The sequence below is a fragment of the Ruditapes philippinarum genome, unplaced genomic scaffold, assembly GCF_026571515.1.
Source record: "Ruditapes philippinarum isolate M1 unplaced genomic scaffold, ASM2657151v2 ctg9618_1_1_1_1, whole genome shotgun sequence".
In the NCBI taxonomy this organism is placed as follows: Eukaryota; Metazoa; Mollusca; class Bivalvia; order Venerida; family Veneridae; genus Ruditapes; species Ruditapes philippinarum.
In genome coordinates, this window is record NW_026856057.1 from 3,617 (window position 1) to 75,705 (window position 72,089).

A 72,089-nucleotide genomic window follows, 5' to 3' on the forward strand; every position below is an offset into this window, starting at 1 on the left:
TCACAGAGGCCTTTAAAGTCAGAATGGTGTCCGCTCATTATCTTGAAAACTATTTATCACAAAGTCTTCATTATTTTTCTTTTTTCCAATTAACTGAACTCTTCCAGGTACCCATTTATGGCAAGTGTCTATAACAAAATAACCAATAATGTGTCAAGGGCTAGAAAGGGGGGCATGTGTCGTTTGACATTTCTTGTTAAATTTATTAGTTTTAACTCTAAAAGTTTGATGAAATATACAAATGGTATTAGTAATTGTAAGTTCCATTAAACTGATATTTTTTTTAGTCTATCTCTTAGTCTATATAAAATGTTATCTATGCCAAATAAATGCAGAAAATACCCAAACCATAATCTTTTTTCCATCAAAATGAATTAAAAAATTAAATATATTAAAGCTAAGAAAAATCGTCGCTAAAGTGAGGCAAATCGTTACCAAAATACATAGGCACTCTCTGGGATTTAAACCTCAAACTTTTTGATAACAAGGAGCTAAAGGGTTAACACAACAGCAAGGCTGTTGGAAGTAGCCTATGTATACAACTACATTCACAACATGTTGATTTTTTTTATAAATCAATGAATGTCCAGCATTTGCATTCATCAGCCAGTGAGTTTCAAATTTAGTCACTCATTATAGCCTAACATATTGTGTGCCAGGGTTTGCTTTATAAATGATGCTTTGTGACATCTATGTTATATAATTTTTTAAGTATTTTTTACTTCAAATAGTTATCTTTTCTTAGTATCTCTGAGATCAAACAACAATAAAATGAATAGTTTTCATGAATCTTCCAAACCACCCCTTCAAATACTCCTGCCTCATATTTAGGCATTACTCTTAATTCTTATCACACATCCAATCCAATCTCAAAGCATTCATTCATGAGCTGTTTATTTTTCACTAGAAGCGCCCTGGATTTAATCAAATTGTGTGCACAAAAGCTTAATTTTTGATAGACATGTATGCTGCTGTCAAATGAAAACAATGCATAGAATTTTTTTTGTTTTTTTTTTAACCCATCTTTTACTAAAAGGTTCTTGTTGCTTAAATACATAGAATAGGAAGCAGGTTGACAGTCATAAAAAGCAAGAAAACAAAAGCAGCCCAATCTATCACAAGGAATTCAAAGAAAAATAAAAAATAGATTTATGATGGAATGAAAAAGCTCAATGAGTATTATGTTGGTCAAATCTAAATAGTCTATCTAAAGAAAGGTTTGAAAAAATTTAGACATTGTAAGCTTACTGACAATAGGGTATCAGTCATCAGTTTGTTTAAAGCAGGGTGTTCACTAGCCATGAAATCCTGAGGGTCATTTTGAATAAGTTTTACAGACTACAGGGTCAAATCCCTATGATTTTTACAAAATTTGACCCTCCAGTTAAAATCCTGAAGGTCAAATCAGGCCTTTTGGAAATTTGAAGGGTCTAACTGACACCCTGTTAAAGTTTTCCATGTACCATCAACATTAAATTATTCAATTGAAACTTAACACACATTTTTTGGATCATAATTGGTGATTATTATCCAAGGCTCATAACTCTAGCATGGATTTTGCCAGAATTGTAACCCTTTTTTGAACTAGAAGTTTCTGATGCTACATCAATCTTCATAACTACTGAGGTATTCACTTAAAACTTAATATTCAGATTTAAAATTGGAGATCACCATCCAAGACCCATAACTTTACTCTAGCATGGATTATTGCAGAATTAGCCCCAATTTTCATAAAGGAGATAGACCTGTAGTTCAAAACACTGCCAAATATAGACACATACCATTATTATCATATTGTCTGTTCAAGGTTATAAATTGAACACAAACTCTTGTCACTGTTGTTCAGTGTTGTTCATGGTTAGACACTTAACCAATCATAAAACTATCCTACTGTTAATAACATTTTAATATCATGTTGAATGTGTGGTGAATTGTCACATCTGTGGTGCGAAATCTCATTTATAGTGGGGTTTGTTGTTATTGGGTAAATGATATAGAAATTTGTTGATATTTTATATTTACCTCAATAAGTGACAACATAATTATGCTCAATTTGTTTGTTTGAATGATATTCAGAATGATATTCAGTTAAAACTAAAACTGCAATTTTAGTTTGACTATACTAAGTATATGGAGAGCAGTCCTACACGCCCCGGCGTCAGCCTCCAGATTTCAGGTTAAAGTTTTGGTTTAGTAAAATATTTTTCACTATAACTTTTCATTTTCTTAAGGTATCAACTTCAAACTTCAAATATATGTTCCTTTTCATCAACCACATCTTATGTGGCAAGGTTCATAACTCTAGCACAATATTTTCAGATACATGTATCTCCCCTTGAACTTAGAATTTTCCTTAAAAAATACTAATTTTTACTGTTACTTATTTATTTCTTAAGGGATCAAGTTCATACTTCAAATATATGTTCCTTATCATTAACCACATGTTATATGACAAGGCTCATAACTCTAGCACCAATTTTGCAAGAATTATCTCCCCATAACTTAGATTTTTTTGCTTGAAATTTTTTTTTTCTATAACTTCTTTAGTTTTAAAGATATCTACCTCAAACTTCAAAAACTTATTCATTATCATCAATTACATCTTATGTTACAAGGTTCATAACTATTGACGCAATATTGTCAGATTTATCTCTCTTTGAACTTAGGATTTACCTTAAGAAATACTTCTTTACTTTTAAGGTATCTACTTAAAACTTCAAATATATATTTCTTATCATTACACACATGTTGTGTGACAAGTTTCATAACTCTAGCATGACTATTTCCAGAATTATTTCCCTTGAACATGGAATTTATGTTAACAAATGTTATTTTTTTACCATAACTAAAACATAATAATAATTATACATAATTGATTTTTTTTTCATAGTTTTGTGTTCCATACTGTGTCTAGTATTTTATTAGTCGAGCTTCGCTGTTGCCTTTGAAAGCTTTTGTTGATTTATGTACTTATATTTTCTTAAAAAAATTTTTTTTTTTATATTTTCAGATGATATCACACTATTCATGAACCTCGGATTTTGTAGTCATCCAGACTGACAGTAGTATGGAGAATAAAGATATCAACATAGTAGCAACATGTTACATAATTTATGCTGCTGAACATAGCACTACTTCATTGACCAAATACATGGAGAATGAATCAGGATTAATGTGTAGTGACTATATACTACCATAATGTATCAGATTTTCAATCTGACAGCTCATGGCATATAACATCAAATATCACCTGTTGCAACTTTAAATCATGGACACTAAATACATGAAAAACACATAGGAACAATGAAGACTTAACAGTTACTGTGTTCATAAACACTGGAACACATCAGTGGAATCAAACTCTAGAAGACCACTAGTAATCCAAAAGATTCATACCTGGGTACATCAAGGAGCCTTATTGTTACTAACTTTTATGCAGGACATGTCATTATCAAATTTCTTGTGTGATAAAATGTTAAATCTATCACTGCCGATTGTGTTCATAATGTGCTAGAGGAATTGGTCCAATGTTTTCATCGAAAAACACATGAACATTCTAACTTGTGAGAAACTTGAAGACTATCAAAAGGATAACTATGAAAGAAAATTTCATTCATGGAAAAAGAACTGTGTGAATTAAGATTAGAATTAACATTTCCTAGTAATTGTTTTCAGTAAGATTATCAGCTCCACTTTTTATAGAAGAAAAAATGTATGTTATATTCATTCGGTATGACTGACCTGTTGGTGTTGTTGATTTTCATTATACAATACATGTACTTACAAATCTATTACATCAAAACTTTATATGTGGATGAACCTTGATGAGTTCAACCCGAACCCCTCATTTTCAGGTCAAAAGGTCAAAGTCACTGACTTGTGGTAACCAAACATAAAACTAGCCATTTAATAGGCGTTTACTGAGGAACATCAGACTTTGACAAATTGTATGTACCAGATTTAACCAGGATGAGTTGTACCTGCCATGATACTCATTTTGTGTCAAAAGGTCATGGTGATGGTTCACAATGACCTGTGTTGATATTTTTAATAAGATTTTTAAGGTCAAGAACACATATTGAAATGTGGGCACAGCCTGCTTAGTCAAAGTTAAGGTTGATGTGATTTTATTCAAATTATCTATTTTTGTAGAAAATATGAAGTTTACTATCCAGATAAGCTCTGAGAAAACTGGAGTGCACTGCTCTTCTGACAGCTCAATCTTACTTGTTTTTTTTTTTTGCTATCCTTGAACTATTCATGAAAATTGTTTGGAATTTGCGAGCATTTGAATGAAATTTTCTGTATAATTAGAACAGTCAAAACTGCAGAACTGGAGATATAAGCTTGCATACCTCTTAATATTCTAAACTACTATGCCGGCAGCTTTCAGTATGTATAAAACACACTCTGCAGCGAAAGCACTATCATAATGTCGGAAATAGAAAGCATTGGCTATATACTTGGTCACAGCTTCTGAAATATGTATTTTCTTCTAACATGTATGTGTGATTTAAAAAAAACTGTTCATGTAAAGTTTTACATTTGATAATGCAATTAAAAAGAAATAAATAATAAAAAAAAAACCTGTGTCTTGTTTACACACTAGATGATTTATCATTTAGAAGCAGAATAGCTGAAAAGCATGACATGTAATTTAAATGCCTTCTTTTTGTATTATTTTAAAAGAACTTTTATGCAACATTTCAATGAAACAAATGAAATTTTAGCCATCTGTCTGTACTAGGTTTAACTTTCCATGCATCTTTATCATGGGCTTCATACACTTATTTATACAAATTTAAGCAAGTCACTTCCTCCCTCTCCATTATTTAATTTTTTTATCCTATATAATGGATAGCCTAACCCATCAAGTTCAGTCATCTTATATGAGCCGCGTGACGACAAAACAAACGTTATGCGTTTGCGACCAGCTTGGATCCAAACCAGTCTGCACATCCGCACAGTCTGATCGGGACCCATGCTGTTCGCTACCAGTTTCTCTACTTGTAATAGGGTTTGTAAGCGAAGAGCACGGATCCAGATCAGACTGTGTGGATGCGCAGGCTGGTCTGGAGCCATGCTGGTCGCAAACCCATTATGTTGGTTTTGTCGTGACGCGGCTCAAATGTGCTATTGAGTTTTGCCAATACATAGGCCATGGCCTTGACAAGTAACATAAATGGAATATCCATTTCCCCAAAATTGATTCCCATTTTAGGCTATAAAACTTAATATAGTTTTAAACTTAGATATAGATTTTCATTTTATAATTCATGTTGCCATCCCTTCCACATAATCTACATCTTTTAGTTTTATATGGTACTTTGACATGTTTTCAGGTGGATTTGACGGCTATAAACACCCGGTTCTAATTTTAGACATTGAAGAGCACTTCCGTTACTATTTTTAGTAACGGAAAACCCCTCTTTCATTAGCAATCGACTTAAGAATTTTCTTAAGTGAAATATTTATTACTTAAGATATTTCTCAATCTTAATAATAATCTCAGCTAAGTTTTTCTTAAGTCATTTTCAGAATACGACTTAATCTTAAGATAAAAAATTTTCTTAGCTAAGATTTTTTTTTTCAACTTATGTTTTAACTTAAGAAATAACTTAAGATCAGTTGTGAATACGGCCCCAGATTAATAGAATTTATTATTGTGTAAGATAGAGGATAGGGAAATCCTAACCCGAAGGTAATCGGTTCCATCAGGAACGTGCCGTGGTGAGTATTGTTTTCTCACTCACCTGGACACACATATATCAGTGAAACTACTTGCTACGCGCATTTCAGCGCACCTAGTTTTGAAAAGCGAGGCGGGCCTAGGCGCCTTACAAAAGCATTATGTACGTCCGCAAAAAAAAATCTACTGACAAAGTTTATAATTAAAAATTCAATGAAAAAAAATCATGAGATCCCTCATCAACAAGCAATGTTATCATGATGAAAGTCGGAAAGTATAATTCAGTCCATACTTAAATGGTTGACAAAAAGCGTTTACCGTTGCAAAGATTTTTTCTACTTTTCGAAGATTCAATTAAAATATATCATAATGAGATTCGTTATCAAGAAGCATCGTTATCATAACAGAAAATATTGATGTTTTTTTTCAGACAAAGTGTCATAATATCCGATTTTACGAAAAATTTGGCGATATTTTAAAGTGTGCTATTTTTAGTCACAGATCGATACTGAAAAGGACGGACCTAGGTAAAGTAGAACTCATTACAGTGTGAGAGTTAATATCAATCTATTTTGATGCCGTGGACACTTTAATAGATTAGCTCATATATTTTTATTATATTTTGACCTTTTACAGTTTTATTTTTTTTTAAATAGGAGTGAATCGCGTATATTGAGGAAAACATTTTTAGAAGTGCTGACGTTGGGTGTGAGATAAGCCCATGCGAGATAACATTTCCCAACATCGCTATTTTAGTAACATTTACGGATTTTTCTGGACACTATATCTAACAGACATAAAACATTATATGAACAGTCACATGGAAGACGGGACATCCTTTTTACGTTTTATACAGCATTTTCTGTCCGTTGTTGTGAAAGAACAGAACTTACGAAAAGGAAAAAAAACTACCGACGGTTTATTGTGTACCTAAATACACAGCATCATAATAAATGTATACATGAATATATATACAAAGTATTTTTACTTTTCTATGTCAATGCTAATTTACCCGTTAATTGTTCCGAAGTATGTGCTTAGTTTCTCATTATAATTGTTAACTATTACACTATATGTAATTTGGTTTTAGTTCTGGTAACAAAAATAATGTTCATTTTTTACCAAATGATTTCAAACTGTTGATATGTAAAGATTTTTTTGATTTTTATTATTGTTTTGTTCAAATTTGCATTACATACGTCATCAATGTTTGTACATGTTGCTTGATATCGCTAAAACATACATTTTGTTAAATAAATTTCCTTAGAAACAGGGCTAATATTATAGCTGATGTAATAACTTTTTGAACCAGTTTCCGCTAAGAATTTGTTTTCAAAACTGATAAAGAAATACGCTATCAATAGCAATTCTCCTCATTTTACAATGTATATTTCATAATTCGTTTTTAAGAAAGCATAACATTGTGCACTTGATACAATAATAGAATGTCAAATAACACGTGCTCAATCCACTCCCTTAAAATATGACACCTAGAAAAAATAATTTGAAACACGAGCTATCAACAAAGACATGTCGACAATTGTATAGTCTAATTCCTTCAATTGAACTTCTTACATGTTCTGAAAAACAGTTCTCCATTCCAAGGTTCTTTTTCCACCACAAAGTATCCATCACGCGTTTCATCAGAGAAACCGTAACAAATACGATGCTGTGTATCAAGATAAACTCCGTTACACACGTCTTTTCTCCAATTTATGCAAGCTTGTTTACACGCTCTACTACTCATCCCTCTCCCACTGCCAAGGAAAAAGTTATTTATTTTCCTCCATCTAGGATACCACATATATCTGTCGCTGAATGAATTGATACATGCTTGAGTTCCTGAAATATGAAATACATATGTGAAAATTACATTAAATTATAGAATTGTTAAATTTTTTATAGAATTTAGTATACTGTTGTTTAGACTTTAATATTAATCTTTTAAAGGCTAGTATAAACGTTTTCATAGGCTTAAATATAATGTTTTATAGACAACTTCAAAAAATAATGTTTCATAGGCTACTTTATACTGTTTCATACGCTACTTTACATGTATAATGTTTTATAGACTGCAATAGAATTTCATATAGTGCTGAAAATTTCATGAGCTTAGGAACACCTTACTGGTCGCCGATCATAAACAGAGGGTTTAATATACCAAAATGTTTGGCCGGATCTCATGAATATGAAATGGAATCTAATTTTTTTCCGAATGTGGCGGGGGACTTAGAAATCCATGATGGCGTCCAAGACGGTCGCTAAAATGTGAAAATTATCATATAAAATCTTGTACGTTACTTGCGACAGTAAAAACAACAGCATATATTTCTTTTTATCATTTATATATCAGATTGCTTTAAAAGTGTAAAAATGTTTTTATTGTCAGAGATAGAAATTATGACAAAAAAATGTTGAAATCTTGTTATTTTCTAAAGATGTCCCATAAATTTAACATTCTTTTCTCTGTTATTTCATTATGAATGGGTTTCTCTCAAACTATCTTATTAAAACTTTTATGATATAAAATATGACATTCAATGTTCATATTTAATTATCTTCGTGTTAATGTCCAACCTAAGTCGCTAACATAAATTTCCTCCTTGATATCTTATAAGTTCATTATTTCTTTAAGAATCTCAAGTCATTATGCATTGCTTTAGTATGCAAAAAGCAGTGCTGAGAAAGCAAATTCAGATATAAATCACAATTAACAGCTACATAATATAGATTCACCGAAATAAGGAGAAATGCAATTTTCACACCCAGTTACCTATCAATTTATGCCATAACCAAAAATAATAACTCATAAGGTTTATGAAATTACGAAAACTAAAAAAGAAACATATATTATCATTTACTTGTCGTACACAATATTCTAGATTTTATTTAAAATCATTAAAATACTTCTAAATTCTTGTTTGCAGTCAATTTATAACAACAGCGGCTGTTGACTTTGTGGAACAACTACCATGATATTGTCTTTACTCAATGACAATGATTCATCTGACGTGTCCAAACCTTGTCCATAATAATGTGTATATATTGGTACACAAAGTGTCTTCTGTCTAAAAATCAGCTTTACAACAGCATGCACTTGTGCATGACTGCTTATTTTTTAAACAAACGCATGTTTCTGTACACAAGGGAATTCACACACTTACTCATTAAGTAACTAGGGAGCTGCTGCCGCTTTGCTTATCAATCGTGACGTGATTCAGGTCCCGTAGTTGTCATAGTCATACCCAAAATCAACAAGTGAAGGGAACTGATTATTTGCGGTTGTCGTGTAGCATGTCGCCATGTTTAAAGCTGAACAACACATTTCAGAAGATGAAAAGTAAGGCTATCTTCAGTTCGTGGTAAATTTCTAGGGTGAGCTTTTAGCTTTGCTACCATACATATTAATACAAAATTTATAACAGGCTAATTTTTCGAGCTCAGTAAGCATCAGCTCTTGACCAACCAATACCATACTAATTGGCATCATTTATTATCATCTTGAATACTTTTAGTTTCCTTTCCATTAAATTCGCTTGTTGTGTCACAACATGTTAAACAGTATACTGAAAGCAGAATAGTTAACTGTTTAGATGTCAGTTTCTGGTTAATATTGGTAACTGATATCAGTCGTCTGCAATCTGTATGAGCGGTAAATGTTCCAGTTGACAAATGTAAACATGTGGAGCAGATTCTTCATCATAATGTCATCTTCTTCTTTGTTAGCATTTTGTTGTAAAATCTCAACACTAGAATCCTGTGTAATCTTAACACCGTGTAAACGCCTTCCACCATTTACAACTTCTTGAGGTATCAGTTTGTTACAATCATTGTCATTAAGCGAGTATAATACTCTAGGCGTTTCTATTTTTGCACCACCACGCAAAATCATTTTCAAATCATTTGGAATTCGTAGATCTCCATAAACATGCACATTGCTTGCATTGGTGTTGTTAAGGTCACCCCTTTTCTTCTTTGTTTCTGACCTTAAACTGTCTTTCCTATATATAAAAAGCAATTTGAATGACTGGAACATTTTTGACATTTCACGAGCCTTTAAAGAGCATATGTTTGAAACTCGGATGCCATGCTTCTGAATGTTGCATGTTCAAATGTAAAAGGGAACATCTAAACAAGCGCCATGCAATCAAATATTTCCATCCTCTTCATCGCTCAACATTGCTTTTTACTCCGGAAAAAGGTCTTCAAGTTTCTTCTTGAAGTCAAATGTTCTCGTTTTGTAAACCTCAAAGGGGTAAAAGAAGTTTGTATCGAATATATCTATCATTGCTTTGACATCTTTTTATATTGGTTTTGTTCGCCTTTGTGGTCACAGTGGTGTTTTTTTTTACTTTGCCTGCTTGTGCTGCTTATACTATTATGAAATATTCCTAAATATCTTGAAGATATAGATCGTGCAGGAAACAAATATGCCAATGTATTTTCTCTCAAAGTGAGTTAAAAAATAGCTCCTGATCCTTTGATATCCTTGTTCTGTGTAGTTTCTAGTGCATAAATTAGCCATACATTGTTTAATTTTCTAAATGAAAACTTCGCTGTTTAAAATCCATTAAGAAATCCTTCATCTCCATCCTGCTGAAGAATTGTCATTTGAAGAAATTTGACTGTCATGTATCTGACATAAGTTGTTCGATTTGTTGCAAACATCAGAGGCATTAGTTGCATTTTGGCAAGCTGGTTATTACCTAGTCTGGAGATCTTGTTGACGCTATTAATACATTGAGAGGGGTTGAAACGTTTGATAGATGGTCATTTCAAAGTTAAAAGGTAGCAGATATTTTTCGACCATCCTCCCTGAACTCTTCTGACAAAGCCATCGACCTTTTTGACAAGATATCATAATATACTATATTATTATTATACCATATAGCTGACCCCAGGCTTAAATCGAAAGTGTGACAGCATAACTTTCACTTCAGCTGGCACATCTCTATTATTTTTACACACCAGGATTCAAAGGTGAAATGTAAGCGGTTGTACAAAGCTTCGTCAACCAGTTTAAATGCCAAAAGTGCTCTCTCAAAGTCCGTGCTTAACAGAATGTTATTTGCTGTGGCTGGAGCGTATGTTCTAGAATCAGTGAGTAGCAGCTTAAGACCTGCATCTCCATAAAGGTACCCGAGTAGCTTATCATTATGACTCCAACAAATCTCCAAAGCCTAGGTCAAATTTTGATAAAAAACACTTTCGATTGAGATATTTTGTTGATCATCTGAGATATCATCACCATCTGAGATACCATCACAGAAAATGGAACTACGACCAGCTGAATGAAGTATTCTCTCAACCTAACAATCCTTACAGTGTTCGGCTCTTTGGGATAATGTCATCTAGCATTAAAGGACGTTCAAACAGTACGTTGATCTTGTTTTTTATATGGAACTATTAAACAAAGTCCACCACCGGGCAGTGACTGGCAATCACATGCCCTGCGTTTCGGTAGTCTAGGAATCTGGCTTGTATCATATGCGGTACTACTGATCAGAATGCGTGTCATGGCATGTGTTGTCCGTTTTGCATCAACAGTTCGCTCTCGGATTCAACTGTCTGCCACTGCTTCCACTAGCTTTCCCCTTGGTCTTGGAAAAACATTAGAATTTATGCAAAAAGTTTTAAAACTTATAAAGCTACTTACCACGAAATGCATCTGTAGTTGAATGTCTAATAAAATATACAGAAATAATTTAACATTGTCTAAATTCTTTGCTATGGCGTATTTGTTTCAAAGGGAAGTAACTCGGTACTATATATATGGTTCTGAATTGAAATGATACTAATATTAATAATATCATCCTCATATTGTACAATAATTATAAATGTCTACTCTGAAATAATTTAAATAATAGATGTAAGTCTACATTAATGTAGCAAAACATTTTTTTTTCAATATTTTGAAATTTCAATTAATTTATTATTTTACCAATCCACTCAAATTGATCATGTATTAAGAAATGTTATTTTCTGTAAAAAAGGCCATAACAAAACATTAAAAACAAAACAAGTAAAAATAATAAAATAGCAAAATCATTTGTTTGGGCATTTTTGTCATATTTTTCTGTTTCTGACCTCCAAAAATAGTTTTACATCGAAAAGTATTGACATGAACGCATTTTCGAAACAACTTCAATACATGGATGGAACAAAATGGAATATATGCAGTTGTTTCTACTGCCAAAAATAATGAAATAAAATTTACATTGTAATATTCAGATTGCAGCAGCAATCTTGGACATCATCTCAGATTTCTAAGTCCCCCGGCACGTTTTGTTAAAAGTGAAATCCCATTTCGTATTGAAGAGATCTAGACGAACATTTTGATACACCCAGTATATGAAATCTCCTGTTTATGATCGAGGACCAGTTACTCCCCTAAATACGCAAGTTATTGGAGTCTATTTGCAGCTTTAAAATATTTCATAGGCAATAATATATTTTTTCATAGGCTAATATACAATGTTCATATGATATTACAAAATGGTCATATATAATGTAATGTTTTACAAAATATGATTAAATGTTTAACATAATTAAAGTTTCAAAGGCTACCATATAATTTTCAAAGGCTTCCATTTAATGTTTCATAGGCTACAATATAGTGTTCCATAAGCTCCTATAAAATATTATATAGGTTACTGCTACTATAATATGTTTCATAAACTGCGATGCAATGTTTCATCAGTTATTACTTATGTTTCATAGGCTACAATATAATGTTTGAAAAACAAAAATAAATGTTTCGAACGCTACTGTAAAATATTTTCTTGGCTGCTATATAATTTCTCTCTATAGCTAGTATGAAATAGTTTACAATAGCCTATGAAACGTAAGGTATACCTTAGAACAAAAGTATTTTCAAATTCTACTGGTTGGGGATAACTTCATTTGACACCTTTTGCATTGTTTCTGCCTTGAATGGACACCAGTGTTAAATTACTTAAACTATTATAGGATTGCAAGAAAGCTGACAGTCTTAAAAGTACCCGGACGTGCAGAAAGAATTCGAATCTAAAGTGTTAATGGCTATCAGGGACCTTACACGATAACAGATAAGACCTAGGTTAAATGTAGGTTTTATTTCTACCAATCCGTCACTATTTAAAATTAGATTTTGTTCAGGAATTGAAACCATGTTTTCATCTCCATCAAAGTAGCTAAGATATACTAATATTTCCTTCCTGTGTATTTAATAGAAACATACGATTACGCATGCTCTCGTTGAAAATTGTCTCCTAATGTAAAAAGGGAATCAAAATAGAATAGGGTAATAGATATTCATTGATACAGTATGTCAAAATACCCCACACACTATCACATACACTAAGATGTATGGGTGTAATAAAGCCATGCAATAAAAACGATATTACACATATCTAAAATTTTGAGGCGACGTCATTTGCGTAATATACAAACATAGCGTTAAAGCGCGCTAATGTTAGCGTTACAATGTATGCGCGTAAATTTTAAATGTAAACCGTTGTTGTTTTGAATTTGTGATAAAAAGAATATTATATTCGTGTAAATTCAAAATCAAATTTATTGAACTCGTTGTATAAAACAATATTTTGCTCGAAGCTACCATAATATGTTTTTATTCAACTCGTTCAATAGATTTAGTATTAAACCTACACTCAGTCAATATTCTATATATATATTGATAGTCTATTTAAAATTTTACCTTCTCTGTGCAACGTCAGATCATTGCCTTCCTTTACCCATTGTTGTTTAATATTTCTAAAAACATAAAATTCCTCCATATGTTCAACATATATTGATACATATTCCAGGTCCCAATCAGATAAGATATTATCACCATCATGTCCGATCTGTACACTGTCTATCTGAAAAAAAGTAAAATAAATGAAAATGAGAGATCCTAGATTACATCGGCACATTGTTACAAATATGCATTTCATAAAAATTATTTTAGGCAGACATTTATATATACAAAAATGACATATACTTTCGTTTCGATTTGAAAAGCGTTTTATCCAATTTGAAATGCATTAATTCAAGAAATGAATCAAATCATATTTTTTCGTCAAAATACAGGTTCATATGTTCCTGGTTGATATAATTTTAAGTCTAGTGTGTCAAGCGCTATGTGTTTTAGTTTTACCACCACATCATCTACAAACACAATTAATTCAGTCACATGATTTCTAAATACATCATCAATATTTTTCTGTGAACAAATATGATCAATTTATTGATTTATATTGAAAGCGCATAAAGTTATAATCTAACTTTTCAGCAAGAGCTAAACAATGGTTTATCCACATACAGTCTACGTAATTCAGGATTTAGTAGCGATTGGCAAGATTGATTAAGATGAAAATGTTTGCTTCAAATTCAATAGAACTCTCATAAAACTACCAATAATAAAATAAAAGAAACCAGTACAGATTAAAAAAAAATAAAAAGACCCCACTTTTTATAACACTATCACTTCTTTTTAAAATCATCAAAAATAATAACGTTACTTACTGGTCTTACATCTCTGGCAAATGTTCTGGTCTCGTCGACATCACCAGATTCAAATTTTCCCCTTAAGTCTATTCTTCTTGTACTTCCTTTAGAGCCAAACAGAGTTATGTAAACATGGGCATTTGTACCGGCACCGAAACGTTTTCCCGTTTTCGTACTGATCAAATACATTTTACCTTATCAAAAAGTAAAAGAAAATAAAATAATAACCTCTGTGACACACAATTTCAGTTAACGCACTGTGCATATATATGTATATGATATAACTCTGACACATTTTCAACAGAAAGGTCACTAAACTATTATGCAAATTAATGAAATCGGGTGGTATTTAAATTAATTAACAGGATCACGTGCAATTGAAGCAGAACATAATATAGTCAGTAGAGGATAGAAATTAAATGTTATATATATATATATTATTATTATAAATTATAATGTTTTAAATCTTAGATGTGAAAGTAGAACGGAACATTGATTATCAATTAACTTGATGTATTACATGAAACAACACTTGGGCACTTAATTACGGCGGCATTACAATTATTTGAACGAAAACATATTTGTTTTGATTAAGAATATTTTCTAAAAAATATTTTACATTAGTTTAAATCTCCGTATTTTTTATCAGAGTTCTTTGTTATAGCTATTTCTGTTGCCCTCTAGATATGCGGGATGTGATGTTTTAAAGGACTACGATCCAACTCACGTAAGAAACTATACAAACATATAACTTACATACAGGTATTTTGGAAAAGAAATAATAAAGATAAAACAGTAATTTTCAATCAATATGTTGCAAATACATATGTTTTATATAATTAAAAACGTTACATAGGAGTGAGATATATACGGAGTATTATTCTGTTAAAAGTTTTTGAGGCTTTGTAATTTGCTACCATCAGCTTTTGTGCTTTAGTTAAACCTATAGTCTGTCCCATCAAATTTGAACATTCCATTTTTTATTTAATATATTAGTAAAACCATTTAAATAAGTGTCATGTTAAGCCTTTCATATTATTTTCAAAGTAAAAGGGGCATAACTCTGCCAAAAATCATCGAACCATGACCAAATTCAAACTTGACCTGTATTTTCTCATGACATATCCATACGTCAAGTTTGAGTTGAACGTGTTTTACCGTTTGGCAAAGTTATGTCCCTTTCACTTTGAAAATAATACAGATACATCTTAAGCAGTTTAAGTTTGAATTTGGTCGTGGTTCAATGATTTAAGACAAACTTATCTTTCCTGAATGTTGGAAAAATTTTGAACTTTCAGTTTCAGCACTCATACTTTAGCCTTTATTTTGGCTACAAATATGCAATATGCTATTTTCAAAGTAAAAGGGGCATAACTCTGCCAAAAATCATCGAACCATGACCAAATTCGAACTTGACCTGTATTTTCTCATGACATATCCATGTATAAAATTTGAGTTGAATGTGTGCAACCGTTCTTAAGATAATGAACGGAAACTAATGATGACGGAATGACAGAACGACGGAACAGGGTAACACTATATGCCCCGGCCATTACATGGCGGGGGCATAAAAATGTATTCTTGAATTTTCCACCAATGATACATATGACTTGGAGGTGGAGTCCGTATTAAAATGTATTCTTGAATTAACATAAATTTATAGGTTCTGAATCATTATTAAATTACCAATAGCTACATGTAGTCGTCGTTATGTCATGTGTTGTTGTGTAAAATACTCAACGTATTGTTTGTATTTACTTCTTCAACATACTTTTGAACAACATTCCTTCAGATTTATATATTTCTATGACTTGTTTGAAAATGAGTTGAAAGAAAAAAAAGAAAGTAGTTTACACATTTCAAAGCGGTTACAATCAACGTAAATTACCAAAAATACTCAACAAAAATATGAGGGAATAGCCCTTCTTGCGTTAGTCACGCAGTATAAATATGATGTTTAATTTTGTACATTGTTATCGATGGCACATAACATGTCAATAATTACTTGAAACTTGAATACCTTTACTTTTTTAAATCAATGCGCACTGTCTAACGTATATTTTCTTGTGTTTGCTCATATGAAGGCATGTATATTTTAAAATAAGTGATCAATATTTTTGATATACAGTATATGTCGATCCGTTCGTAATTGATTAATACTCATGTCTATTTCTTTTATTTCGGATTAAGGAAAAACCTCTCCACTTACTTTCAAGACAAACTGGAAATTTATTCTTTTCTTTATCAAATTCTCCATATCTACTTGTGGTAAAAAATTCATCTAGGTATACTTTGTTAAATTCAACATATAATTCATAACCGTCGCTACAGAAAACTTCAATCTAGGAAAGAAAAAAACAAACACATTATATAATATTCAGTAGATAGTATACAAAACGTCATTGTTACAAAACACTCTAATGTAGCAAATATCTCCCAATAATTTTGATATGCAGGAGATATTCAAAGATATGTTCATATAATGGCTACATTATCTTTCTCATAAACATTGAATAAACTTGTTTTGGTTTGTTTAAAATAAAAGTATTATTTACAATGTGAATACTGAATGTGATAATATTACGAGAGTGACAGTTATATGCTCAAATGAAAACGCTACTGTTCACGACTGTTCTTACTACTAAATTCAGGTCAGACGATATTTCTATTGGTACTAAGTTATAAATTTCGGAAAATATCAAGGTTCTTACGTTACACTCACCCTTTCATTTGGTTCAATATATTTGTTCCTATCTAATATGTTTCTCTTCGAATCTCGATATAGTGTGAATGGTCTGTAAGGGTAACCAACGAGCGAACTCTTCGCTGCAAATACAAAATTTATCTGAGTATTGTGGAGACAGCAAGAGAGGCATGCAAATAAAACACTGAGAAAAGGTAACAACACAACTTTACTCACCCTCAATACATGTAGGAGCCTCTTGAATTTTGCCCCGTATGCACCGTCTTTTCTGTGGCGATGGCAGTGGTTGATTTCTATTGTCGTAGAACGCGTACCCTTTTTTACACCGCATCCAAACCATTTCATTGCTTGATATTCTTGACGTAAATTCAGAACCGTCCTCATGTTTATATTCAGTATGACGCCTTGCCGTTTCACACAATTCTATTTTTAAAATATACTTTCTTTACTTTTACTTATCATGAAATAAATCATATTCAAATCCACTGTAATAAGTTATAAATTTTAAAAGAAACAAAACTAATAACAGTATTCTTTTTTTGTTTCCAATAATAAGAAGTTGTGTCATAATTCCAGAAATTCTCCTTTAAGCTTCTATTCCATACATTTCAGTTTGAAATAAAAAAAAAACAAAAGATAAAATTTCACCACAGACTCGGTGGAACTAGAGGTTAATACATGTATTGTCCGACGACAAACCATCTGTAAATAGTTTTTGCAAAGTTTATCATGCTGTAATTTTAAACTGTTGCAACGTTTTTATTTTGTAGATATTGACTTAAATTATAAACACACCCGTTAACTGTTGGTTGAGGGTAGAACAGTTGTGCGTTTGGTAATTGTTATTTTATTCTATAATCGACTGCTGAACACTATATAATGGTTTTTCAGTTTCAAACTGACATTGATATAGTAAATTTATATAGTAAATATGACCTGAATCAAGCCGTCTTACTCGCTACATGTTAATAGCGATAACTTATATATGTGCAAAATGAAACTAAGCAACCATTGGGTAGCCGTTTTCACGTGGAAACGGCATATTTTACGTCTTCGCAAATTTAATTACTGTAAAAATAAGCTTTTTAGTCCCGTTTTGGACGGGAGAGTAGCTTAAGCGTGAGTATTAAATGTTAGGGGCCTTAACATTTAAAGACGCATGTAAAAGCAAAGATTTACATCGAATTATATCAAGTTATTTTTTTATGTTGTTCTTTGATATATTGAAGGCAAAGCAAATGACATGCAAATAATGCAGTAAGACAAAGCCAAGAGCAGTCGAAAATCGCTTAGTTCATATAGCAACAAGCAAATATAAAACTAATCATTAACCATCTATGTCTTCCTTATTGCAATAAAATAACTTCTGGTCAATGTTTTATTTTCTGTTATAATTATATTTTTATGTTATAGTTGTATCAGAGGAAAAAGATTATGTACTATTTCTGTTATCGCAAGATTTTGAATTAACGATTATAGAGCACTTACATAAAACTTTTTAAAATGTTGTTTACAATGCAAATAACTCTAGAAACACATAAAGAAACAGTCCTTTTTTATAAGTATATGTTAGGATTGGCCTAGCTCTATTAAAAAGTTTATTTCATTCACGAAAAAACTAACATCATGAGTGCTCACGTGCGTAAAGTAACCATTTTTATCATGATCTCATTGTCTAAGTACGTATGAATATTGGTTCGATGAGATGATGTTTTGAAACTGAATATGAGTACATCTGACCAAAAAATAGAATAAACCTTCTACACATGCCACACTCGGCTCCAGTGTGCCATTGTTGTTCCGGATATTTGTACAATCTTCCTTATTAACTGGTACATTGTCATCCCTTTCAACCTCAAAGCCTTTGTTGCAGCAGATCTTGTATGATTCACCGTGCGAGACTTTGCCTCGTTTCCATCCCCACAAATACCCATCGTTTGGAACATATCTGTCGACTTTTTCTAAGGTATAAAATATTTATTATACAGTGTAAAGTATAAATGTAATAGTTTTCGTATGTAATAATTCGATCTAACAGATATATGGTGCTGCCAAGCACTTGAAAGAAAGATCACGACACATGTTTTGACATTTAAGATAAAACGACATCACAAATCATTGATATTAAAAATATCTATTCAAATTTGATAAACGGAAAATTTAAAATTATCTGTCAAATCGACTGACTGAAACACTTTGGAGGTGGGGGTTCCCATCGTAGATTATTTTCACACGTAGAATGCTGAACATTGCTTGGCATCATAGAGTAATTTTCGTCACAACTGAAATATAAAACAAATGTGTCATGTACGGAGACGTCAATTATTAAACAAAATGGATATATTGTATGACTCAAGACCTTTGGTGTTTTTATTCGACATACTGCATGTTTCATACTTATTTTTTTCAACAAGCTAAAAAAACGAATTCGAATTATTTGAAAGCCGATCTTGAATAATCGTTCATTTGAAATCTAAAGTGTCCTAATTCACATTAAGCTGCACACCGCGTATAATTCGACATTTTAAAAAAAAAAACATCAAGTTCACGAAGATGAATTATAAAATATTTGAGACAGAAGTTTTTATTTTCAAAGCAACATATCAAACCCGATAACACGTTAAATAATGACCGCTACATAACTGATTATACGCCGCGTGCACTCAGCGTCTAGTTGACATGCATGCAATGTGCATGCAATGGGGGGAATTGTAGTTTTGCCTTTGTGTTCTTGTTGTTTTTTTTTGTTTGTTTTGTTTTTAAAAAATCATACTGTTTAAAAATTTCTTATAAAAATATCTGTTCTGATGTACAACATTTCACCGACCTACAAGGTTTTAAAGTAAACGTTTAACTAAAGTGATAGTGCCATGTTTGAATGTCATATTCTTTTTATCATTATCTAATCAGCCAGTCTATATCCAATGACGGGAACCAAATTCGGACAGGGAAGAATGGCTATGACAAATATACTAAAATAAATTCTAGGTCAATATGCAATCTTGCCTTTAATCAAGTAATTTAATTTTAATGAATAAATAAACAACACATAACTAAGAATTGTTTATATTTAAACAGCCTCCGGAATAAGTTTGCAAATCCGGAATTTTCGCAAACTCAACTACCCTTTTTAACATAGTTTCAATACAAAAAGTTAAATCAAACAGTAATTTGGATAAAAATAGACGATTATTGACCGATTACACAAAGATAGCGCAATAATTAAACGCTGTGTGAGCGTTCAAAGTGTGACCTCCCATGGGGTTTTTCAATTCTCCCACGGGTTTTTACGTATCCCACTGGGACTTTAGTGGGGTTGAAACCCCATTTCTTAAAGTGGGAGAATAAAACCGTGGGAGAAATTTTTTTTTTTTTTCTAAATATTTTTACATGTGTTAAATATATAATACTCATAATAAACTTATAAGTATTCGAGGAATATATTTAAAGAATTTTGCAATTCTCCCATTGGCTGAACTAACCCATTTAGTAAATGGGAGAAATCTCCCAAAATTAAAATGGTGCGGAAACCTCCCAAAATTAAAATGGGAGAAATCTCCCATGATAGCTAACTTGGAGAAATACCCCATTACAGCGTGATGGGAGAATACCATTATGGGAGAATTCATCTATATCTTTTTTTTTGTTTTACTTATTGGAACGGAAGTTTAACAGTAAAAGTTTTTCTACATGTTAATATTCGGTTCCGACCTTTTTAAAATGAAATAGGTCCGATCCAATTAGTTATTTATTTACTCAATTAATTAATTTTTGATTTATTTATTAGTTAATTTATTAATTCTAAATAAATTCATTCATTCATTCATTCAATTAATTATAAATATATAAATAAATAAATAGAAAAATAAATAATTAAATTAACATATTGATAAATTAATATATTAATAAACTAATAAATTAATACACTTATCAATTAATTAAATAAATAAATCAATAAATAAATAAGTTAATTAATAGATTGACAAATTGATGAATTAATAAATAAATAAATTATTTTTTTTAATAAATTGATTAAATAAATTAATTAATTAATTGGTTTATGAATTAATGTTACAAATGTCCAATTAGTCTAATAATGAATTAAAAAAGATCTGAAATATTTTGATTTCGCTTGGATTATTACCTTAAGTTTCATAAATATTAATAGCGACTGTTTTTTTCTAATCATATAAATATATAAATGTATATTTCTTTCCATTAATTTATAGTATTTGTTCTGTGTAGTTAGTTATTATTTATAGTAGGATATAATTTTATGATTAGTATGATATTTTCGTGTTATTATAAATGTTTTACTAGTCTCTTATAATTCAATGATTGAATGGTCAGGTACTTTTCTGTGTTTTATGTTTGCTTATGAATTTTATTTGTGTATGTGCATGAATGAGACTTAAATAAATAAATATTATTATACATTGTAGAAATACTCAAAAAAATTGTTTAAACAGTATGACAGTCAATTTAATTAATTAATTCTAAATAAATAAATTCATTCATTCATTCATTCATTCATTCATTCATTCATTCATTCAATTAATTATAAATATATAAATAAATAGAAAAATAAATAATTAAATAAAGAAATCAATAATTAATGAATAGATTGATAAATTGATGAATTAATAAATAAATATTTTTTTTAATAAATTGATTAAATAAATAAATTAATTAATTGTATGACAGTCAACTGTACATTAAATGCGGGCGGTGTGTGGTTAGTGCAGTTCTAATTAGCAATGAGATCAATTATCTTTTATTACCCTTCATGATGGGGCTTTTTCTTAACAGCATAATTATAAGAGACACACACACACACAAAAAGAAAAAAAAAAGAAAAAAAACACGGTTTAAAAGAATAATAAAAAAAGAAAAAAATGGATGTTGATCATTTGAAAATGAATAGTTCATATATAATAATGTAAGTTAACAAATTATATATATACATGTACGCTGCAAATAACAGAAATTAGACCGTTAAGGATGTTTTTCGTCTGCTTCATTGATCTCTTTCTTTCTTTGTTTACAATCCAGTTGAATTATTGAATGGCTATTTGTTCTAAAAACGGCGTATTTGAAAATCGTGTTGGCACGTTCATTTAGAGCACTTACATAACAAAAGCATTTTTGTTGACATAAATATAACTTATACAACACGCCAAATGAAAGAAAACATAGTTTGATGTATAAGCGAGGAAAAGAAATACACATAAGTATAACTGACATGAAGGTTAACAAAGTAATATCCCACGTCATCAATTAGAATGGCAAAAGAAATTACCGATTATTTATTTATTTAAATTATTTATTTATTTATTTATTTATTTATTAGTTTATTTATTATCAATTATAAATTTATAAATTCTAAATAAATAAATAAATAAATAAATAAATAAATAAATAAATAAATAAATAAATAAATAAATAAATAAATAAATAAATAAATAAATAAATAAATAAATTCATTCATTCATTCATTCATTCATTCATTCATTCATTCAATTATAAATATATAAATAGAAAGAAAATAAATAATTGAATTAATATATTGATAAATAATAAATTGATAATCTAATAAATTAATTAACTTATAAATTAATTAAATAAATAAATTTATAAGTCAATTTATAAATAAATAAACCAATAAGTTAATAAATTGATTAAATAAATAAAGAAATTGGTTTATAAATTAATAATTTAATTCATTCATTAAAGTAACAAATGTCCAATTAGTCTGAAATTGATTTAGAATAGATCTGAAATATTATGATTTCGATTGGATAATTACCGTAAGTTTCATAAACTTCATTCTATCGATAAAATTGAGAAGTCAATTTCATCCATTAATATAAAAATGACAGACATAGAATCAAAAATGAAATCATTCGGTACTAGGATCACTGAAACTGAAAAATGCTGTGAATACTTGTCTAAGGACAATGATTCGATACATCGTGAACTTAAAGACACACGAAGTGACCTGAAAAATATAAAAAAGGATTTTAACTTTGTAGAATCACAATCCACTCAGATATGCGGGGTGCAGGAGAAACTTGAACAGCAGGTTATAAATCTAGAAATGCAGTCACTGCAGAATAACCTTCTGTTTTATGGATTTCCCGAGGAACCAGACGAGAACTGCGGAAACCTAATAAAAGAGCTATGCAGAGATACGTTGAAATTGTCTGACGCTGAAACATTTGGGTTTGAGAAACCCCCCTATCGTCTTGGAAAACGTTCGCCTGGAAAAACACGTCCTATTTTAGCACGTTTTATACACACTCATCAGCGAGAACGTGTAAGGTCTGCGTCTTTCGATCAAGCAGACGACTTGAGGGATGTAGCACGTGGGATCGGGATTCAGCTACCTAGGGCAGTGCGTGATGCTAGAAGACCGCTGTATCCGAAAATGGAAGAGGCGAAAAAGGCCGGTAAATCTGTAAAATTCATCGGGACAAAATTATTCATTAATAATGTAGAATACAAACCGAGTAGTGATTACTAGAGATGTCATGAAGAGTTACCCTTAAATGTACTGTGTTGGAATGTCAACGGACTAATAAGACATATTACTGATAATGATTTTATTTCGTTTATATCTAGTTATGATTTAGTGTTTCTAAATGAGACTTGGATTTCGAAAACTGACTTATATAGATATGATATTTCTGGATTTACTTGCATTCAACTTAGTGGAAATAAGGTAAAAAGAACAGTAGCAGAGGTAGATACAGTGGCGGTATTTCTTTATACTTTAATAATGATATTAAAAAATATATAACTGTAGCAGAAATGAACCAATATGGATATATGTGGATTAAATTAAGTCAAGAACTATTTTCATTTAATGAAGATGTATTTATATGTCACTTGTATATACCTCCCGTAAATTCTAAGGTAATTAAACAGGAGGAATTTGATTTTTTTGAAAATTTAGAAAATGATATTTTGAAATATAACGAATTAGGCAAAATATACGTAACTGGCGATTTTAATAGTCGCACCGCCGATTTGCCTGACTATTTTTTATTTGATAAATACTTAGACGAAAACTACCCTTTTGTTAACCGAATAAATATACCCGAACGAGTTAACAGAGACCACGTGATTGATACGCACGGGCGTCGTCTGCTGGATTTGTGTATATCAACCGGTTTGTCGATAGCAAACGGTAGGGTGTCACATGACCGCGATACGGGCGATTACACGTACTGTTCACATCAAGGGCAAAGTACTGTAGACTACTTACTATTAAACCGTCATGATTTCGACTCATTATTGAGTTTCGAAATTCTCGATTTCAACTCATTTTCGGACCACGCGCCTTTAACGTTTAGTTTGCCTAGAAAGAATTTAAACAAAAACTATCAGTCAGTACCTTCTGTTGATAATACATCTACACAAAGAATTGTATGGGATCAAAATAAAGTCAGTCTTTTTACAGAAAATATAAATAATAAAAGAAATACGTTTTTGCAATTATCAAACGCTTTAAATATAGAACCAATAAATGTTGTTGTTCAAAAATTTTCATCGGAACTTTTAAAATCTGCTTCTGATGTATTCAGACAACAAACAAACGTAGAAAAAATTAATACTCGCCAAAACAAAAATAAATGGTTTGACTATGCTTGTTTACGCGAAAAAAAGCAGTTCAATAGCGTCCGAAATAATTTCTTGCGTAACAGAGATAATGATGATATCAGACGGAACTTTGTGCACGCGCGAACAAAATATAATAAAGTTAAAAAAATCGCGAAACGAAAATTCAAAATTAACGAGGGCAAAAGACTAGAAGATCTAGCAAAGAAAAATCCTAGAAATTTCTGGAAAACCCTGAAAAAAATAAATAAGAATGTCATAGACAACCCAGAATCTCTTAATATTAATGACCTACGTGATCATTTTTAAAACACTTTTTGGGGAAACCAGCTCAAACGATATATGAGTGGTAATGTCTTCGTCGGTTCCGAAATTTCGGAAATTGATATAAATTTTACAGAAACAGAGTTACGGACTGCCATTTTTTCGCAGAAAAATAATAAATCGCCAGGCAGTGATCAGATTACTAGCGAAATGCTAAAAACCTCATATGATATTATTTCCCCCTTTTTATTAAACCTGTATAACAAATTATTTAATACAGTAATATCCAGTAAGTTGGGGTGAAGGAATAATCGCCCCCATATTTAAAAAAGGAGATGTAAATAAGGCTGAGAATTATCGTGGCATTACTCTTATTAATACATTAGCAAAAACCTATTCACAATTACTTTTGAATAGGTTAACTTCCTGGTCAAACAAATATGAGAAAATTTCCAAAAACCAATTTGGCTTTCAAAAGGGTAAATCGATAACTGATTGTATATTTATTCTCCATTCTATTATTCTTAAGGTACTTAATTCTAGGAAAAAGCTATATTGCGCCTTTATAGATTACCAACAATGCTTTGATAAAATAGATAGATATTTTTTATATGAAAAAACTTGTTGCTGCAAATCTCAGTTCCAAATTTGTTCGAGCTATCAAATCGATGTATACTGTAGTAAAATCATGTGTAAAGTTTAAAAATACATATTCCGATTTCTTCAATTGTGATATCGGTCTCAAGCAGGGAGACCCGAGCTCGCCTCTGCTGTTCATGCTCTTCGTTAGTGATATAATACAAAACATAAACACTGACATAGATGATATATTTAGTCTAAATGAACAAAAATTATTTCTCATTCTATATGCAGATGATCAAGTGCTGTTTGCAATGTCCCCTGAAAGTTTACAGTCAATGTTAAATGACGTCGTTGTTTATTGTAATACTTGGGTTTGAAAATAAATACGTCAAAAACCAAGGTCATGATCTTTGAAAAGGGAAGAACCACAAATTTTTCTTTTTATATTAATGACACACAACTTGAAATAGTAGACTCTTTTAAGTACTTAGGAATTACTCTTTTTAAAAATGGCAATTGGTCGAGGACACAAAAATGTATTGCTCAGCACGCATCGTTTGCATTATTTAATTTGTTTCGTTTGTTTAATAACGCAGAATTTACTTTTTCAAAGAAATTTTACTTATTTGACACGTTGGTTGGTTCAGTTCTTAACTTTGGATCTGAGATTTGAATTTGGGGCACCATAAGGCCAGGGAGATAGAAGTTGTACACACGAAATTTTTACGACGAATACTTTGCGTTAAACGATCAACCAACCTATCGGCACTATATGGTGAAACTGGGCGTTTTCCCCTTGAAATTATGCGAAAGATTACTATGTTAAAATACTGGATGAAAAATATTATCGCAAAACTCAAATTCACTGATTTTACAGACATTTCTAATGCTTAAAAATGACACTGACTTTAATAGACATTACGCACGAAATAACTGGGCGTACCAAATCAAGACTATACTAGATAGCCATGGTTTTAGTTATATTTGGATCACCAATTTGAAATCGACATTCCTTTCGATGAAATTAAGAAAAGAATTTATGATTCATACATGCAAACATGGTATGGGGAAATTAATAATTCAAATCGACTTAATTCATACGCGATATATAAACATGAATTCGAGCTTGAGAAATACCTTAATATCATCTACGAAAATAAATACCGAATAGCATTAACTAGGTTTAGAACTTCGTCACATAGCTTAAATATTGAAACCGGAAGATATAATAACATCCAAAGAGAAGATAGATTATGTAGGTTATGTAATATGAATCAAATCGAATCGGAATACCATTTTCTTCTAGTTTGTCCTTTTTATCGTGATTTAAGAAAAAAATATTTTCAGCCTTACTTCTGTCACTGGCCAAATATCAAGAAACTTGAGTTACTATTATCATCACGTTCGAATAAAACTATTTATAATGTAGCTAAATTTATATACTATGCGAATCTAAGTCGCGACGCGTAAATAAAAGTTCATACAGCATGTTCAATCTATAATTAGTTTAACTCACGATTTTTCCCGTATTTAGTTGGTTTACTACTAGATAGAAGTATTTTAAAGTATTTACACGCGCACGAGAATCTCATTTTACGCGCGGGAGGTATAAACAGAAACCTTGTGTAGCTGATTCAATTTATATTTAAATGACCAGTCTTTTTTCTTGTAGTTTATATTTAAATGAGCAGTCTTTTTCTTGTATCAAAAGTAAAATATTATCAATTAAGTATTAATCATAATTGATAATCATGTACTCTTCTGTAAACCATGTTCTCTTTGTATATTATACTCTGTATGCTAAAAACATTGTAAAATGTTTAATGTTGAATAAACTATTGTATTGTATTGTATATAAACAGAATGACGGTCACCTGTACATTAAATTTGGGCGGGGTGTGGTCATTGCAGTTCTAATTACCAATGAAAACAAAGGAATTATCTTTCGGATAATAACTTGATTGGATAGCAACATAAATGACTGTCAGGTCTGATTGCCCCCTAAAAGAATGTTGACACCACTTGAACGTGTGAAAAACATAACCATCGAAGGTCATAAATTACGTATAATATTACACATCCTTTGATTCCCAGAGATCAATTAATTTTATTACCCTTCATGATGGGGCTTTTTCATAATAGCATAGACACACAGAGAAAAAACCCGGTTTAAAAGAATGATAAAAAAATAAAGAAAGAAGAAAATGAGGATGTTGATCATTTGAAAATGAATAGTTCATATATAATAATGTAAATTTACAAATCATATATACATGTACGCCGCAAATTGCATAGTTTGTAACAGAAATTAGAGCGTTTAGGAAGTTTTTTTCCGTTGCATCGATCTCTTTCTTTCTTTGTTTACAATCCAGTTGAATGATTAAATGGCTATTTGTGTTACAAACGGCGTATTTGAAAATCGTGTAGGCACGTTCATTTAGAGCACTTAAATATCAAAAGCATTTTTGTTCGGATATGTATAACTTGTACAACACGCCAAATGAAACAAAACAGCATATATTTTGATGTATTAGCGAGGAAAAGAAATACAGATAAGTATAACTGACATGAAGGTAGGGATTTTCCTACGTCATCAATTAAATGGCGGCAGATATTGCCGATTATTTATTAATTCATAATTTATTAATTTATTTATTTATTTATCAATAAGCTAATTAATTTATTATATATGAATGAATGAATGAATGAATGAATGAATGAATGAATGAATGAATGAATGAATGAATGAATGAATGAATGAATGAATGAATGAATGAACGAATAAGTAAATAAATAAAAAAAAATCATTCATTTAATTATAAATATATAAATAGACAGATAATAGATAATCAAATGAATAAATTAATAACTCAATAAATTAATAAACTAATAAATAATTAAACTTATAATTTAATTAAATGAATAAATAAATTAAAAATTTAGTCAATTGATAAATTAATAAACTAATAAATTAATAAATTGATTAGATAAATAAATTTATTAATAAATTTATAAATTCATTCGTTAATGTAACAAATGTTCAATTAGTCTAATATTGAATTAGAATGGATCTGAAATATTATGATTTCGATTGGTCGATTGCCTTAAGTTTCAATACCAGTATAACAGTCACCTGTACATTAAATTTGGGCGGGGTGTGGTCAGTGCAGTTCTAATTACCAATGAAAACAAAGGAATTATCTTTAGGAATTATCTTTCGGATAATAACTTGATTGGATAGCAATATAAAGGACTGTCAGGTCTGATTGCCCCCTAAAAGAATGTTGACACCACTTGAACGTGTGAAAAACATAACCATCGAAGGTCATAAATTACGTATTACATCCTTTTGTTCACAGAGATCAATTAAGTTTTATTTCCCTTCATGATGGGGCTTTTTCATAACAGCATTATTATATAAAAGACACACACACACAGAAAAAAAAGAAGAAAAAATGATTTAAAAGAATGATAAAAAATAAAGAAAATGAGGATGTTGATCATTTGAAAATAAATAGTTCTTATATAATAATGTAAGTTATAATAATTTATACATGTACGCCGTAAATTACATAGTTTGTAACAGTAATTAGAGCGTTTAGGATCTTTTCTCGTCTGTTTCATTGATCTCTTTCTTTCTTTGTAATAATTGAATGGCTATTTGTGTTAAAAACAACGTATTTGAAAATCGTGTAGGCACGTTCATTTAGAGCATTTAAATAACAAATCATTTTTTACATAAATTTAACTTGTACAACACGCCAAAAGAATCAAAACAGCATATATCTTAATGTATTAGCGAGGAAAAGAAATACACATAAGTAAACTGACATGAAGGTTAACAAAATAAGGTAGTGATTTTCAATTAATATGGCGGCAGAAACTACCGATTACTTATTTATTTATTATTTATTTTTTATATATTATCTCATTTTTTATATATTATCTCATTCATTCATTCATTCATTCATTCATTCATTCATTCATTCATTCATTCATTCATTCATTCATTCATTCATTCAAGAATAAATAGATTGATATATAGATAAATGAATAAATTAATTGATTAATCAATTAATTAATCAATTATTATTGTTACCAATGTCCAATTAGTCTGATATTGGATTAGAACAGAACTTAAATATTATGATTTCGATTGAATGATTACCTTAATGACAGTCACCTGTACATTATCATGCTGATGATATGGTATTAATTGATGAAAATCCTCTAGATCTTCAAAATTCATTAAATAAGCTTCATGAATACTGTAATAAATGGGGATTAGAAGTTAATGTAAACAAAACCAAAATCGTAGTTTTTCGTAAGAGGGGTGGTTTAAGAGCAGGAGAAAACTGGTTATATGGTCAAGATAGTATAGAAATTGTAAATGATTTTAATTATCTAGGTGTCACATTGAATTATACAGGAAATTTTAACTTAAATACTCAAACTTTGTATGGTAAAAGTTTAAAAGCCCTAAATAATTTAGTGGCAAATTTGAAAAAATATGAAACAAAACCAAAAATAGCCCTACAGTTGTTCGACTCTTTTATTGGTTCTATTTTAATGTATGCAAGTGAAGTATGGGGTTTTCACAAATCAAAAAAGTTAGAAAATATTCATTTGAAATTTTGTAAAACTATTCTTGGTGTTAGAAAATCTACTAGTAACGTAGCTGTGTATGGTGAACTTGGAAGATATCCGTTGTATATAAACAGATATGTCCGAATTGTAAAATTTTGGTTTAAGATAATAAGTTCAAGTAATATTATTATAGCAACAATTGTTAATTCATGTATGTCTGATATAAATATAGGGTATACAAACTGGTTTGCAAATGTACGAAGTCTTTTAGAAAAATACGGTTTTTTTGATGTATGGTTAAACCCTTTAAGCGTTAATCAAAATTGTTTTATTGTCGTTTTTAAACAGAGATTAATAGATGAATATTTACAAGAATGGAGAGCTAGTATTAATTGTAATGATGTATTATTTCTATATAAATCAGTTAAGGACAGTTTTGAAATGTCACCTTATTTAGAAAATATTGTATCAAGAAAACTAAGAATAGCTTTGACAAAACTGCGTATTTCAGCTCATAATCTTAGAATACAGACAGGTAGATATTCACGTGAAAGAGTAGAGCGTAATTTAAGATATTGTTTAATTTGCAATACAAATGAAATTGAGGACGAGTTCCATTTTGTGTTTAAGTGTCCTGCATATGAAAGTTTAAGAAAATATATATATTAAGAATTATTATAGAAATAGACCAAGTATGTTTAAGTTTACTCATTAAATTTTGGCGGGGTGTGGTCAGTGCAGTTCTAATCACCAATGTAAACAAAGGAATTATCTTTTGGATAATAACTTGATTGGATTGCAACATAAATGACTGGCAGGTCAAAATGTTTAACAGGCATTTATACAAATTTAGATCAGACTACAATTACTAAACAATATCAACATATCTATTATATATTATTTAATTATATGCATATTTTGCCTTAGAAACAATTTTTTATTAAATTCTTAAGAAAGTGCAATCTTGAATTTTACAACATTTAAATATTGCTTGAACAGAATGTAAGATATTTATTACTAGGAGAAAGTAGCTATAAATGTGATCTAAAATGTCATAAAAGTTGTAAAATAAATAAAGTAGTATTTTAACTTCCATACAAAGTACTAATTTACTATACATGATGGGGCTTTTTCATAACAGCAAAACTATACATGCTATATAAGAGACACACACAAACACACACAAAAAAAAAATAAAAGAAAAGAAAAAAATCACTGTTAGAATGATAAAAAATAAAGAAAGAAGAAACTGAGGATGTTGGTCATTTGACAATGAATAGTTCATATATAATAATGTAATTTAACAAATTATATAAACATGTACGCCGTACATCGCTTAGTATGTAACAGAAATTAGAGCGTTTAGGATGTTTTTTGTCTGTTTTATTGATCTCTTTCTTTCTTTTTTACAAACCAGTTGAATAATTGAATGGCTATTTGTGTAAAAAACGGCGTGTTTGAAATTACAAATCGCGTTACGGAAAACCCGACTTTCCAAAACCTGTTTTTTATTTCATCAAAGGACTTCTTTAAACACTTTTTTGTTGTGTGTCATTGTAATCTACGTACGTAAAATCTATTTAAAACAGAAAAAAACATGGCAATTCTTTACCTCAGACCTTTAAGCCGTTCCTAGGGGGCGGGCAGTAACTTGCACTTTCCAGTACCGTACGTAAACAGACTCAATAATTTGCTATTTTCAGGCGTATGGATTCCATTTGCTTCCGGCATTTTGATCAGATTTGTAGTGCTTACGGTACCATTTTCTATCGAATCACTAAACTTTTATCATCGAATTCCGTACAATGTTCTCAAAGGACCATACACTTTTTTGACTTGCATTATGATCAAAAATACTTGTCAATTTGCTATAATTTTCTAATTGTATATAAATTGTGAGATTTTGGGGATGTGTGTTTGTTTGTTGCATGGGTTTTACGTCGCACAAACCAAGTAAAGGTTACATGGCGGCTTTCCATCTTTTCTGGTGCATTCCGAGCATTATTTCAGGCCTATGCAGACAACTGCTTACCTATTCCCTCTCCACGGGATAGGAGCTCTTAGTAAGTTCTAACATCAAAGTTACAAAAATCATATATTGATTTGTTCTCCCCGAAACCCAAAACTCGACGTCTTCTACAATAAAACACGGGTATTATGTGCATAGACAATTCCATAACAGGTTATGTCACTATTCTATACTTTATCTTTTAAAAAGCGTCTTAAACGATATGAAACCGTTTCATTTCAAATAATGAGCGTCTACTGAACTATAATACCGATAATGAACGTAAATCGAACATTTTAATAAAAAGCTATTATAAATGTTTGTGCTTATCGACAAATGTTTACATTTCATTTTAATTTACCAAAACTTAAAATAAATGTAGCTAAATTTATAAATGTAAAAACCTTTGACCTGATATTTATATATTTATTCTTAACACCCCCACCCCTCCAAAAAAAGTGAAGTGTAAATGACGATCATTTATCAAAGGGGAGTAACTATTCATGGTCATTTATTTACAATACGCCATTTCTGTAACCTTATCTCGTACAATAGTATTTAAATGGACGATAAAACCATCTGACAGAGCTAAGAATTCAGGGTACCTTGCGTTATTTGAGCCGCGTCACGACAAAACCAACATAATGGGTTTGCGACCAGCATGGATCCAGACCAGCCTGCGCATCCGCGCAGACTGATCAGGATCCATGCTGTTCGCTATCAGTTTCTCTACTTGTTATAGAGTTTGTAAGCGAACAACATGGATCCTGATCAGACTGCGCGGATGCGCAGGCTGGTCTGGATCCATGCTGGTCGCAAACCCATTATGTTGGTTTTGTCGTGACGCGGCTCAAATAACGCAAGGTAGTAGTAATTAAACTATACTATAGTATTGCTAAAAAAAGTCGTCTGCTAACTACCGACATGAAATAGAGAAGGTGAGATATTATTACTTTCTTTCATTAAAAGGCATAACGATATCGCTTTCAAATATAGCCGATATTGTAGGAAAATATGTATATCTTATATTCAAAGATATATCTGTCCGTTTGCCCATAATCGTTTCTACACAAACATGATGTATAGATCAAAATGCGCGAGGCGAATAAAAGCAGTATTTTTTTATCATGTCCTTCAATTATTATACAAAACGTTATTTATAATTTAGAGTATTTCTATGAAATATTCACTTTACTGTAGGGATGAATGTATACTTCAGGATACAAATGCATTTAAGGTGCCTTTCCTGTTTATAATGTATGCTTTAGAAAATTCGGACAAAAACAAATAAAATTGGTGTTTTTATAATGTTTAATTGTTAAGAGTAGCCCTATTTGCTAGATTATCTATATGAAAACATAGATAGTATTGTAGGGACACATGTATACTTTACGATAAATAAATGTATTCATAGATATATCTGTGACTTTATTCGTTAGAGTGAACATAATACATGCCTTACTAGGTGAAAAGTGCGCGGTAATGAAATGTTCAATTCTTACACTGGACGTTAGTCACTAAGATATATCTATAAGATATTCACTACAGTGTAGAGACGAATATAAACTTAAAGATAAATTTTTGACACCTCAGGCCGGTTGTCAGTCATAATAAATACAAGTACATGTATATCTAAGACAATACAAATAAAGTCGGTTTTGCTGCATTCATTAAGATATTTTTATCAAAACAAAATTAAACCATATAGTAGGGACACGGGCATATTTTAAGATAAACATATACCTGTCCGTTTATCAGTGATGGTCCCGTCGTCTGCTGTTTATCGGTATATTACCTGATTGTACAACTAATGTAAAATGTCAATTCTAATGTATTCCTTAAACAATATAAATTATATATATTTCAACGTTCCGTTTTGCTTTGTTTTTTTTAATGAAGTAACTGAAAACAGACAGTCTGACAGGCGGACAGACAACTTTATTTCCACTCAAGGTATTAAAAATACAACATGAGGATATGCCGAGCAATATATGCTTTTGGGAGTGATCTAGAAAAGAAAAAAAGTAAATTCAGCATCATGTATCACCAGGGAATTCACTACATAAATAGAAAATCATACCCGCTTGAATAAAGGAGTATAATCTTCTCTTGTATCATAGAAATAGTTGTTGGTGTTTTAAATGCTGATAGACTTTAACTGCTTATTCTGGTATTTAAAAGAAAAGTATGATATTATAATTTACAGAATTTATTTTATTTTGCGTAAAAAAATGCAAATTCGTATTATTTCAGGAACACCGCATTTTGGCTGATACATCGAAGCGCACATAAAACTTTCAACGGCGAAGACTGCGCAAATAAAAGTATTTTCAGTCTTTATTTTGATTAGATATGCATAAAAATACGCAGTTATAAATATTATGTAAATTAAGGAATAATAAAAGTTGAAACGCATGCCAAAAATACGTTACCAATGGCGGTGAAATTTTCTGAATATATTCCATTTTGTGCGATATGGATTTTTTGTACCGATAAAGTCCTGCATATTACAAATTAGCAAAGAATAAATGAATGACATTCGAGGTACAATACATCGGAATTTTGTAAATTATTGTCTGATTTTTACTATCTAATATTACGTGATATGGAAACTGCTCTCCGTGTAGCTAAAGTAACATAATGCTCATGTTTTCATTATCAAGATTAGCTGTATGGACTGCATAATTCAAACGATTTATGTTTTTTATTTGTTTGGGTCGTCAGACCAAACAAGTAATGGTAGCGAAATTTCAGACTCTAATGCTGTTAATTGCATTAGACAGACGGACTGTCACATGACAGACGGATTAATTTTCAAGCAAAATAATTCCCGAATGGTCACATATTTCTAAAATTGTTTTATTCTTTATAGATATACATGCTTATAGTAAGCGCCATGATTATTTACACAAGTGTTAAACAACAGTTAGCGTCGTTACAAAAATTCAATGAACGCAGCCCCCACCCGGCCCAGCAGATACAAACCCTAACTTAGAATAATATGGTTTTCTTCAGGCCGTTAACATATAAAATCACCGTGGCCGAGGGGTTTGCGCGCTCGCTTCGGAAGCGAGAGGTCTTGAGTTCAAATCCCAGTTAAGGCAACTTTTTTTTTTTCAAATTGTTTAAGTCAAATAAACATTGAATTGAATATCAGTGTTGCAATTAGTCTTATAGCCAATTTACTACAATTAAAACGCTGGAAAGCATTGGTGGCACTATACAAAAACAAATTGTTTTATAATCTCACAAGCTGCACCTTTCTGACATTCTGAGACCCAAACAAATTCAGCGCATTCTGTGCTTTGATTATACTAATTGTGACTGATTTGAAAATGTTTAGGATAAGATATAAATCTGCCGAAATATAACAAGACTGCCCCACTCTTTTTATAAATTGGGCGATACGGGTAAATTCCAAATTATATTTACAGGATTTTCTTGATTGGAATTCCAGTATTTCAACACAACAGTTATTGAGAAATACTTAAGCGCTGTAGGTAATAGATAAAGTTTATCTTTATACATTAGTTGATATTAATCGTTTTTTTCGACAATTATCTTATCGACAATGTTTTCGCATTTTCCTCCTATCTTTCGTGACCTTTAAATCAATAGATATGTATTCAATATATATCAAATCTCATCACTGCATGTTATCGGCAACAATATATTTCATTGCTATGATATCTAAGCGCACTTATAAAAGACTCTTTTCACAACGTAATATTGCGTAACAACCTTATGATGTGCCGCACCGGATAAGGACCGATAGCACCGTGGGGCTCTTTAACTTAAATTTAAGTGTGCGTTCATTATACATACTTTAACATGTTTATTAGTTTGATCTGTTTTTTTTTTTCTGTACGGTGTCTTATTAAATAATCTAACCTTTTAATGTTTATTCTCCAGGTTAAAAAAATTACAGCATTATTCAATATTCTTTATCTAATATCAGCCACGATATCACAATTGAATTAAAATTCACTGCTGAATTATTTTGAAAATGATATTACACATATATATTTTATACGTCGTTGCTCATTGTCGTTAAACAATAAAACAAAGCATACATGGAATGACTTGGCAGAAAATTCAAATACATAAATAAAACTCACACATTTGATATATTTCGATCTTCTTTAAGAGTTCTTAAGCTTATCTACTCAGTATCATGTAGACGCTTAATATGCCTCTTCACTGACCAAGAGTTATCTATGAAAGCGTCTGCATGACCTAAGTCAAAAACATTATGTTGAAAAAATGCCTAAAGACATACAGTGTTTTTACTGACAGGAAACTCAGCAGGGGTCCAGGCTCAAATATACATGGACTAAGTGACGTACATTTATCTTAAGCCAGTTTTTGCCAATACGCCGTCTTTGATAGAATTTTTCTATTTAGGTCAGGCTGTCTTGGGGGCTTCAGTCCTTTACGATGGATCCGAACCTGTAACCCTTATTTTTACCCGTATATCGTTTGAAATTCCGTACACTCTTGAGAACCATATATGTTCCGCAGTCAATTTCATTATTTATTATGTAACATTATCAATACTTATTAATTATACCAATAATTCATCGGTAAAGTAGCATCAATATATATAGCAGATAAAAGGTTATAACAATGCGTGCTAGATTAGATTATTAGTTATAAAAAATTTAGATGGGTAATATGGCCCTATATAAATGGTGGTTTTGGAAATATAGCCTATGTCGCTAGGCGATGGTTATATCGCAAACAACCGTTTATATAAAGCCATCTAAATAAAAATGAAGTTTTTTTTAGTAAGTTTGTATAATTGATTTTAATATAATATAATATATAATTTTTGTAAGTTTGTATAATGTTATATAATATAAGTAAATATTCAACATGTTTATTCATTTAAATAAATGAATAAAAATACTTTCAATGCATCGAAATTTAGATGATCACGTAAATGACCATTACGAATAACAGATATTTATGGAAATGTGACATCATTTTATTTTTAAATGAAGGTGTTTAGATAATTTTTACCACGCGATACCATCCGATAGTTATTTGGTTTTGCAAACATATAATTTTGAAGATTATTTTCATTATCAACATTATTATTTTATTATATCAGTGTCACTCTGCCTGTGTATTTGTGTATGAAATCCGTTATAATATAAATTTTGATCACGAAAACCTGAGCTCCTGACAGACTGTTTATTAAGTCCGTGAATGGGATATTACATCTTTTTTTTGTCCAAATGACAACAATAAATGGTCGGCGAACCATACGCTAAATAACTATGGAAACGCGCTGTATAACCAATAAGCGTCTACGTGACACCTATATCAGACGACATTGAGCACGGCACCTAGGTACCGTCTAATAAACATAATCAACGTACGACGATTGTTTAAAAGAAAACTGTACCGGTCAAAATAATGTCGATAAAAATTCGGCTAAACAATGAGTGAGAGCACGCGCGCCTCATTTAAAAGTTTTCACGAGTTTCATAAATTCCATAAAATTATCTTTATGAAAATTTCATTCATTCTGAAAGGGAACAACGTTGCATTAAAAAAAATAATACAACAGGGGTGAAACGGTGCCGCTATAACTACCTTAAGTGTAATTTTTCATAGCTCAAGAACAATTTTATTAAGATATTTGGATGAAAATTCCACTGTATGGTAGGGAACAATATTGCATTAGAGAAAGAACAATAAATATTATGATATATTTAAGTACATGTATTTTTCGGGGAAAAGCTTAAATCAGATAAAAGATGGACTTTCACTTCCACTGAATATTTAAAAGATATATAAGGATAATTTAGATCGGAATAAAGTTTATTACATATACAAGGTAGACAATGATAAAACACGTGTATTATACCGCTATAAATACTGTGCGCACCTAACTAAAGTTGAGTTTTTCACGAACTTCATTAATCGCTTAAGAACTTATTTATTAAAATATCTGGATGGAAATTTCACTGTATGATAGGGGAACATCTTGCATTTAAGAAAAATAAAAAAAGTATTATAATATATTTAAGGGTGTGCTGGAATTGTAACGTATAAATACATGTATTTTTCGTGAAAAAAAAACTTAAATCGGAATAAAAGGGTGATTCAAGTTTCAAATATATAGATATTTATTAAGATATATCGGGATGATTTAGATCAGAATAACGGTAATTGTATATACAAGATAGACAACGAAAGCAATTTATGAAATCTTAGGGAGGAAACCCGGGGCGGGAAAACACGCATAATTATAGTCCTGTTCTTAAAAACCCGCGCAGCATATTTAAGTCAAGTGATGAAAATTTCACTGAATACTAGGGACAATGTTATATTAAAGAAAGACTAATAGATATCATAATTTATCGATCTATATATCTAAAGAGGAATTTATATGTACAAGGTAAACAATAAAAGCTAACTATGATATCTTAGGACAGAGAACACACATGCATACCTGATAGAAGTACCAGGCGCGGCAAAAATAAGTTTTCACGAACTTCATTGATTTCGCGTAAAGTTATATAGTGATATACTTTCATGGAAACTCTACTGATATATAGGTTGAAGCATTGCAATTAAGTAAAACAATTACATTATATAATATATCTATATGTTTGTATGGTACAAGACTTTACAATACATGTACATATCGAAAATTGAAAATTCCGAAAAATCAAAAGTCGTAAAATCTCGTCTGCATATTATGAAATAAGAGCGTGAGACCAATGTCGTAAAATGTCAGTTTGATCACGGTGACATATATTCTCACAACGACAATTCGAACTAAATGTTATCATATCAAACCAAATAAGATTAATAAGGGAACAATCGATGCGTTGATACGACACTGTCTCTTATTCAAAATGCACATAATTCAAATACATGTACGAGGTACCGGGTGAGAATATATAATGGTGGAAATAAACGGAAGCCATCTATAATCACGACTGTCCCACAATTATATTCTTATTACGGAAAAGACACATTGGGAGGGCTTTTAGGGTGTCGGGTTATTGCCGATTGGATGGTATAGAGGATATTTGTTTACTTCAGTGTAAGATCAGAATATATTTCACCGAGTGAGCACCAAAAGGTATATGAAATTTTGGTGATAACAAGGTGAAATGTATTTCGATCTTACACTAAACAAATATATTTCGATCTTACACTAAACTAATCAAAGTTTCTTTTTATTATATAGAGGATATTTGTTTGTTTCAGTGTAAGATCGAAAAATATTTCACCGAGTGAACACCAGATGCAATATTTTCCACGAGTGGCGTAGCCACGAGTGAAAATATAATAGCTGGGGTTCACGAGTGAAATATTATTTGATCTTACATGTAAAACAAACAAATTTTCTGTTTATTTCATGATTTTTTAACAATTTTTACACCATTTTACTGATTTTTGCCGCGTAACGTCATGCTCTTATCTTCATGACGTCATCAAATAATGACGTCACAATGTTGAAGCAAAATATCATTCCATGATTATTTTTAGATTTTAGATGTTTTTCAGCACAACGTTCGTAAATATGTACGAACTACAGTTATCACGTACATTTGTTATTATGATTGACTACATTTCCGCTGGAAAAAAACATTCATTAATGATAAATATTCTATTTTTACGCCAAATATAGTTCGGCTACTGTGAAATTATATTTGGTAATCATTACTGTGAAATTATCAGAATATAATTAACTGTTATAATTCAGTAATCTACTGCAAAACATGTAATAAATGCAAATAAACGTTTTAAAAAGACATTAAAAGACGTCATTTACGACGTCACATCATTAAGTTGGTACCCAGTACTGTGCACGCTGGTATTTCACTGAAACAACGTAAGGGGCTTAAATTCAAAACAGTGAAATTATCAAAGTGGTAATTTCACTGTCTCAAACAGTGAAATTACCAGTTTTTTCACTGATATATTTCTATAAACCACCGAATAGCATTTATATAAAAAAAACATTATCCAGGGACAGGAGTTCGATTACGCTCCCTTCGGAATCAACTATATAAAATGATGATAGTGCATTAATAGACAAAAATGGTGTTGATACTGTTAACAAGATGCCGTAAATGATGAAAATTTCACTGTATGGATTTATTACATGCTTTTCGGTGATATATATCAGTTAATTAAAAACTGATAATTTCACTGTTTTTAATTTAAGCCACTTACGTTGTTTGAGTGAAATACAAGCGTTCACAGTGCTTGAAACCAACTAAATGACGTGACGTCGTAAATGACGTCACGTTGTATAATTATTTGGCGCGCTTTTCATTAAGTATTAGGTTAAATGTCATTTAAATGTTTATAATATAATACAAAGAAAATTTGTTACACTGAAATAAACAAATATCCTCTATATATAATATTACTTCAACAACCGGAAATTCACGGGATGAAAATGTCGTTGTCTTCAAGTCTGTGTAATATTTTGATATTAAATTATTGTTACAAGTATATTTTAAAAAAAAATGTTTTATAACAATGGCTGTTTTCAACATTTTTCGAAAAATCATTATTACGGCGATTAACGTGGTTTTCATAGGACGACAATCATCGCATTGTTTAACAATAAACTTTCATTAATCAAATGTTTCATCTATATATAAAGCATCAGATTTCCCTTGTTAATTGATTTTTAGTGTTAAATAACATTATTTTGGACCGCTTTTCTACAATAAATACCCCCAAGGAACATACAGTAAAGCATATGCAACGGTTCTCATTTAGATAATGTTTGTCTAGGGTTTTGTTTTTCTATAGCACATGATTAATTGGGCGGAGCGATAAACCGTATAGCGTCTGGTCAAGTCCGCTGCGTGGCAGACTATACCTTTACGATACTGTACAAATGTGCCTGTTGTGTTAATGTGTTAATTAAGCGATGATAATTTCCATTACGCCGCCTGTCAATAAAGCTGGCAGGGGTCACATAGATAAGCCAATCAGCGATCGTTATCAGTTTCACCCTAAGATGCCTGCGAAGCCCATCATTTACCTTAAATAAAACAATGGTGCAGAATTAATTAAGATTGAAATTATTTTAATTTTATATAAATTTAAAGCTATTTAATCGGTATATTACATTATTAATAAAGTTACCAGATATACTGACATATTGACATATCGAGTAAGTTAGTTTATTATACAAAAGTCAATTGATTTCTACAAATGGAAATAATGAGTTTTGTAGTGGGTACAAAACATTTATCCTGGCTGTAGCACAATGCATTGGAAAATAAAAACGATTCACTAAATCCACAATTTTTGCCATTACCTATTCATAATCACATTATAAACATATAATAAGGTCCCAGAATATCCAAAAGATATGACATTTTGTAGTTTATAACGTATAGCGTCGAAGGTGTGAATAACCTTGCAATTGTCAATTGGTTGTTTGTAATTCGCTAACTGAGCGGTAACTAAATAGTAATTGTCTGATTTGTTTATTATGTCTCTTTTTACAGTTTGATTTACTTTGATTTATATTTCTTTCTTTAAAACATTAAAAAAGTGTATTATATTTTATATTTCTGTTTAAATAATGACTAAATGACTATTGATACTGCATTATCTTTTCAGGACTTTACAACCGGATCATATATATTGTAAAATATTATTTTGTAAACCCCTTATGTATTTTATTAATACCTGGTTGAATAAAGATATTTGAATTGATTTGAATTGTTTATTATGTCTATTTTCATAGTTTGATTTACTGTAAAGCATATATGTTACCGTTTAATAGTTATGCCTAAATGCGAAGGTAAAATCGGTATGAATAAAAACACAGATTTTTTTATAATGCGTTGCTTTTGTATATAAATTTCCGTATGTAGAAATTTATTGACTATTTGTGTAATAAACAACTTACTGGGTCCGTCAATATGCCAGTTTATTTGGTAACTTTATAAATGTACTTATTAAATAGTTCTAAATTTACATACAATTAAATAGACAGGAAGCTTGTCTTAGGTAAATGGTGGACTTCGCAGGCATCTTAGCGTGAAACTGATAACGATCGCTGATTGGCTTATCTCCGTGGCCCCTGTCAGCTTGATTGACAGGCGGCGTTATGTCAATTTTCAATGACTGCATGTTTATATTTGATACAAAATAACTACTTGAATGGCTTTATGCTACGCACGCCTTACGGCAAACTTGTTTTTCATCCCTTATTACTTAATCGCTACGTCTTAAAAATCTGTATGACACCGATTAGATTACCATTTGAGCATATTACCGTTTAATCTTATAAAGAATATTTATTTTTGTTTGTTTGTTTTGAAAAAATTTCAGTACTAATATTTCATCCGACGATGATAACAATAGAAAAATGAAACAATTTCCATTACTGGAATTGCTTGGTTTTATCCATTATATGAACAATATTAAAAATTTGTTTAATTACAACTGAACGAAGTGATCAACATATTGTTTGTTTTTCGAAAAAAAAACCTTACCGCGGTATTTATATTTAATTAATTCAAATAAGTTATATACTTCAAATCCATGAGAGACTTGCCATTTAGCTTGTGAAACTATTTGAATGTCAAAATAGACTGGATGAGACAGAAAATACAGATAGCAGACCGGCGAAGAGTACATCATAGCATTTTGGATTGTTTTATATTTAAATGAATTTTGGTGATTAAATCGTTACATATGATACTTTCCTGTATTCATTCCCGTCATATTCCAAGAAAAAATGCCAATGCCTGTTTTGTTATAATTATTATTATCATTATTATTAATATTATGATGATTATTATTATTATTATTATTATTATTGTTATTAATTATTAGTATTATTTCTTCTTCTTCTTATTATTATTATCATTATTATTAACATTATTATCATCAATATCAATCATTAATTATTATAATTATTATTATTATCATTATTTTTTATTATTATTATTATTATTGTTATTATTATGATGATTTTTATTTTATTATTATTTATTATTTTTATCATTATTATTTTTTATTATTATTACTATTATTATTATTAATTATTATTATTTTTTTTCTTCTCATTGTTAGCATTATTTTAATCATAATTATCATAATTATTATTATCATCGATATATTATTATTAATCAATTTTATTATAATTATTTTTATTATCCTTATTATTTTCATTTTTATTATTATTATTTATGTATATTATAATTATTATTTATCTATTATTATTATTATTATTTATTATTATTATTATTATAATATTATTATTATTATTATCATTTTATCATTAATATCTTTTTAATAATATAATTAGTATTACTATTATTACTTTTTATTTCTTATTATAATTATAATTATTTTTATTATTTTTGTTATAAGATCTATTATCTATTATTTATTTATTTATCTATTATTATTATTATTATTATTATTATTATTATTATTATTATTATTATTATTATTATTATTATTATTATTATTATTATTATTATTTTGTTGCATATTCCCTGCTATTTTATTTGATTTTTGGATTTTATTTTATTCGTATATTTTGTATTATATGTTAAAAGCGCCACACCTAAAAGATAGAACACTCTCCCATTTGCAAGGAATGGGAATTATCTCCCATTATAAGAAATTGGATTTTTTTCCCATTTATCAAAATAGGATTTTCTTCCCATTATTAAGATGGGTGATTTCACCCATGGGTGCGTTTCACCCATAATGAAAATGGGAGATTCTAAAAATATCTATATTTCGATCTATATTTTTAGGAAGGAATATCTTAAGTCAAGATTAGTGATTTTTTAAAAAAAATAATGGTATATAATTTTTTTAATTCTCCCGTGATTTTTTTCTCCCATTCTCGTAAAGAGGAAATGAAACCCCACGAAACTCCCACTGGGAGACCAAATCCCCAGTGGGGGAATCGAAAAACCCCATGGGACGGCCAACTTTGAATGTCTCCCCTGCATTTAATTTTAAGGGTATCGTCATTTCAAAGGCCAGGTTTTACTTGACTCTATCTCTATTATTGACCGGTCTTTAATTTTTTTCTCTAATCAATTTAAAAAAGGTAGCTGAGTTTGCGAAAATTCCGGATTTGCAAACTTATTCCGGAGGCTGTTTTTAGCAATTTCACCATAACTATTATTTGATATTACATACTTATTTTTGCTATTTCTTAAATAACAGAACAGTCCGTCCTCAAATTCATTGGAACATTATGCAAACAGCTCCAATATTTAAATAGACATATTCTCTGCGCAACGGAGATACTTTTCTTTAGCCCTGTCTTTGTCTTATACTTATCTTAAATATACCTATCATTTTTATTTACTTCTTATCCAATTTAAATTGCTTCGACTTTTCAAACTTTGTCGCAACATTCTTACATAAAACTTTGTGAATATTTATGCATTAGGTTTTACTTTTTCACAAAAATATGCAACGAAATTAATAAAAATCGATCAATAGCCAAGAACATGAAGAAAAATCGATTTGTGCTTCGGATATTCAACTTTTATAGAGAACACCTATCAAGGTTGATTTTGTACATTTACTGTTGACATCATTTGGCGCCGTCTTTGATGTGTATCATGAACATATAACTTGTATATTTCTAATCAGAGTTTAAAATATGCAAGCGACACATGACAGCCAATTTATTTCTAATAAGATAGAATGCGTTATACACCTCTACGGATTCAGATGAAAAAAATGGCATCTTATGAAAATTGGCAAAATTTATAAGGATTTTTTTATCAAAAAACTGTATCAATTTATCTAAAGTTCTAAGCAAGCCATACTGCTTTACTAACCAGAAATATCTTAGTGATAAATATAAATCTGTTGTTTATTCACGTTACCTGTAAAATGCTAACGAGTAGAGCTCCCTTCTGCCAAAGTATTCTACACTACCTCCATAAAAATCCTCTATCAAATTGCATTTTGGCACTGAAATGTGATACGCAAAACAATTTAACGCAATTATTAATATAAGTTTTCCAAGTTTTCTGTACGTGTACCAAGTTGTGAGTAAATATCAATCTATAAAGTTGACTTGTTTCAGTACTAAATTTTGATATTCACGTTTAAGGAATATACTGCCATGCTGTATCTGAGGTAGAGATGGACATAGTATTGCTAACAAAAGAAAAGATAAAAGGTGTGGAAATCTTTTGAATACGTAATCAATAACTCAATCAAACAATGAATCAAACAATCAACTAGTAAATAAATAAATATTATTAATGTTTAATAAATGTTTAAAGGTTAAAGTTGGACACATCACAAAATAATTCGTTGTTTCGTGAATTCAAGAAGTTGAATTCGTGAAGTTGACATTGTGAAAATTTGGTAACCCGTTTATGGGCCAAATATAAGTGGAAGGAACACAAATTCCTTTTGAAAGCTCTTTTAACTGTGTTAGTTTTTTGTATTGCGTTTATGTGGTGTTCAGTATAATAAGATGAATAACACGTGACTGTCGGTGAGAATGTGGATATTGTCAAAATATAAACTGCCGTCCTTCTTATTACGGTCACAGGTAGGTCCTTGTGGCGGATTCCATTGGCCATCTATCCTGCACAGGATTGTGCCACGCACTTTTATCGTATAACCGTTGCTGCACTCAAATTCCATAACATTACCTACAGCGTAACTGGTATCAAGATCCGTCCATTTTCTGGATGCGACACCCAAGGATACAGTATTTAAAAAAAATAAGAACATTCTATCTGTTCATCTATTATTTATTAAAGAGAGCATAACCGTTATTTTCTCTAATTCGTTTCAATTTCGTAGTATTTCTGCACCACATTTCCTTCTTAAACCTTCTATCTTGTTTCCAAGCTCACAATCATACTCCACTTTAGCTCCTTCTTTAACCTTTTTTATTGGCGTATTTGTCTCTCAGTAGTGCATTTTGCACCAGCTTCGGTTTTCGCATTTTTCTTGTAATTTATAAATCATGAATTCATTCAAAAAGATCAAACAATGGTAAGTTAATGAGAGTGCCTATTATGTAAACCGTGTCTCATAATAGAGATATTTTTTTCAAATGCGGAAATGCATTTTATAAGAAGTTGCAAGATCGCCAGGAATTTTTCTGCTGTGCCCGAACAGTGGTAAATGACAAATGGGTGAAATATAACCACTTTAGCCACTAAGCCGAGAAGGCCCCAAATATCTATTTAATTATAACAATTTATTGTTTGTTATGTAGATAGAATAATATGTGTACTATACGTAAACAAACTTTTAGACATGACACAGTTGCTTCTATTTCCCGCTCATTTTTTTTCAAACAATTAATTATGAGCACAGATTTAGAAAACAAAACCACCGAGTATAATCCATTACGAAAGATTTTGAACGTAACACTAAGCCGTAAAAATATCCATGACATCGAGTGTATCGCTACATAAAATCGCTACATAAAATCAAAGTGTACAAAGTTTGAAAACCAGATGTCTATGGAATTGGACGTGATACGCAAATTTTAACGTTAATTTATTTTACGTAAATTCAAAGTTGAAAAATGGGCATGATTCTGCTGAAAAGATTGATACAGTGGCCTCCTTCTGTGGGCATATTAGGGACATTCTGGTGAACAATAACGCATATTGGCAAGTGTATATTGATCTATATTTGATAACAAGCTCTCTTACATATACATTGTAAAAACATGATAATTCTTTTAAGGAGAAATATATTAGAATGAATTGCTCTTTCACATATAATGTTTATGAATGATATTTGAATAAAGTTTGGAATAAAAATTGATCTGCAGCACACATTTATTTCTGGACTTCCTAAATAGAAAGACAAAACCATCAGACATCCTGCTGACTTATAATATGTTCTTTTAGTAAGATCTACATATATATTTCATAAAGGGGAAAATTATAGTATGATATATGAATATTGCGTCAAATATTGTAATGGCTTTGGATATTCTATCATTAAATAAAATATCTGTTGTCTTCTGTTTTGTTTGCATTAGACACGTAAAAGTGTAAATACAATAAATTGGACAGACACGAAAATGATAAACAGCCGCAAGTTTTGATCAATTCAGCGTTCCAAAATATTCAAGTTATGTGGCTGTTCATTTTAAAAGTGAAGCTCATTCTATTGAAGAATCATTTTTACATATCAACAGGAATAGATTGTTAAAGGCACATTATACAAAATAATAATTCACTATCATTTTACTAATGACCTGCATGCATCAGATTAATTATATGTTTCAGTTAATTGGCCAATGAGAGAATTTTAGGATACTATAAAAGTATACCAAAATGAAGAAGCCTGTGAAATGCTAAAGATTTAAGCATTTCTGAGGCCGAATGGGTCTTCAAAAGAGTTACAATTCCGTATTGTTTTCCCAGATTTTCACTTGTTTGCCTTTTTACAGTACTAATTTTCTTTTGGTTAGAGATATTTTTTGTATATTAATTATTATTTTTAATAACTGACGTTATTTTTCTGTTACTTTTATTACTTATCTTTCCTATTTATCGTACATGTAAATATATTTGGTGCACTACAACTTTTCTTATTAAAAAAAAAACAACAAAAACATTTCATACATAGAATCGTTGATCTATATTTATACTTTAATGTCACGTTGCCGTTAACGCTTAAACGGTAATATTTGAATGTATTCATTTCGTTTCAAAGACGAAATTAATAGAATGTGTTTTTTTGATTTATTTAGTCCATTTTAAGATTAAATGACGTTCTTATTCTTTAAGTTACATACAAATGATAGGTAATTTTTGGCTTATACAATGACAAAGAGGTTATTGATTCAAGGCCTCTAGCCAAAAACAACATATAAATAGCAGTGCAATTTCATACAATGGAATATAGTACATTATATCATTATGTTTAAACAAAATCGTGTTACTATCTAGTGGTGTTTATCATATTTATTCATGTTCTAACACATAATAATCTTTTTCTTTCTTCAAAGGCATGGAACACAAACTTGCCAAATTATCTATAATATTTTCAGCCTGACAACTCATTAAGATATTAAATTTATGAATATTAAGATAAACAAAATATTTGCTTGGTAAGTATTTTGATCTTAAATTTTCATAAGCCGTACATATCATTACAAAAATGATATTCTGTTTCTACTGAAACTTTACATAAATTACATATATCCTCAGATCTCTCTACTTGTCTATACCTATCTTTCAATATTTAAATCATGTGATGAAGTACGAAATTTTGCAAGTGAATTTCTAAATTTACGAATTAAAACAACAGATAAATATGCCTCATGGATAAATTCAGATTTATACAAACGATATGAATCTAACTTTTTACTTTGATTTAATTTTTCTTGCCAGTTCTGCCTATATTGATCTCTCATTCTATCTGTAAATATTTTTAGGAACATTTTCATTTCATCAACTCCCTGGTTATTTTTAAACATATCCAAAACCATTTGTATTTAGTAGTTGTTTAATGTTAGTAGCCCAATTTTTCATTCCATTTCTATCATATATAAGTAACATATAATGACATTGTTTAACATATCGATCATAAGGTAAACTTAATATCTTAAACCAATATACTTAAACTCTTGATGCAGTAGTTATGTACAATGGAGAACGGCCACAATCTCCTAAAACTGATGCATTTGTAGTTGATTGTTGAACACATATGTATCTTTTAAATGCATTATCATGTATGGTTTTTATACTTTTATGTTCAATTGACCCCCACAATTCAGATCCATAACAAAATATTGGAACTATTTAAATATCAAAATTATTAATATATACGTTTTTTTAAGCTGACCATATTTGTATAGATTTGATAAAATAGAAATAAGAACTCTTTTTCCTTTAATAGCTTGTTCATCAGCCATTTTAAATATTGACATCTGTCTTGACATTGTTACACCAACATATGAAAATTGAGAAACAGTTTCCAATAATTTACCATCATAATACCATTTCTCTTTATTAGAAAGTCTACCTCCCTTTTTAAATACTAATATCTTGTTGTTTTTTTCAATATTTACCTCTAAGCCAAGTTCATCACAAAAAAGTTTAAGTTTATTAAGCAATCTTTGTAATCCTACAACAATTTCATTAATAAGGGCTAAATCACCTGCAAAAGGAGAGATAGAATTTCTGTATTTTCCGGAAATAACTGAACTCCTTTTTTTCCCACTTTTTTCATATTTATGATGACTTCATTTATAAAGATAATGGTAAGTGTTGGAGAAATCAAACAGCCTCATTTAGTATACATTTATGGAGTCTATTATGCTATTAAGGAAAACTTACCTAAACAGTCAGTTGATGCATTCACCTTTTACAACAAGTGCTATATAAATATATCTTTCTTCACATAAATGGTTTGAAAGCTGATTAACGAACGGTGACATGTGTGTGTGTATGTTTTATTTATCTCATGCGCACGATATACTATGTCGTGGCCACGAATAACTAAGTCGTGTGCACGCGAAAATTAAGTGGTGTGCACGCGATATTATGTCGTATCAAAGAGTTACTAGTTTTGGCCATGAATTACTAAATAAAATAAACCAGGGCTAATTTCGTCTCAAGTTATGGTATGTAAAAGGTTAACAGGCCATTAGTACGTACATAAAGATCAATCCTATCACATAATGTTTCCCACAAAGGGCAAAACTTAGTAGAGATTAAAATCTGATTTATTGGTCTTGGATAGTAACCTGTTCTTATGATCCTTAATACATGTATAATGTTTAAAGTGGATATCTTAAGTCGTGTAATAGATTTAACGTTGCGTGTAAAATTTTAACCAGACTTTTTAAAGTTTAAAACATTTATAATTAGACAATTTTATCTGATTGATTAATTATCTCCTGTGCACGACTTAATTATCTCGCAAGCACAGCTTAGTAGCTCGTGGCCACGACTTAGTATCTCGTGGGCACTACTTAATTATCTCTAGCGCACAAAAAAAGTTACTATTTGCCACTACATAGTATATCGTGCGCACGACTAAGTATCTCGTGGCCACGACATAGTATCTCGTTCGCACAACTTAGTATTTCGCGAGCACATGATATATAAAGAGGCAGACATGTCGACTCTTTCACATCTACATATATTCGTAAAAAACGTTATTAACTTTACATTTAATTTCTTCAGTCGAGAGAAAGTCAATTACTTTGAAATAATCTGCATTAGATTGTTTCCGTATATCAATTTCATCAAAAAAAGGACAAATTTTACAAGTGACAGAATATCTTATAAACTGGCAGAATATACAATGTCTAAGATCTTTTTTTTCATCTGGACATAGCATGACATCATTTAACAAACCTGGCATTCAGGATATCCCGGGCACAAGCGACGTTTTGAGCAATATGTATTGTATTTATCAATTCATGCTGTATATAAGGTTAATAGGGTTAGCGACGATTGATGGTTGTTAAATCTATGGATATAGTAACTACTCTTATATTTTGAAATGCGTAACTCGATGATTGTAAAGTATGTATAAGTATTTCTTAAAGGTCCAAGATGCATCAGTCATGCTACCATTTTTATTTTAAAAACCGTTTTGTTTTCGGTATCTTGTTACAGTCATTTGCCATATATCTAGACTTTCTGGAACTATGTGCATATCTTTGTGTTAAATTTCCCTTCCTTCACCACTCAATCATTGAAGTATTCTTTTGTTGGTGGACACAGGGAATAACTACTTTTATGACAATTACTGCACAATAATCCTTCCGAGGGATCACTTTGTTTCCAGAATTTTCTATAATGAAACGAACGAAACGCAATATACTATCTGGGACGAATTTAGCGGGCTTTATCGCTATCAAATAATAGCATAGATTTACAAGTGGCCGTATTCTTAAAATAGAATTGCTGATAAGCACTGACCACAGCAACCGTTTCTGGTCGTACATTCTCTTTGTACTACCTAGTCATTTTACATAAGACAACTATGGTGTGTATGTTTATTAAGAAATAAATACGAGCTCTGTTTCAATTAAGTAGAGGTTTTGATGCTAAAGCATCAAGTCCCCGAACAGAAAAATGATTATATTATCATAAAATTAAGAAAATATCAGTTAAATGGTTCATGGATAAAGAAAAGATTAATAATATGTTGAGTTAATGTTAATTTACAATAAAGACACTATATGTGAAACAACCTTGGTAAGAAATATTGTCAAGAAACTGTTATCGTTTGTTAAATAAGCAAGAAATAAGGTGCACTTAATTCATCGTAAACTTAATTAATGGTGAATAAAACTGGTGATTAAAAAATTAAAGTAAAGCATTAACATTAAGCTTGCAAAGTGACTGGGAAAATATAGGCGATATTATGTATAATTATTGTATGAAACAATGCAATTCTATTGTAATTTTTAAAGGTATTGACTACAAAGTTATATAAACAAAACAATCTTTCCTATCTCATATTTCCTATTCAATTATTTTTATTTATTGAAAAATAAATAAAACTGTAGGGAAAAGAAATCTTCAAACAATTATAAAAACTATAGGCAAAACAAATATTCGAATACTTATAAAGACATTGTTTAGATATTTGTTATAATGTGTGGCCTTAAAAGATATAATTAGTTAACTACGTCAAATATGTAATGCCTAGCTTATAAGAATGATAAAGTTTTAGAGGTGTCCTAGTATTCTGAAATAAATTCACGGAAATCTTTATCATATCTACCTTATCCCGAATATTTTTTTTCAAACCACAGATGTAACACATGACTATTTTGAGTAATTACGTTGCCTTTTTTATATTGGCTGCTGTAAACATGTTTACCTGGGGGATTTGTCAACTTTTTAAAAATATTAAGAAGTCAGTAATGGTAGATCTACACACAAAACCTAACAAGTACTGTATTACCATTTACCTTAAATTTCTTATTTTTTTACATTTTACCTTCTGTAGGCGAACGGCTTAACTTGTTTAATACTTAAAACTGAACATGAACTTAGCATAAAAGTTTAAATTATATCAATGTTAACAACACTCAGTTTTTGGTCTCAAGCATACATTTATCAATGGCTAAAATATAATACCCTTGAATCATAAAACATATTTACATTGAACAGGGTGAAAGGGGGGGGGGGTGAAAATATAACAAAACAGAAATTAGCAGGCATATTAACTCATAGAATACATATAGCTAGTTGTTACAAGATTGATATAGACATAAAAATTAAAGTACATGTAAATGTTTAGCAAAATCAACCCTTTATAATATCTGATTTTTAGCAATTAACAAACATATCTTGAACAATAGTTACACATGTATCGTACTTAGTACGAATTAAAAATAAAAGAATAAGTGACGACCAAATTTTCATTTGTTTTTTAAAAACGCTAAAAAAGGAGATATTAGATGATTTAATAGATGATGTTTCAGTTCTTTTCAATAAATACAGATTTGTTTTTATCGATTGAAACTTGTATGAAAATAGATATTTCGCGACAACTTTTATGCCACAATGTGAAATTAAATCTTGTATTTATAGACACAAATTAAATTTTCTGTATATTGTGTACATTTTTCTTTTGTTCGGCATTAACATTTGAAAGACTACCCTATAATTATTTAGAAGAATGTAATCCGACAAGACACCAGTGACAATATGGAAATAATTTCACTATTACATTATTAATATTTCTCAATATTTCAGAATTTATATTAAGGATACTCACGACTATAATGAAAAGAGGATATGAAGTTTGATCTATAATTACGTGTTTTATTTCATCGAGTGATACGGAAATAAATATTTCGTCAGTTGTTGTACACACATGTAAGATATAATAATTTGATAATAATGAAATAAATTCCGAAATTTTGGAAAAATAATGTATTTTCTGTTTATTATAGTTTTCTCTGTTTTAAAATGATTATCGCGATAACATTTATTTTTTACCTATTTTAATATGTTTATTGACGAAAGAAGTTACAACACCAGTGATAAATGCGGAAACTATGTTACATTGCAGTAAAAGTAAACTTATACATAGAATAATACGGATGAATATTTTTCCGATAGTGTATAATAAATAAAGCATATGCTTAACCTTTCAGCATTGTACAGTAATACTTTAGAATTAATTTCAACATATACTTATCGATTTTTTTTTCTATTCTACTTAAAAAATCAAACGTGCACGGTTGGTTATGTGATAAACATATTTTGTTCTTAACAGTAAGGTGCATAATTTACAGATAAATGTAATATGTTATATAGCCCATTATTTTTTTATTGTATGTAAATCAATATTGGATGTATTTTTTCTCTCTCTACTATATATTCTCAAACAAAAGTATGAAAACATGAATCTAAAAATGAACAGATATTTGTGTTATTTTTAACCCTACTATTTCATATTAAAAAAATATTGAACGACTACAATAAAAAGATTTTGTAATCCGTGTTAATGACTGTAATATTGACCGACTTAAAAGTAAAAGAAATATTCTTCTGTGTGTTTTTATCAAATAACTCCGAACAACCATTTCGAACATTATCCCTGTAAATCTGTTGCTGAAAAAGCGCCTTTAGATCGACCCTTTTGAAAAAGGACATCTGGAATTTCCTTTTTTATTCTTGAACGCATTATTAATAAAAATGTTAGGAAAAAAAATCAAAAAGAGGACTTTTTCGCTTAAGAAAAATTAAAAATATGCATAAGCCTACCTTTTCTTCTGGTATTTCTGTTCCTTCTAGCCCCTACTTCGTTCAAGTAAATTATTAATAACAAAAACAATAAAATTGCTCTGTATTTACACATGATCATTTCGAATATTTCCTTTGCTCCGAGTGAAGAGAATATAGTTTGATGTCTTTGTTTTATCATACGTAAACCGGATACTCATAATTGAGAGTACAATCACCGCATGCCAAACTTTAAGGTGTTTCATCCAGATATGAATGATATAAAACTGTACATGATGAGTTTACAGTTGAACAATTAGGCCCGGGTCCAGAGATTTTTATCACCAATAAGGGTCGCAAAATGTCTCACGGGATATTACAGACGGCGTTAGCATTTTACGTGTTTTCAAAAGAGAATCACGAGTTTAATCTGTGCGCGATTTTCACTTTCAAAACATCAACCCAACATTCCAGATAATATCAATATGACAAAAATTTCTAAACGTATTTTCATAAACTGCATCGGGCTTTTGTTCAGGCATTTTAATATAGTCAAAAATGTTTGGAAAAAATATTAACAAAGTTAAGTTAACATGATCGTTGATTGACCTAAGATTTGCTCAATGAAAAACGTGAGACCCATAGTAAATAAGAACATGTTAATAAAAAACAAGAACATAAGAATAAGAACATATTGATGAAAACATAAAAACAACAAATAATAATAAGAACATTATAACAAGGACAAACAAGAAACTTAAGAAAAGAACATAACAAGAACAAGATAATAGCAACATAATAACAAGGACATAATAACTATAACATGAATTCAATGACAAGAAGATAATAAGAACATGATAACAAGGATACAATCAGCCGCGATCCTGAATAAATATTTTCTTTAGGTAGAAATGTCATGATATGCTCCTTCTCAAATAACACAGGGTTTTCCCTTGGAGTACTTTTTTCAGTTTTTAAACTAAAAATGTGGTTTTCTTTTAATTTATTCAAATATGTGTTTTGTTTGTTTTGTTTTTTGCCTATATGACTTAAATACTGTTGGGAAAAGGCTTAAATTTAAACAAACAAACAAACAAACAAATATGTGTTTTGCGAGAACTAAATCTTTAACTGCATAACTAGAACTAATGTTATTGTATTATTTATTTATATTTATTTATTTATTTGTTTATCTTCATTTTCTTTATTCAAGACTTTCCAACTCAAACCTTTCATTTAATACGGGAGAAACAAGCATTCTTTGGACGAATACCGTTTCTGCGTCCGATGGTTTTATTTACATAATTTAATTCATATCCGGTTTAAGTTCAATGTACTTAATTCTAGAAATGAGTGATGTTTTTTTTTTTCAGAACCAGGATCTGTGAAAATATTTCATGGAAAAGCTAGATCAAAGCGTTAATAAGGTCTGTTTTGAATTACTTAGTGCTTCTGGAATAGCGAGGAAAGTATTTCTTTTAAACTGGAAAGAAAGAAGTAAAAACATTTAATCAGATTCAACCTTTTACACAATGTCCGAATTAAAATATTGCTTTTTGGATTTATTTTCTTATTTAGACCATTTTCTATCATTCTAGAAAGTTTCCTGAACAAAATTCAACAAAAAAGTTATTAATTATAAGTTCATTATAGTAGATTAATGCACGGCTTTTCGTTCAAATGCTTTGTAATTAATCACTTAGACATTTCGGCTTTCGTGATAATATTACTACGCAATTGAACTCAAACCGTGCATTTTACTACAACAATGCACTCAGAATTGATATATAATTCCTGATCATATATTTTTGGATATCCCGTCAAAATGAGCATGAATATAGAAGCATGCTGCTATAACGAAGATCGAAACATGCATGCGTACTTTTTCCGCAAACTACATCAAATAAAGTTTAAATTAGCAAACATATGTAAGCGGTGTTGCAACCACTATTGAAATAAAACCACTATTGAAATAAATTATTTCAATAGAGGTTAGGGATACCTTTCATTTCAACCACTATTAAAAAAAGTATTTCAATAGTGATTGATGATGCATATCAGTTTTATGTCTATTATTATGTCTATTTGTAGCACTTTCCTTTCTGCTAGGGGAGTTTTTTCAGAAGTATGTCTTATGATATGATAAATTTCTTTTTAATCATGATTTACCTTTATATGGTCATGCTTTCCATACCACCTGTCATCTGGAACTGACAAAGCTATACGCAGACGGAATAATAGGCATAAAAATGACTTGCATTCCTACCACTTTTGAAATAGTTTATTTCAATAGTAGTTGTAATGAAACGGATCCTTAACCACTATTGAAATAACTTATTTCAATAGTGGTTGTAATGAAACGCCTCCCTAACCAATATTGAAATAATTTATTTCAATAGTGGTCGTTATAAAATTCATCACTAACCACTATTGAAATAATTTATCTTAATAGTGATGTTTATAATTACATGTATCCTTAATTGATTTATTTTAATATACAAGGGGTTTGAGTTGAAGTTCCGGTAATTTCCAATGTGTTAATTCTTGTACAAATAATTTACGATTTTCACATTATATATCAATAGAAAGAAAAAGGTAAAGAAAAGAATATGAAAACAATTCTATACATCATTCTACGAGATTTTTTTTATTTCTGCACAACAGTAAAAAATCCGAAAAGAAGTACGTTAAATTCATAGTATCGGTTATAATTACTGTAAAATATAAGTCTTTAATACCTTTTATTTGCATTTTAATTTGCGTGAATTGGTTATATATTTTTGCACACCCGTGAAAATTGTAACATTATACCATATTTCCTTTTAGTCTTAATTATTAACACCGTAAAATATGCAAGTATAATACCCACTTTTTATATCTGATATTGTTCGTTAGATAAAGTGTTTCTTGCGTTACAATAGTAATAACAAAGTAATATTTCTAAAAAGTTCATTCTCGTCTACAATAAAAAAAATGAAACATTAGTCTTTAAAAGTGTCTGTAAAGTGACTCTTAAAATGAAATGCATCCCCAACTACTATTGATATAATTACTTCAATAGTAGTTTTATTTCAATAGTTGTTGCAAAGTGATTCTTCAAATGAAATAATCCCCAACCACTATTGAAATCATTTATTTCAATAGTGGTTTTATTTCAATAGTGGTTGCAAAGTGATTTTTCTCATGAAATGCATTCCCAACCACTATTGAAATAATTCATTTCAATAGTGGTTTTATTTCAATAGTGGTTGCAACAAAGCGGGCTTCATAAAGGTTACAATGAACGAAAGTTTATCAGTCACGCAGTTCTTACGCTCGTGCTATCTTCTTAATTGTTTATGAAATACACACACATTAAACTCGATCAAGTGGAGAGATACCTTGAAAACTGTCCAAAGCAAATTTAAAAAAGAAAAGAAAAGAAACATAACACTTTCAAGGCATCATGGAGAACTTAACTCTATGGTAAAATGGTTAGATACGCGCTTTATATTTTAAAAAGGCCTGTATTATACAACACGTTAAAAGCGATTAACTGTGTCATTCTGTTTTTATACCTCCGCACAACAAAGTTGTAAGGGGGTATACTGCAATCAGGTTGTTCGTCCGGCCATCCGGCCGTCCGACAGGGCGTACGGCCGTCCGTCGGTTTTTCCTTGTCCGCCAAATAACTTAAGATTCCTTTGACCAACACTCTTCATATTTAGTATAGAGGTTAGTCATGATGAGTAGATGACCCCTATCGATTTTAGGGTCACTGGGTCAAAGGTCAAGGTCACAGGGGCCTTGACTGGAAAAAGCTTGTCCGCCTAATTACTTAAGATTCCTTTGACCCACAGTCTTCATATTTGGCATGGAGGTTAGCCACGATAAGTGGATGACCCAAATGGATTTTGAGGTCACTGGGTCAAAGGTCAAGCTCACAGGGGTCTTGAATAAAAAAAAAGCCTGTCTGCCCCATTACTTAAGATACCTTTGACCCACAGTCTTCAAATTTGGCATTGAGGTTAGTCACGATGAGTAGATGACCCCTATTGATTTTGAGGTCACTGGGTCAAAGGTCAGGGTCACATGGGCCTTGACTAGAAAAAGCTTGTTCGCCCAATAACTTAAAATTCCTTCAACCCACAGTCTTCATATTTTGCATGGAGTTTAGTCATGATAAGTAGATGACCCCTATTGATTTTGGTGTCACTGGGTCAAAGGTCATGGTCACAGGGGCCTTGAGTGAAAAGCTTGTTCGCCTAATAACTTAAAATTACTTCGACCAACAGTCTTCATATTTTGCATGGAGGTATGTCATGATTATTAAATGACCCCTATTGATTTTGAGGTCAAAGGTCAAGGTCACATGGGCCTTCACTAAAAGTTTGTCCGCCCATTAACTGAAGAATCCTTTGACCCAGTTTCATATTTGGTATTGAGGTTGTTTATGATTATTAGATTACTCCTATTGATTCTGAGGTCACTGGGTCAAAGGCAGAGCTGCCTTACTGGTACCGGTACTGCAGTGATTTTGCAAGTACTGGTACTGATACTGAGTAACTATTACATAATTTTGCTACTACTGGTACTGCACTGGTGTCTTAAAAAGTGGTACTGCTACTTCATGATCATGCAGTACTTTAGGTTTTGATAAAAATAATATCAATATTTCTCAAAAAGGGGAGCTATAATCCCATGACTAGTATTATCTTATTTATGTGAAAAAGTAAGTTATCAAATATATAGATAATTTGCTGCAATATTCCTTCAACTGTATTCATCATAGTTAGAAGCACCAAAGATTAAATTGAGTAAAGCATACACAATAACTTTTTACCTTAAAATATCCTTATAACAATCTTTTATTACTTTGTATTTATTAGCAAAAAACAGAGCAAGATGAAAACGAATTATTTAATCTTACTTTAAGTGATATTGTTAGCACCATAGTTGTTATTTAGTTTGGTATAAATTGAACAGAGGTGTGAAGGTGTGAAAGGCATCAAAAGACAATTCCGTTTTAAATGAAAGTTGACTGCATTGTAATACAGTTGACTGGTTACTTAACTATAAGATATGACATGAATATTGTATACAAATATTGTTTTTAAAAGTATGATAAATAATAAAAGTTATAAATATGTAATGTTAACTTTAAAGTGAATTTTTTTTTCCTGAATGATGTTTGCTTTTTTATTTAAATTGAAACTATACATATGTTGTTTCTGTTTGACACTGTGCATTTATTCAAACTTTGATGAATACATAAAAGTAATGGTACTGATACTTAATTACTTTCCCCAAAAAAGTACTGGTACTGCAGTACCGATCTAAAATATATTACTGGTACTGGTAATGGTACTGCATAACTTGGCAAGAACTGGTACTGGTACTTAAGTACTACACCCTTAGTACTGATGCAGCTCTAGTCAAAGGTGACAGAGACCTTGATCTAACAAAGCTTGTTGTCTCAATTGCTTGAGAATGCTTTGGTCCACAGCCTTCATATTTGGCATTGAGGTTGTTTATGACTAGTAGATGACCGCTATTGATTTTTAAGTGACTCTGTCAAAGGTCAAGTTTACGGGGGCTTCTACTAAAATAAGATTGTCTGCTAAAATGCTTAAGGTCCTCAAAGTATTGGTTTTGACATTTTACATTTGAAGCTATAGAATACTTAACTTAGCAATGAACTGGCTTACTAACCTCAGATTTGGCAGGGAGGTTGTCCTTGATCTCTAAATGTCCACTGTTGATTCTAACAAGGCGATATGCGGGGGTATTAACGCCAAGAAAGTGACAGTTCTAGTTTAATGAAAGTAACTTTAATATGAATTTCCATTTAATAATGATGATAATAATAATAATAATAAATATAATCATAAAACATAAATAAACAAAAAAATAAATAGAGAAATAAATAAAAAAAAACAATAAAATTGAAAATGAAGATTATAATAATTAAAGTTACATTAAATAAATATGTAAAAATATTTTGCCGTCGGCCTAAAAATCAAACATTCTACAGTTTCATTAACCTGTTTAATAGTATTATTGTAAATCTCATCAAATGTTGTTCATAAATAAGGATTTTAAACGGGAAACCCCACGGTACCACTAAAGTTCGTATACGAATTTTAACATGCAAATGAAGACTATAATGAGCCCGTGTATGCGCTACGTCACAGTTTTATAGTTGCTATCCGAACACAGCAAATGTGATATTTTCTTGAGCAAACTCACTTTTACCGTTTAAGCTTCACGGTGCACTAAACCTGGGGTTCAGTAAAAGTAATAGTCTCGTAAAAAGATTAAATTTGCATGAAAACATCCGTTACAATGCGGAAATATACCGTTAAATTAGGACTGCTACTTATAGTCATGATTGTTGATTTAATATTGATGTATAGTCTGATTTTATTGACCTGTCAATTATGAATACATTACAGGACTCATTTCAATATTCGATCCCACTTCGGTTTGGTCCGTGTAGTTTACGAGAATTAATGTGGAGTATATTAGTCATGGATTGAAAGTCACGCCAGCTAATGTGATGATTTTCGTTAATTCACAGTCGGTTAAGAGAATGCCTGATTATTGAGAGGTCTGTGGTTCGATCCTTACTGTTGCCACTAGTACTCTTTCTTTATTTTTGCAGTATATTTTAATGGAACAGATTTGTAGTGTGTTTTACGGCATTGAAAAGACATTTATTGATTTAAATCCGCTTTAATTTTTTAACATGAATTCTAAAAACATGTTATTTAAATGAGTATAGAATAACAAAAGTAAGTAAAACATAATAAAAGAAAACGAACAATATAAAATAATCATACATGTATATAGCATCAATAATGTTGAAAGTATTAATAAAAAAAAACATGGACCAACGCGGTGTCTAACTTAAAACAGGTCTGGCAGTTAGAATATAAACTCGTGCTTTACCCTATTGCGGTATAACGCTGATTGCACTTAGATACATAGATACAAATTAAATTAAATTACATCATACAACGTACATCTCACGGAACTTACCGAAAATCTACCGAAGATTAATATACTGTGTGCATCGGCCGTGTAATCAGTATGTAATTGACAGGTTAATAAAACCAAACAATACGGATGATCCGAAGGCGGAGTTTCTCATGCAAACAGAAATTGTATTTCCCTTTTCGCCACAATGAGGTTACCTATTTTTATGCTAATAAAACTCATTTTGGTTGTTTGGACACCAAAATAAGACCTGGAGTCGATATAAAACCCAATTTATTAATGAAATGTCGCTATTTAGTTTTTTATGAAAATTATTTAATGTTACTGTAAAATAATAATTATAATTATAATTATATAAAATGAAAATAATAATGATAAGCTGATAGTCTGATAAGCTTAGATAAAACTTAATTTCAAGTCATGCATAATGTAAAAATGTTTTGTATTACATTGAAGACGAAAGTAAGAATAATCAGATTAATTAATACTGTGCCTGAGAATCTACCGACTTAAACTTGGAATTGTTTCATCACGGATGCATTATCTTATTTGGAAATAAGAAATAAGCAATTGAGTGATGATTAAATGTATATACAGTCTCAGTCATTGAGAAACAACAGTGTGTTTTGCAACATTGATAAAACCCCCTTGGTGGAATCGGAAAATACAGAATCATTTGTGCGCGATATTCTTATTATACACCAGCGGTCGTAACATTTTTGTCTCGTGCTAATTGACCTTATAAATCATTTTATTCACTATTTTAACCGACCGTTCATAAAGCATTTAATAAATAAAATTATTTGCATCATTGAAATAATTTTGATTATTTTTCATTGAAATTGTTTGTTAACAAGGGTGTTTGTTAAACATGTTAAACCCGTAAGGTAAAACGATATTGTTCTACTTGACTGATAGCTATGTTTCCCGTTGCTTTCTCACGGCTTAACAAAGCTCGTCAACCTCGTACATTGCCCTCAATTGGTTTCAAAAGCAGTATATGCTCCATCCCACCCCCACACATTTTGCATATAATATGTCCATAATACATTAATCTGAACTTAGTGAAATCAGAAGCTCCTAAGTAGCTCTTATTAATTACCATGGTACAAGAATTTCCATTTGGTAAAATGAAATATACATTGTATAGCGTTGAGAGTGGCACACGAAGGCCTACTTTGTTTACTATTATACATTGCCATTGCTGGCGTAGTACTTAACTTGCTTAAGTACTTAACATACTTAACTTTATATATTCCAGTTTCCCTGCTGTTACATTTTATTGTACAAACTACCTGTAAGAGCAATGGGACAAACCTGGTAACTTTTCTGTACGTGGGCAGAGTGTGAAATACGTTCTACAGTCTAGCTGTGACTTGTTGGATATATAGACATAAGAAAGAAATGTTTTGAACTGTTTTACTATTTGATTGTTACTGTGCCAGTGTATAGATTGAACTTTTAAATGGTTAATCTGGAAGCTCGCAATATATATAACTGCGTTAGTTTGAAAACAGTGAAATACAAGGTTTTTGTGAACGCTGCTTTTCATCGGTTAAGTTAAATAGTTGTAAATAAGGCATTAGTATTTATAGAAGACATAAGGTAGTAATATTATTATAAACATTAGATGCACGCTTCCATTGCATGTTGCACTAACATAGTAACTTTATTATAGAAAAACCCTGATGGTTTGTTTTTAACTGCAGATGATGTCAATCAATTAAGAAAATGATCTTACAACCTGTCATTATCGGTTTTAACAACAATTAATCCGGCAATTTCACTTTAACAATCTGATTAAAAAGCAAATTACATTTCACGTATAGTTAGTAATGTACAAAAGACCAGTAGGGCCAATTAAACTTCATTAATTCCCGATTTAATGATCATAAATTCACAATTTTAATTGCGTGAATTCCAGTTTTCAACATACGTAATTCACGAATTCTCGATTTCAGCTTATTGAATTCACGATTTCAATTTCACGATTTCAACTTCATGAATTCACGATTTCAACTTCACGAATTAACGATTTCAATTCCATGAATTCACGATTGCAATTTGACGAGTTCAACTTCGTGAAATCACGATTTCAATTCCATGAATTCACGATTTCATCTTCACGAATAGACGATTTCAACTTCATGAATTCATTTTCGTAAATTCAGGATTTAAACTTCACGAATTCACGATTTCGATTTCACGAATTCACGGTTGCATCACCATGAAGTTGAAATCGTTAATTTGTGAAGTTAAAATCGTTAAATCATGAAGTTGAATTCGCGAATTCATGAGGTTGAAATCTTGAATTTACGAAGTTGACATCGTGAATTCACGAAGTGTAATGAATTTATGAAGTTGTATTTACGAATATTTAAGTTAAAATCGTAATTTCGTGAAGTAGAAATCGGGAATTCATAAAGTCATGAAGTAGAAATGCCGCCACCATTCTTTCGTAGTAAGTCTTATGTACATGTACATTAAAAACTATTTAATATCCCAGCACCCATTAGAAAATGCATCAATGATATTTTTCGTCACATATTTTTGACGTTGTAGAATACATCATCTTATAATCCATACATCAAAAAGTAAAATTATTCATCAAGGGTTTGAAAATGTCTTGTATAATTTTGGCGTTCAGTTTTCCTAGAGAGGCCCGGATATATGAACTTGAATGATAATTCTAGAGGGGCCCTGATATATGAATTTACTTAATATTTTTTATTTGCTGTCCTTGTTTGGATACTAGAACGACATTCAACGATTTTAAAAACCTTAATTAAAATTAAGTTAAACTTATAGTAAAAAATATATGTGTTTCTATTTTAGCAGAAATGTTATGAGCCTATGTTATATATCTCTTCATGCAAACTAGTGGCTTTTACTACAGGGATGTTAGGGCGGTTTTAGTATTCCTAAATTGAAAACTGTTTAATTACCCTTAAACCATTACCCAATAAGCATTTTGTAAAAAAACGGCTGTTTTCGTTGACAAGCCTCCTGTTATAATTTCAAATTGCTTAGAAACTGTGAAAAAAGCTTTAATACTGACCAAACTTGGCACAAGTATTAACTGGACCATAGGCTTTTTTAATCTCAAATTTCATGATACAATGGCTACGACGGGACATCTCAAAATTAGAATAAAATATGAAAATAAAATATATAAATAATAAATAAAAATAATAAAATAAATAGAATATTATATTCGTGTAGATTCAATGCTAAATTTATTGAACTCGATATTATTATATATTATATTGAACAATATTATGTTCGTCAAAGGCTCGCATATTATGATTTTATTCAACTCGTTCAATAAATTTAGTATTAAACTACACTCATTCAAAATACTCTATATAATACAATATTTCAATGATATTATATAACATTATAACATAATTTAATGTAACGTACGGTAACGTAAGTAACGTATGAATAAATACTAACATCAAATGAATTGAATAAGTTATTTTTACACTGTCTACCACTTAAACCCTACTGATAACTGATAAGCCAACTCCTAGGTACCTTATTGATTTTATCTAAACTGTCTCCCTGAGGGATATTGCACTGTTTTATTGACAGGTCATAAATAATAGGGGGTGCATTATGTAATTTGCCTCTGGCAATCTCATTTTTAATCCAATCAAGCTGAAATGACACACAAATGTTGGCAATAAAATTACCTAATCAGTGGTGTAACTTCCATCACTATGGCAACATGTTGGACTGATTAATTATCAATAAAATAAAGAAGATTTTCAACATAAAATCAGTTTATTTGTAATAAAAGAACTTTATTTATTGTATAAATTTCTATTAAAACATTCTTCTCCATAATATAATAATTTAAAAAATATATTGAGAAATTTACAGCTAATTTACAAATAAGAAATGAATACTTTGGAAGCATTATGCAAATAAATAAGTATAGTAATGACTAATGAGCAAATATAAGTATTATGTTATGGAGCTCATAAAAACAGACAAGAAATGTAACATTTATGGTGCAGAGGTGTTTATACATCAGAAATTCATATTCATTAAAAAAAACTTTTATTTTCCTGTTGTTTTTTTTTAAAGAAAATTTCAAAGAAAACAATATTTAAATAATTTATCTTTACTACTGTGTCTAAAAGTAAGAAAATATTAGCCGGAAAAAATAATCCATATATAGAAATATGAATGAAATTGTATATGTGTGGATTAATTTTAGATAATTTCAAAATTATATATAATAATTATAAAAATTATATATAATAATAATATAAAATAATTACAAAATAAATACAAAAAACTGTAGGTATTACATTTTTGTATTTCTTACATTAAACAGTTACTCCTATTTTCTAGCGCTTTCAATTATTTTTACTTTCTTATAAAAAGGAATGAAAAAAAGTTAATCACTACAGTAGACTAGATATTTTTTGTAAACAAAATCAAAAATTACGTCTACAAAGTAGCTCAAACAGAAACACAAAAAAAAAACAGTTCAAAGAAATCAAATCATTTGAATCCGAATCAAAGATCTGGATTTGGGCCTTGAATGGTCTCTTAGGGCAATTCTGACCGATCGTTTGTCTTCCACTGAGGAATATTTCACATTTTCGTCCGCACTTTTCATTTTCACTTGACTGTCACTTCGATCTATCAGATTGATTCTATCTCACTTTCACTATCGAGACTAATGTACAATCCGAATTTGCGCCATTTTTCGTGTCCGTATCAAAACATAATGTCAAATAAATTCTTCCGATTTTCCATTTTTTTAACGCATTATAACTTTTTTTCAGATAGAGATATTTCGATAAAATTTTCACTTTCGTATAGGTAAACCTTTATACTATACATACTAACGCGTTTCCTGAATACCTCAAATCTTAATATAACCCGTCGAAACAACCAATGAAATGCCGACATAACTCGTCACGCGTATACAGTAAGTAAGTTCAAATACGCGACGACTACTCTCGTCATGCGGGATACCGAATAAATTTTATACGACGACTATACTCGGCGTGCGGTACACGATAACAGATAAAGACGACGGACTATACTCGGTACGGGGTCGAAATGAGTTTCATGTTTGAATTAAGTGTCCGTTGCTTATTTAGATATACATATTATGTTCGTAAGATTTTTTTTCATTACGATGGCTTTCCTATAGCAATTAGTCCATTGCGGGATTCATACCTACGGTGTGAATATAAGCAATGATTCTTTTATTGCACAAAAAAAATTTTAATATCATTGTAATCCCCGGGCACACTTTAAAACATTTTTCCCGAAGCATGCCATAAAAAAATTTTTGTTTAAATAAAACTCAAAGAAATGTCCATATGATTTGAATTTAAATATTGACAGGAGTCACATAACATATTGACTACTTTTATAGCCAATATCTTTATACCGATTTTTTTCTCAAAAAAAGCAGAGGTAAAAGGTTGCACATTAACACTCTTCCAGAAATTTAATTTTGAAGTTTTTTATAGTTTTCCATTTTTCCTACTCTATCATTTCATCTCTCGTCTCCTATAAGTATGTTGGACCGTTCTAATACCTTAACAAAATATACTTAACTATAGTATTTTTCTTTGTTTCAATGAAGAAATCAGTTGCAATATCCTCAACATCATCTTAATGACAATGTTACAAATCTACCTTCAACTCAGTTAGTGGATGATAAATGAAACAATGTAAACTGATGTATACTACACATATAAGTAAGATAAACTTTTTTGTACCATATTGACTGGATATCCTCATTATATATATATATATATATATCATCCGAAGTTTTCGCACTTAAAAAGGAATTCACTTAAAAGTAAGTAAGGAAGAATTTAACTCGTAGAGTCGGGAATGATATTTTTCTTAGCAGCATAAAAAATGAACTTAAGAAGTAAACAGTAATGTCTCATCTAATCTGAATTTCATTCTTTTTACGAACAGCATTAATAAATATAAATCAAATTTCATGACAATTAATAGTTTTAGCTAGACACAAGCATGTAACCATCGGCTTCTAGTTTTAGCGCATTACAATTGAGGCTAATTATGCAATTGTTGCGTCAAGGCTTCTAGTGTTGTACTTATAATCGGCGCCACGACATTTTAGCAAAATATTTTCTTATAAGAAATAGACAAAATGATACATTAAAGGGAGAACAATATATTTCTGCATTAAAGTATTTTGTAACTGTTTATCTTCCTTGTCAAACTGAAATCATAGCTTTGTTGCAGCCTTGATTAGTTTACGTCTATAAAATAAAAATATATCATAACACACTGTGATTTCACATGTCGTTAATTCTATAATCGTTTCTTTGCAAAGATTGGCTAAACTACAATATACCTTCTAAAACAAACTTGGTCCTACTCCAACATCACTTTATTCGCTTTGAAGATAATCGTTACATAAGCGTCGAGATGGTGTAAAAGAAATTCAACCAAGAATACCAATCATGGACATGTCTCAGTTCAGAGTCGAAAGTTTAAACTGTATTTCATTGCTCTCAATGTATTTGAAGATATTGAAAATTATTATTTCTACATGTGTCTGACGTCTTTCAAGTTGAGACAACATGCAAAACATTCAATTTAAACGAATCAAAATTACGAGTAGTCATGTCTCGTATAATAACTTTAAAGTGTGCCCCGAAATTTTAAAACATAAATCTTAAAATAAAATAGTTTTATAGTGTAATCTTTACTTCATTTTGGATGTAAAAGTATATGTAGCTGTCTGAATAAGGTACATATCCAAGGTTAAGGTCAAATATCAAGCAACTGAATTTGTGTCCGTATCTTCTTTATTATCAATTAAAGAATATTGTTACATTTTGCTATAAGTGATTGTCATTTTATTTAAGACCATACAGTATATTATGTTTCATTTTATTCATGATAAATTTGTATTCGACTTACATCCGGCAGGTATTGAGTTATTAAACAACAAAAAAAACATTGTACTGTTTAAATGGGATGCAACATCAAAACATATGTCATCAATTTTTCAATTACATCTTTTTCTGATGCCAAATATTAGGAATATTTTGTGTTACCACTGGTGCTCAAAAGCTGTTACACCTAAATATGTACTTATGTCAAGTCCCTTGCTTTAAATGATGTCTCTCCCACGCGCATTTGATGATTGAATTCATTTTTAGAATGAAGGTATTTTGCCATTATGACTGACGTTGTAAATAATTACTACGAGGGTTATTCAAAATTACCCGGACTTTTTTTTTTGTTTATTAGTGCCGTTTTCATCAAATGTATTAATGTTCAATGTTACATCTATTAAAATGTGAAAAACTCATTTATTTCATGTCGCCCAGAACTGTTTCAGTCCGCCTTAAGTCATTATTGAAACACCACGGCGATGCGGCTCATAAAGCGCGATGCACGTTGACATTTGAAAATATCATATTACAATGTACCTTAACAAATGGATTTCGTCAAACAATTGATGAAACTGAAACGCCACAGCGTTGCGGCTCATAAAGTGCGATGCACGTTGACATTTTAAAATATAATATTATAATGTACCTTAAAATATAGATTTCGTCAAATAATTGCTGAAACTTAATTTAAAGAACAAGAACTGTCTTACATAAATTCTAAGTAATTTTAACGATTTGTAGAGTTATCGTTTATTTAGTCAAAATCGATGTAATTATAGCATCCGGAAAATGTTGTTTCATACACATTGAACAACATTTCGGACAATCTTCTCCAGAAATATTAAAGATGGTAATAAAACAACAGAGCAACTATCATTTTAATCAGACAAAGGTTTAGGAGTGATACATATCTTTATCAGAAGTTTGGAGCAATTTCTAAGAAGGTTTTTGTTTTGGTGCGATAAAGTTATGATTTGTTTGTTTGTTTTGTTTTGTTTTGGGTTTTACGTCACATCGACACAGTATAGGTCATATCGCGACGTTCCAGCTTTCCTGGTGGAGGAAGACCTCAGTTGCCCTTCCGTGCATTATTTCAGGCACGAACGGGCACCTGAGTAGAACCACCGACGTTCCGTAAGCTAGCTGGATAGCTTCCTCACATGAAAGAATCCAAAGTCCAGTCCCTGTCGGGATTCGAACCCACAGCGGTTAGGGGCAAGTGGTTTGAAGTCAACGACCTTAACTACTCGGCCACGGACGCCCCATAAAGTTATGAGCATTACGATAAACTCACCGACTAAAAGACGAGTGTGCCAACGTGTGAGACATCGTCTAAATTATTTTAGGTTTCATTGAATGAATCAAACTGAAGTAACATAAATTTGCATATATCTAACATTTCATAAATCATTACTAAAAGGTCATAAAACACATGTTTGATTTTGTTTAGAATGAAAGATAAATCTTTAACTGGCTCACCAGTGTTTTTCGTCACCTGAAACATTACATTTATCCCACAATAAGGTGTGTCAATATTTGAATGTAATTGTATAGAAAGAGTATCAATTAGTGACTTCGAGCAAGAATCATTACTTTAACGAAACGAAAGTCCTCTACTCGAGCATTTGCGTTGCGATATATTACCAATTCATGTAGACACAGGAAATGTACGTATTATCAGTATAATAGTCTTTGTATGTAATGTGGTTCAGAGTCAATTGAAGATGAAATGTATTCCGTTCTAAAATGTAGCTTGTACCCTGATTTAAGATTTGAACCAATCAAGTGACATTTTTTTAATGATCAATACAATGAATTGACAGACAGTAACTATTTTGTATATAAGCATACTAGAAATTAGATCGGCATACATGAAACACATGGACCATTTTATTCATAGACACATATTCTGTTATTGTTAAGCCATCGCTTATCAATGAACTATGACAAACGCTAAAGTTTAGTTTTCGTTTTTGGCAATATATAAATCTATAACAGTAAAGAAGTATCCGTTAAAATAGCACACAGTGAGCATATATTGAACTTTTAAGTAAACGTATTTAATTTGTATTTGTTACAATCATATTGAAATAAGCCATTTTTAAGTTTTGTAAACAGCTGATACATATAAATTATGAAAATGTCGGTCATAAATATTCAACTTATTGAAATGATAAGTGATCTTAAATGTATTCTGCAAATTTTATGCATTGCATTTATATCTGTCAATTATACATTTGAAAGGAAGAAAGTCATAAGCTGGAAATTATATACAGAAAAATCACACGAAAAATCGGTAAGCCGCTGCCGCCACTCGAACCACGAACATCATTGACGATTAGGAATTTTTAACAGTACAGTAAGGTGAATACCTTAATATCGTTTATATAAGAAGAGTATTAACATTCATAACATTTGTGCTTTACATTCTTTTTAATGGCGGCGTGGTAGGGGTGTCTGGGGGTTCGCTTCTAAGAGATGTAGTCGCGCAAGCTTCTTCGAATTTCCATGTGATCCAGTCAGGTATCCAGTTAGCTTATGGGACGTTTGTGGTTGTACCTTTATCAAATCTCACAACGTCAGTTTGTTTCTTCTTATTTTATCAATATTTAAAATATAGTTACCTCAGTAGTGTTGTAATTATAACATAGACAATAAAAGACAATATGTTATTTTTTTTATTTACTGTTTAAGTAACAAACTTAATGTCTTAAAAGATGAAATTGTAGCTCATGAAACCAAATTCTAAACTTGATAGTTATGTAACGCACAAGTAATTGACATTTAGATAGGTAATTAGAATCCTCTGATGGAACAACCAGGTCAAAAACTATCTACTTGTTTCCTTTTGACTCAGTCATTATTTCTTACATGTTCTTACATATACTCTTCCTAGCCAGTCTTGCTTTACAGGAATGAAGTGGTCTTTAAAGGTGAAACCAGTGCATGCTTTGTAGACATGACTATAATACACTGATGCACATTGTTTTTGTGTTGTTTCGTCCTTCCAGTTTACACATGACTGTTTACATGTTCGTAGCGACATTGGTCCACCACGCCCAAGTCGTATATAATGAACTTTTTGAAAGTCAGGATACCTCAACAGTTCCTTATCAAACGAGCTGATGCAAGTTGCATTTCCTGAAATGAATTGCAATTTCTTTTCTTAATTAGACTGAATATATCTCAATGGTCTTAATAAAACGTTTACTTAAAGTTTCAATTACGTTTAAGTGAAAACTTATTTAAACAAAATTGTTGTTGTCTAATGTGTGATAGATTTAAAGACGTTAAAAAGAATGGATAATATATTTGCTTTCTTACAGAATGTCATAATATTTATTACATTTTCAAAGTCAATGTATAGATTTACCTTCCCTGTACAAAGTCATATCGTTGTCTTTCTCCACCCATTGTTTCAAATTATTTCTAAAAACATAAAATTCTTCCACATCTTTAACATATATTGAGATATATTCCAGGTCCCAACTAGATAACATACCATGCCAACTTCTACCATCATGTCCAATCTGTATCTTGTGTATCTATCAAAACATGAAAATTATCTACGATGAAGACGACAACAAGAACGATAAGTTGTGTGATACGAATCAATTAACTGGATATGCCCTTCAAAATAAAACACTGTGTAGACCCCTTTTAACGATATACCACTTTATATGACTTTTTTTTAAATTTTATTTACGTATTTCGTCTGATTTTAACATATATATTTGGTCATATATCTAGTCAGTCTGTTTAACCGGTTTGTATGAAAAAACTTACCAGCAATTACCATTTTTCCCCGCAATTAACCGACTTCTAGTCCAAATTAATTCTGAATCAGCTGTGAGGGACAAACGTATATAAGACTTAATTTCCAAGGCCAATTTAAAAAACATGAAGTCCTTATTAAAATTACAACGCATTTATGAAATTAAAAAAAAAAAACAACAAAAAAAAACAAAAAAAAAAAACCTTCTAAATTGGTTCTGACATTAAGATCAAATTAATAGAATGGACGTAATTGACGGAAAGACGGGTGAATTTTGGAGGGCCAAGTTCATTCTAGTTCAATGAGGAAACGAGCAGATGAGCAAAGGTAAATAATTAGTTTGTAAATATCATCAATGTTATCATCATCTCAAGGGAAAATATATCATACTGTTCTTATAAGTATTAACTTCATTTACAAATTTTTTATGAAATTAATAAAATGTTACGAACGGGACGTATATCTTTAGCAAATATTGCTTTTTCGTCGACATCACCAGATTCAAATGTTCCCGAAAAATCAATTGTTCCTGTACTTCCTCCAGATCCGATCAAAGAGATGTATACATTGGCATCTGTACCAGCACCATGACGTGTTCCTGTTTTCGCACTGATTAGATATGTTATACCTGATAAAAGAGGAATTACATGATTATCACAAACCAAATTTTATTATTTACTACAAGTAAAGTCTTATACTTTTGGAAGATATAAATATACATTTCCACAGCAAAAGTTTCAGGATAAAAGAATAAATCTTGTATTTTTTATGATGAGTATCAAATGAGACACAATTTTGTAGATT

The 72,089-nt window shown here is 30.5% G+C and overlaps 2 protein-coding genes and 1 long non-coding RNA gene across 3 annotated transcripts in view; 1 reads left to right on the forward strand and 2 right to left on the reverse strand.

Moving 5' to 3' along the window:
* Positions 1–4,586, forward strand: part of LOC132745270 (uncharacterized) — a 7,462-nt gene extending 2,876 nt beyond the window's left edge. The window contains exon 2 of the long non-coding RNA XR_009627816.1: positions 3,011–4,586. This is a non-coding gene — a long non-coding RNA (uncharacterized LOC132745270). The remainder of the gene's footprint in view (positions 1–3,010) is intronic.
* A 2,250-nt stretch (positions 4,587–6,836) lies between these two features.
* On the reverse strand, positions 6,837–53,807 carry LOC132745271 (uncharacterized). The gene is made up of 10 exons (XM_060734145.1): positions 53,661–53,807; positions 44,811–44,898; positions 19,068–19,162; positions 18,638–18,841; positions 17,097–17,303; positions 16,899–17,002; positions 16,386–16,518; positions 14,195–14,370; positions 13,386–13,548; positions 6,837–7,531 (listed from the first exon to the last, which is right to left on the reverse strand). Exons 1-10 carry the CDS (start codon positions 53,758–53,760, stop codon positions 7,248–7,250), a joined length of 1,554 nt encoding a protein of 517 aa, XP_060590128.1. The 5' UTR covers positions 53,761–53,807; the 3' UTR covers positions 6,837–7,247.
* Positions 53,808–70,177: 16,370 nt separating this feature from the next.
* Positions 70,178–72,089, reverse strand: part of LOC132745272 (uncharacterized) — a gene marked incomplete at its 5' end in the record, with an annotated part of 4,487 nt that continues 2,575 nt past the window's right edge. Inside the window, 3 exon segments of the mRNA XM_060734146.1 lie at positions 70,178–70,651; positions 70,884–71,055; positions 71,738–71,913. Of these exon segments, the coding sequence (XP_060590129.1) occupies positions 70,371–70,651; positions 70,884–71,055; positions 71,738–71,913 (629 nt within the window).

Bases quoted from the DNA above. Each gene is read 5' to 3' on its own strand.
- LOC132745271 (XM_060734145.1), bottom strand. From the start codon at position 53,760: ATGATCATGTGTAAATACAGAGCAATTTTATTGTTTTTGTTATTAATA. The intron at 44,899-53,660 runs GTAGGCTTATGC...ATCACATTTCAG, and splicing joins CAGAAATACCAGAAGAAAAG to TGCCAAAATGCAATTTGATA. The intron at 14,371-16,385 runs GTAAGTGGAGAG...CTTTTTGATAAG, and splicing joins ATTTCCAGTTTGTCTTGAAA to GTAAAATGTATTTGATCAGT.